Here is a 72,089-nt window from a genome sequence, read left to right on the forward strand (position 1 = left end):
TGCCTACATTTTGATATTTGTATATAGAAACGTCTGCATATGAATATATAATCTCAGAAATCCGCGTATCATAAACTTCAGAGATTTAAATATAATTACTACTAATACTATGCACAATGAATTAATTAATGATCAATTCAACTCTTGTTCAGAAGGTGGTGACAGGTGTAGTATTATTCTCTATGGTTTCGCCATCCGTCAATATATAGTGACGCGACTATTAGCGATTCGCCACAGTGGCGTGGGGAGGGGGTTATATACAACTAGTGCATTTTTTTCTCTGGTGCTGGAATAGATATAAGTACATAAGTTAAAAACATGATAAACATGAAGTGTTTATTTGTGGGTATTATTTTAACGGTAAGCTAATAACTTTTGCGACAAAATTATCAATCTCGTTTAACATTCCGATGTTAAAAATTAAAAGCCGTTTCGGAAAGGTAGTGGACCTTCATACTAGGTAGCCCGAGATCAAATATACAGATAGATTATGACACCAGACTTAGCCATTATGACAGATATGTACATGTCATCTATCTGTCATAATGTCTAAGTCTGGTGTCAGGGCCAGAGTATCTTGGGCTATTTTATTCAGGATAAAAATACCGTGGACGAAAAATGTCCCTATTAAGATAGGGGTACGGACAAAAGCCTCCCCGGACAAAAGCCCCTTAGAACATAAGCCCCTAGGACAAAAGCCCCTTGGACAAAAGTCCCTCCATACTAATTGAAAAGAGGACAAAAGCACCTTCATTTAAAAAAAATCATTTAAAAAATACAATTTTATTTTTCATTTTTAAATAATTTTATTTTTCAAATATAGTTCAAAAAGGACACAATATAGAAATTTACTGGATAATTGGGATTTTGATAAGTTTTTGATAAATTAATTTAATGATTTAAAAATGCTCCATCGCCGACAAATGGTATTTTTTCACTATCAAAAATAGGAGCAGACGATTTAGTATTTTTCTTCAGTTACAAAAGTTACTTATTTTACACCTTTATCAACTTTGAAAAGTTTGAGCTTCTAATTTTACTTCAAATTTAAAATATGAAAAATAATTAATTGCATCCCGATAAAATTCCGTGGCACTAAATCCTATTTATATGATTTTTTGTGTTAATTAGACATATACATACGCGATAAAACACCAATTATTATTCAAATAATGAAAATCATTTATGCTTTGTCGGCGGTGGAGCATCTTTAATGAAAAAAAATGTAAAATTATTTTGATGCAAGTTACACTAATAATGACACTTTATGATAAAGAAATATTTTTGAATAAAACATACTTTCCTAATATCTACATAATCCATACAATAAAAAAAAAGAAAACATTAATGGTCTTGTATATATAATATTTGATGTCTATGTATACAGATGAGTCAAGGTTTTGTTTATCTTTCTTTGATATCAATAACTCAAAAATGAAAAGAATGTATCACAGCATAATTATGTTTAACACTCTTCTCTATGACACCAAAATGTACCAGGCATATAGAAGATAAATATTTTTAAAATGTATAAATATTTAAAAAAAAAAAAAAAAAAAAAAAAAACATTATTTTATTAAGAAGTGGCTTTTGTCCTGAGGAGCTTTTATCCTAAGGGGCTTTTGTTCGGAGGGGCTTTTGTCCTGGGGGCTTATGCCCCAAGGGGCTTTTGTCCGGGAGGGGGGGCTTTGCCCCACACTCATTAAGATACCATACATACTTATTTAAGCATTGGTGCCACTATTTTCGTTTTTAACGTCATCAGAATTTGAAAAAAATTACTCGGATTCACATAGTTTGCACACAAAATATTTCTTCCATACCCCAATTAATATTCACCCCTATCAATGGCTCACGAACTGGTCGTCTATTGACCTGATCGGGTCACAGAATATTACGCCATGACGATTGTTTAATACATTGCGCCCCTTTATATATGACGCCACAGTGACGGCTGGCGTCGTATGCAAATCGTGACTATTTATTGGCAGGTAATTCGCATGTTTTCGGCCTCATTGAAAGCCAAGGGACTTGCGGAGAGGTACTGATGGGCTCCGTGATTGCGGTGACTGATAGGTTTTTTAACCCCTCCCTACACTGACTAGAAATTGTTTTCCGGTTGCACGCGCAATTAAAATCATAGCATTTACAGTACATATAATACAAGTTGAAAATGCTAATATAGCATACCTAGTGGAGCCTGAAAGATATAGAATTTTGGTTTTCTTTTGTGGTTTAATGTCATTACAAATGTTCATAATATAGTGTTTGGCATTAATATAAAAATTGGTGGTAATAGTGGCGGGACTTTCCCCAGACATCTGGTTTAGTAAAGTATAGATTGATAGTAGTCACACGGTGACTTAAATTCGTGATCGATTATATGAGCTACTTGGAGTTGTAGGCCAGTATTAGATTGTCACTAAACTGATTTGGCCTTGTATCTGGTTGATTGAAAAACTTTACTTATTTAACACACAGAATCAGTCGGAGGCGAACTTGCTTGGATTTTGTTTCCAATGATTGTTCAGTCTGCTTTTGAAGATATTAACATTTGGTGCACTCGATCCGTCATTAGGAAGACCATTCCACAGGTTTACCACACGGTTGGAAAAGAAGTTTCTACTTGAGTTTAGTCGGAAAGGCTTCACAAAGATTGTGTTGGCATTTCCTCTAGTAGCTATGTATGTTGTTTTTTGGAACATCCTTCTTGAGTCTATAGAATATACTTTATTGATGATTTTGAAGGTTTGAATCAAGTCGGATCTATTTCTCCTATACTCCAGCGTTAGGAGGCCAAGTTTTCTTAGTCTCCCGTATGGGATGTCCTTTAGGGAGGGTATCCTTTAAGTTGCTTTTCTCTGGACGTTTTCAATAGCTCTTTTATCTTTCTGATACATAGGTGACCATATAGTTGATCCATACTCTAGGTGGGTCCTTCAAGTTCTTTTCTCCAATAGTGAATTTTGAATTTGTTTGCACTTGTCTAGATTTAGTTCCATAAGCCAGGTGTTTGTCCACTTAGTTATGTTGTCTATGCTGCTTTGGAGTTCATGCATATGTGTTTTAGAACTTGGTGTTGAGTATAGATTAGTATCGTCTGCGAAAAGCTTAGTGATAAGGTAGCAGTTTCTGGTATGTCGTTAACATATATCAAAAACAGTACTGGTCCGAGTATGCTGCCCTGTGGAACTCCACTGCCTACTGGGTGCACATCAGATTTTTGGCCATTAATGATAAATCTCCGTTCCATTCCAGATAGAACTTACAAGTAAATCTAGTGTATCCACAAAAGAATCCGTTACTGTTTGGTTTGATATTGAATGATCAAATAGTATTATGTAAGATACAAAAGAAAACTTACAATATGTATTAAAGAATTTGGTATGCTCACAGGAGTTTGACTTTCTGTCAATAATATATAGTATACATATATAAAAAATACCCCTATATACTATATAAAACACTATATATATTATATAAAAAAGTGTTTTTATTTAGCATAAAGGGGTATTTTTTATATGTGTAGACTACATGTATATGTTATTGACAGAACGTCAATACCGGACCTGTCCGGTATGCTTTTCAAGAATCTTGAAATTTCGCTGGGCCGTTTACAGAGATGACCGCAAGGCACTATGGGGGAAATTGTCTGATGAAGTTAAAAAAATAGTGACATCAATGCTTAAGTAGATGTCTTGGTAGTATCATGCTGTCAGATTATTATTTTTAGTCTGCAAATGCCCGTGATTTGACTGGTTGGACCCTATAGTTCGTTTATGACAGACCTGGTAATTATAAATATAAGAAATATGAATGTGTTTTAAAGGGTTTGTAACACAACTGTTTTTTCAATATGTATGATAAAAAGTGATTTTACTTTATTAAAATATATATGTTACTTCAGGAATATCCAGAGATCTGTTTAGAGCAGACAACAGAGGCGAGGCCGATTTTGCATTCATTTGCAATTCTTGCAAAGATGAGCCAATAGCGTTAATTTCGATGTTTTATAACTTTGATGAATTTATTTGTTTGTTTGTTAGTCTATTTATCGATCTTCATAAATAGAAAATACATAAATTATATAATAGACCATATACCTCATACAGAAGTATTTAAAATCCCATAATAATCAATAATAGATATTACACCAAACTTTGTTTTCTATGGCGATATTGTTACTTTATAATTGAATATAAATGATAATGTATTGAATTACATAATAAAAATGTAATGTTACCTATTTTTTACCAATATATTATTTATTACCCATATATTCTGATTTCAGACCGAAGGCCAAGACTGATGCACCAGCACTGATGGACATGATGTCATACGTTGAGCGCAGATGGATAGTCAGCGATTTGTGGGCTCCCTCCTGCTGGAGTGTGTTCGGGCAGGCCACCCGTACCAACAACGATGTTGAGGGGTGGCACCGCCGCATCAATGACAAGGCTGCAGGTAAATTCAATTCCATTCAGATATAATATCTTTACTCACTATATACGTGTATGTAATCTAATGCTATCATAAGTTAAAGTAATGTGATTGGCATTAACTATTCTTGATGATGAAATGAAACTTTGTATTTTGCGAGAAGAAAAAAGCATTAGAAACAAGTCATTCAAAATATATATAATAAACATTTTTCTATCATTTTAGAAGGGAACCTCGGGATCTATAAGCTTGTCCCTCTACTGTTTGGGGAAGCTTCTCTTCTGACTCTGCAACGGCGATTATTGGTGTCCGAAGCTTAGCAGACACCAGAAGAAGCAGGTACATTATGTACGTTTCAATTAATTAATCGTTAATGCTTCAATACATTTATGAACTTTATTCATTGAACAGAGAATATTGATTTTTAAAATATATTCAAATATGGCATAAAATTAGTCCGATAGAACTTGAAATACCAAATAATGGAGCTTGAGATACCAATTTTATATTTTAAATAACACAATATAGTAACACAATCTGGCAGTATATTATAGCAACTTACCATCTTTAATTTCAGACTAGCTCTATCCAGGCCAAGCTATTTGACCTTTGGGGAAGATACGCCGGTTGAGAGATGTCCAGCTTCACCATGCTGAAGCGATGTGCAACCTTGACCGACTAGGACTATCTAGAATAGTGTTACTGTTAGGATTTATGAACATTTGGTACATAACCCATTGGACATTCGTGTTTACATCTTTTTGTCTTTGTGTCTGTTGTTGCTATTTGTTATGGATATACATGTATTATAAGTAATAGATTGAAAGAATTGAATAAAATGAAATCATATTGAACTCTATTTGCATACTTTGTTGTTGCTTTTAAATCACAAACTGGTGAGTAAGTATGTAATCTTGAATACATATGAAACTATTTAATATATAATTCCTATCATATGTATGTGTATATATATATATAAAAATCAATCAATTTAGTTTTAGATCACAAATATAATAGTAAATTCTGATTGTACTGTGTAGTACAAACATTATTACGTGATGGTATACTTGCTTGTCCAAGTTGTCTCCCTTTAACCCTGTAATATCGTACGCCTGCGTATGCACGCATATTCAATCGCAAACAACACAACACATGTGGTCTGCACAACTTATAACAGTATTTAAATGATGGGAACGAGTTCGCCAAATTTACTGGGTACGACTTCGCCATGCTTGGGTACGACTTCGCCAACCTTGGATACGAGTTAGCCAATTTTGGGTACGAGTTCGGTTGGGTACGGGATCGCCATAATTCATTTTATTTTGTATTCATACGAGCCTTGACAAAGTCCTCACATACCATATCAATACATATCTGAATAAAATATAGATTCTTATATAACATCTCCGTTCAATATATAGAGTATAGAAAGTCTGTATTAATTTTATGATCACATAACGCCCTCGGATGTTGACGGGATTGGGAATTCCCCTTTTCTTTCCGTTCAGCACAACGCTTGATTCGAATACAATGTAATATGCATTGTCATTGTCACTTTGATGCTTGTGATACGAACCCGGAAGTAAAGTTCACAAACTACGACATAAACAACCGAAAGTAGCCAACTGGTACGTAGGCCTAAATAGTTTCCGAGATTGACCTTATGGATATATCCATATATATATTGACTTTGTTTTTGTGAATAAGATGTAGATTTTTGATATTTGAAAGCATTGCATATGTGGTCAAGATTAATATCAAGTTAGAATATGAGTTCACAAATGCCAGAGGTTATCGATGGGAACGGAGAAAGTTTGGCACTTCCTGATCACTTCCTCAACATCCCTTTAATTGCGCTTCGCTATTCCGTGAGGAGGGTCATCGCTCTGTATCTCAACGCCCCTTCAGATGTCGTGGACGAGGATACGGGATATGTTAACGATTTCAGTGGTCTTGCAGAATTCGTTGGATTTTCTTACCTGGAAATAAAACATTTTGCACGACAGAAGAGTCCGACCGAGGAGTTGTTGGAAGAATGGTCCGAAACACGAGAAAACCTGGTGTCTCCGACTGTAGGCAAACTTTGGGAGGGTCTATACATTCTCAACAGGTTCGATGTTATGAAGGATTGTCAATTGGCTATAGGTAAATATACTGGTATTATAATTTGTAATTCTGTTAGAATTAATATATATTTCATATAAAAAAAATGTGTATTCTTTTAAAGCCTGATCTCTTTTATCACAAACATATATACATATGTGCAGGTTTTAAGTGCATGGACCTTGAACACTTTTTATATCATCCGAATTAACATCAATATACATGTATATTCTATGATGTATTTAAGAATTTGATGACTGAATATGTATCTCGGAGGTAATACATTGTGCTAAAGATTATATGTATTAGTTCATTTATGTGCAAGTCTGAGAGGAAAGATACTGTGACCAAAGAATAAATTCTATGTTGTTTTTAAAAAGAAGAAATATTTACAAAGTAAGATATCATGCATTAAAACCATATTTCCAGATATTAATGTTTATCAACAATGCAATGTGATATGAAAATTGTAATTGCTGATTTAATTTATACTCAAGTTTTAAATCTTGTGTGCCATTGATTAATTTAATTGTTACTTTTTGCCGTTGAGGAAAACTGTACTGTACAGATGTATATCTATATGAAATATTATCATATTATCAATTTGTAACACTTTCAGTAAAAGATGTAGAAGCTTATCAAAGGAACAAACAACGAGAAGAGGACATACGACCAGTACAGAGCAATGATGGTACAGTAGGAAATTCACACTTTTTTTCTTAAACTGAAAAAAAAATCTCGTATTATGTCATAGATAATATGGGTGTCTTCTGTAAAAACAGTTAATAGTGATGACTTCAATTTCAGAGGAAATAATGAAATTAATTGGTTTTAGTTATTTTTGAAGAGAAATAAGGATTTCTAATAATAAATCTTAAGTTCCATTTTTATTATGTTTTGCAGTCTCACAGAGTTCTGACCAGCATGTCGATGAAAAAGCTATTCTTTGTATAGGGGATGGTAAGTATATACCCGGTACACATATCTGTTATAAACCTGACTAAACTTCGATAATGGCTGACAGGAATGATGAACCAGTCCAGCAAAAGGTTAAGGCATATGGCTATCCAATTAAGGGGTTGGTTTTACTCCTGGAACTCTTTCCTTACTCAGACACCAAAATCTGGCACATCATAATTATGATGACGACAATCAGTTAAACCAGATAATTTTCATTACATAAATGAAAATCACATTCTACTGAATGATAATGAATTTGTTAGATACCATAAATAAAATGCTTTTCTGTACAGCAAAATATTCTTCGCCTCTGTCCCCTAGTCAAGACACACTAAAGTCTATAAAAGTGGTATTTTCTGCTCCTGCTTAACGCTCAGCATAACTGGAGTAGGACGACTGGTTCGCCCGTTGTCAGTATAATGTGATCGGGTGGGGTGTGTTGCTTGGTGTCTCCGGCGGCATGCTTCAGTAATATAGCACTACAAAAAAGGGCAACAGTTCCACTATACAAGAAGACACAACATTAATATACCGCAGTCTCCCAAAACACGCACCTTGTACAACATACATGCAAAACACTGCATACATGGGAGGCCGTCCTTACATGACCATAGCTGTTAATAGGACGTTAATTAATCAAACAAACAAACAAAAAATCTTTCTCAAAATGTAAGGATCATTTGTGTGAAACCTAGCTGTTTATAGATATATTGAAAGCAGGTACATGTAGCTATAATGAGTCATTGGAAGTTTTATTACTTGGTCATTTCAATTGTTTTGTTTGAAAATTGCTGACATTAATGTGTATTGAAATTTTGTGTCTAGGTTATGCTGATAAGCTGAAGTCCGCTAAACCAGCCTATATTATTAGGCTTTTATGGGTTTTTTTGCCTAATACATATATTGGAAAATATAGACATACAGGTTTGACGGACTAGATAAGCTGCAGCCTAGCATGCTTTTCGTATAATCTACCAAGACATTTTGTATAACTCATCCTCTAATGAACTTTGTAGTTGACAACAACTCTCCTCAGTACTTTGATGCATTTGTGTCGTACAACCATGAGGGAGAAGATCTCAATTTTGTGAAGAATATGATACAGACACTGGAAGGAGAACCACACAAACTCAAATTGTTCATTCCTGGTAGAGACGACTTACCAGGGGCATCTAAATATGTTATAGAGGCGAAGCTCATCGAGTCACGGTAAGGACATCTCCAATATAGTTTATGTTTATATACTAAACACCTGGCTCTGATTTCTCAAAACGAAAGCGCAGGCTTAAGACTAAACTTAATTTTTTCTCCTTTTGTAACTAATGTGCAAAAAAATTACTAAAGACAGTTTTTTATTTAAGTTTGTTTTGAGAAATCAGTGCCTAATCCCATTCTACAGATCCTAGTGTATTGTCTTTTATTAACATATCCATGTGTTTTTGAAAGATCTACATTGACATTCTTGTAAAATGGTCAATGCATGTAAGTTTTTAGCTGGTGTTCCTGAAAGATTGTAAGCTCAATGAATCATTTTAATGACAGGGACCCTGAGGGTATCAAATATATACATACTACTCAACAGAATGAATTGAAGCATATTTATTAATACTACAGTTTTGTATATTAGGTATAGGTAAATGAAATAAACTGGAAAAATCATAGAATGGTAATAGCTATATCTATCCCTTCAAGGGAATACATGCAAGTGTATCATTTTTGACAAATATGTGATTCCTTTTGAGTAATGTTAGTTGATCTGATTGGTTTACCTAAAACATACTCTTTTATATGGTAACAGTATACAGTTGTTGACTGGGGTTGAGGGCAACAGATGATTTGTTGAACCTGAAGACAAACTGTTGCCCGAGGCCGAAGGCTGAGGGCTACAGTTTGTGTAAGGGTCCAACAAGTCATCTGTTGCCTAAACATCCCGTCGATAACTGTTTTGTTATACCCCATTGTGACGTCACTCTGGTCCAACAGCACATTTTAACAGTCGATTTTAACAGATTTTTGGACCACTCGACAGAACATTTCATTAATTGGCATTTTTGTTAATAGAGTTTATATATAAAAGCTATATTATAGGGGTATAACAATGTAAAATATAAAATACCGGGGCAGAATTGTTCTTCAACTGGTTTACGATAACAAGCTACCATTGTATGTTATTTTACTTATATAACAGGTGTAGAAGAATGGTGATCATTCTCTCCAATAACTATCTACAGAGTAGCGCATGTGACTTTCAGTCTAAATTTGCTCACGCCCTGTCACCAGGTAAGTAAAAGTGTTCAAATTGAAACTTAAATAAATAAATTCTATCATGTCTTTCTATTTTGTCTTTCAATTCTTTTCTTATGTTTTGTCTCTTTTTTCTGTCCATCTGTTACAAAATAAGATAAAATATTTTCCTTGTTTGTTATATTTCTATAAATAATTCCCTGTTCTCGATTGTTCCATCTTTATCCTTTTAGATGTTCCATCTCTCATTCATTTCCTTTTCCTCTGTTGTCTTGCCTTTTCTTTCTAACACAATTCTGTTAGTTCTTTGTTAGCTTCCCTTCCTTTTATTACCCAATTTTGAATATGTTTATCTTGACATATCAGATAAATTTGTTGCATTCATGTCTTTAGTATACATGTACTTTTATTTGTTACTTTATTCTTGCATAGGAAAACTGATCAAAAGAAGTAGAAGAGAAAAAAAGAGTGATATTGACAGTTGTGCTATTTAAATAATCATGTAGATGTGTTTGGATTTAAACTAGGTACATTCATTATATATTTGATTTGTTTAATATTTGCAGGTGCCCGGAGCAAGAAACTCATACCCGTCATTATAGAGCCGATGAGGATAATTCCACAGATACTCCGTCACGTCACCTTGTGTGACTACACTAAGGTCGACCTTCAGGAATGGTTTTGGAATCGTCTGTCATCAGCGATCAAACAACCACTCGACCCAGTCGCTAGTGGTTGGGGTCAAGGGTCATCCTCGCATAGCTCCTCACATGGATCAATCTCCTCAATGGCATCTTCCCCAGATAGTGCTATCGGACTTTCACTTTCGTCCAGTTCAGAAGCAAAGATGGAGATCTCCAGTGACAGTCTGGAGGATATGAAGTCAGACTGGGTTGATCTTAGTAGTGATTTCTCTCAGAGTGAATCCGAGATGTCACACTCTATGTCACCCCCATCAGTAAACTCGTTTTCAGCGCCCGGTCCATCCTGCATTTCCGATTCTAAATCAACAGGAAAACATGAAGTTATCTACAGCAGACCAACAACAACTGGTAAAGGAAAGAAATCGGATTTACGAAAAAGAATGAAGGCACGCTTTGAAAAAATTACAAGTGCAGCTTTTGGAGGGTCAAGTAGCTCATCAGCTAAAGTAAACTAAACCTAAACATATCTTACAACAAAATGGCAGTTTAATGAAATATAATATTTATTATATGTTCTTGGTTTAAGACTGTTAACACCATTATTTAATTGTTATGATATGTGTTCTTCAACAATGGCTACGTCCATATTTTTATTGCCTTTACAGTAAATATATCTTGCCTTGCGTTGATTATGCTTAAAATAACATTTACTTTAAAAGTTTATTGTCATGTGATCAAATCAGTAATTTTTGAACTCATTCCAGGTGTATATTACCATTGTATTTGTTCAAGTTTGAGACTGGATCATGACAAAATGTCTGTCAGATATGTTTATATTAATAGTTTGTATTATGATACATGTAGTACTATACAGATATACAAGTGATACACAGAATTAACTTAATGGATACGAAACTGAATTCTTAAAGGCCCACTACCTTTCCGAATCGGCTTTTAATTGTTAAAATTGGAATGCGAAACAAGATCGATAATTTTGTAGAGTTGCAAGAGTTATTAAGTTACCGTTAATACTGCACATTCCAACATGTACACCTTCTGAACGATTTAATTAAAATAAATGAAATGTTAATTTTCATAAAATGGGTCGTCTTATGTTTCCCGCTGTCATCCTAAATATTGCACTGTATTTGACTACTACTGTGTCAGACGACAAAACAGCAAAATGACTCTCAACAGTAATTATATATTACGTAGGAAATCTTGTTTGGTGTTTTATCCCCATCTTAGGCCATCTGAGGTTATACATGTTAAGAAACCCTAATGTTTTGTTCTAGACAGTTAGTTCAACAGTTTTAAAGAAATGTTTCTAATTTATTACTTGATAAAAAGTTATTTATACAAATAGTCAATTTGCATACTATCTAAAACAATGAATTTATTTTGTGTTGTTTATGAAAATTTGTTTACACTAATTAATCTTGAATAGTTTTTACAGTTGCTTATAATTTGAACACATAGTGATGTGTTGTATATTGATATATCCCAGCATTGTGAAGATTTATTTAACTTTGTTTATCAATGTTGTATTACAGATGTGTGTGTTTCTGCACCTCTTTACCTTAGAAGGACAAAGTGCTTATATTTGATAATGGCACTGTATTGTTTGTTGTAAATTGCTATCAATAGATGTTTTTAATCAATGGATATAAATGATTTTCAGTTATATTTATATATGAATTTTGTCATTAATGCTACATCTTGCATAGCATTCATTTAAGATGATCTGTTGTATAATAACATTGTTAAGTTCCTCTATCAGCAAAATCCTGGCCGCTTTATATAGTTCAGTGGTCATGCCGGATGTAGCTACATGTGGGTATTAAAATTAAAATGTCATATACAATCTGATTATTATATAATGAATGATCAGATTTTTGCCAGTATCATGCGTAAAAACAGACGAAAATACAACAGATTTGTGTACAACAGAATACTATTGCCTTTCGTGCCAGAAGAGAATCTCAGTAAACATTATTACCCCCCGGTATATCTCTTAACCCTGGCCAGTTTATTTGTGACAATGGTGGCTCCCAAAATAAGTTACTAAATTATAAGTACATGTACTATGGCTTCAACATATTGTATTATATGGTAATGTTACTTTGGCTGCAACATATTGTATTATATGGGAACAATACTATGGCTTCACCATATTGTATAATATGGTAATGTTACTTTGGCTTCAACTTATTGTATAATATGGGAACAATACTATGGCTTCGTCATATTGTATTTAAGGATTAACTTGAATAGATTTTTTATGTTATGGAGATATAACACAAAAATCTGAGTGTACTCTAAATAAACCGCGAAGTGGTTTATGATGAGAGTACACTCAGATTTTTGTGTTATATCTCCATAACATAAAAAATCTATTCAAATTAATCCTTATAATTCAAATTACTAAAGATGATCTCTTCAATACTCAAAATTCATTCTGGGACTCTATTGTCTATGAAATCATTACGCCGTCATCTCAGCCAATCAGAAGCAACGTCACAAACGGCGACGCCATTTTTTCCTTTATGGGCTGATAAAGTAAATTTTTAAACCAATGAAAATGCTCGTAACAAGCAAAATTGAATTATAATATGGTAATGTTACTATGGCTGCAACATATTGTATTATATGGGAACGTTACTATGGCTTCAACATATTGTATGATATGGGAACAATACTATGGCTTCATTATATTGTATAATATGGGAACGTTACTATGGCTGCAACATATTGTATTATATTGGAATGTTACTATGGCTGCTACATATTGTATAATATTGGAACAATACTATAGCTTCATCATATTGTTTAATATGGTAATGTTACTATGACTGCAACATATTGTATAATATGGGAATGTGATTATGACTTCATCATATTGTATTATATGGGAACGTTACTATGGCTTCAACATATTGTATAATATGGGAACAATACTATGGCTTCAACATATTGTATAATATGTGAACAATACTATGGCTTCATTATATTGTATAATATGGGAACGTTACTATGGCTGCAACATATTGTATAATATTGGAACAATACTATAGCTTCATCATATTGTATAATATGGTAATGTTACTATGACTGCAACATATTGTATAATATGGGAATGTGATTATGACTTCATCATATTGTATAATATGGTAATGTTACTATGACTGCAACATATTGTATAATATGGGAATGTGATTATGACTTCATCATATTGTATAATATGGGTACGTTACAACTATGGCTTTAACTTACATTGTATTTTATGACATTTATAAATTATATCACGTAAACAAATAATAAATGTTTGATCAGATAAAGTTATGTCAGATGTAAAATTTGCAAAATAAAAACGTCAGAAAAAAGAAAAGTAGACAAAATAAAAAAAGATAGAAAATAGAAAAAATATATAAGATAAAAAAAAAAAACAGCTTTTTGTACATGATGTCAGTGATTAAAAAATGAACGTTTGTATCTTGGTAACGATTTAAAGTTAAAAATCAGTTTACTTTAAAGGTCAGGTACCGACATAATTATGTGTAAATATATAGGAAATCACTATGGAATTTGGGTGCACTTAAATATGAGTTAGCTCATAAGAATTCACGTGATAGAACTTTATTGGGATACATCACAAATGTTCTAACATGACATGTAGGTGATAGTGGTTTTGTTCTTTGGAATTGGTCTAATTAGCAGAAACAATACACATATACAAGATCTGTAACTGACCATGATGATAACTTTTCATCAAACATCACTATGGAATTTTTGTGCTGATGAAATGTTTTTACATTTCAATCTGGTGATGGTTTATTTGTCAATTCGCTGTACAAGAATGTTCATTTGAATGAAAATAACTTACTCTGCATTATCTAGTGGTGGTTTAGTGTGGTGTAGGCGTACATGTAATCATTACTTTTGTTCTCTAGATGTAGTGGGTATATATAAGAGATAATTTTCTCTCATACCAACATGTGTACATTTTAAATTGGCTGTTCTAAGGCTAGGGCAATATATGACTACCCATGTAATTCAACCGGGTTACGTCACAGCGTCAACAGAAACGTGGCTGTGTTTACAATACAAACAACGGGATTGGTGTTAAAATCAAGCAATATTTATGTATGGAGAATTGCAGTTCCGTTTGTTTTCCTAGAATTTATTTAAAAATGACGAATAATCATAGGAGTAAAATTGCAATAAAACGTCTAGGTATGAGAGAAAATTACAGATATTCTACCCATGGGATCACAAACTATTGTAAAACTTATGACAAGCTTCGAGCTTTATAAGATTTTGTGACCCTCGGGTAGAATATCCCTATCCTTCATATCCACATATGAAAGAGTCTTATAATATTAAATGTTAATTGTTTGTAAATAATTGTCATTGTTGGTTATTTGCATAATATGACTGATTTTAAAGAGAAAAATGCCTTTACATTGCATACAATGACATTTTATAGACAAGATGCCTTAGTTTACTGCATTTTAAACTTTATTGTAAAACAGAACACGGTGTGCCACTGATAAGTATATTTTGATAATGATTTCTATATTTGTTTCTATAGTATTGATCACCTTGGATACATGGATTGTTCTGATCATTTTATGATTAACGAATCGAAATGGCAGTGTACATTTTTGATATCAATTTAGAACAAAATATGTTTCGGTAGAAATTAAAAATCATGAAAAATAAATAACTATCTTCTGATGGTAACGTGTAATCTCTTTTTGTTCATACCAACACTTTATCTTTAAAAAAAAATACAAAAATCTTGAAAAATATGGGACGACTACAAGAATGTGACACCGGAACGCCTCACTTTTGAACAAAAAGGAAAATAAAACCAGATAACTTTGGTTAGTAAGGTAAAACCTGCTCTAGAGTACACCTCTATATAAAGGACACCTCTCTATAAAGGACCACGCCATCATTTGGTGCAATGTACTATCTGATTATAGTCAATATATACATACATGTATATAAATGACATGCAGACCTATCAACCCAATGTGGTGATATTTATTACATAATTACTTTTGTATGAAGGATATTTGTGCTATGTTCCTTTAGTGTCCTTTATAGACGGGTTTGACTATATCTATTTTTCTTGGTTTCGGAGGTGTTTAACTTGTAGGAAATTTGAAAATAGAATATCAATTTAAATGTCAAATCAATACTTTATGTCATCAAATACGTATATATGTAAAAAGTATATTACAGTAACAAAGTTAACCTCACAATGAAAATTTACGTAAATACTATAATCTAAGAGTATATTTCAACTCCATTCAAAATAATTTGATGATATATCAAGACAGCCCATGTTAGGATAGTATGTTTTGTTTATTAATGATACATAATCAATTACAAATATTTTCATATAAATATATAGGGTAGGCACTAATCTGTAATCTCAGCACTTTTGGCTCGTGCCATTTATCAATCTGCATGGGGGCCGCGGTGGTTAACATGTACCGACATATTACCACATGCCCTCCACCTCTGGGTCACGGGTTCGAATCCCATGTGGGGCAGTTGCCAGGTACTGACCGCTTGGCGGTGGCTTTCCTCCACCAACAAACCTGACACGTCTTCAAATGACCCTGGCTGTTAATAGGACGTTAAACTAATCAAACCAAACTGCATATTATTTCTCTTAATTAATACAATATTACTACAGTAATGTGGCCCAGTTACATGAACATTCCTTTATAGTATAGTAGGTAAAACATTACTAAATATTTACGTTAATAACCAATTTGAAATTTCACGATTTGGCTAGGATGATATATACGGGTTACTACTTATCTTTCGTTAAAAACAGTGAAAACCTTAAAATAGAATTTCAGCAAAAATTACAAGCTATACGATATATTAATTATACAGTATATATGCCACAACAAAACAGATAAGGAAGAAGTGGGAAGTCAAAATAATACAACCGTAACACCAAATAACTGTAACAATATTACAGACAAATTAAGGATATTTTATAATTTATCTTGACCTTCATCACCATCATCATCATGACACCAATTAGAGTACTTGACCATGTGCGAGACGAGCTGTTCAGGTCAATATGTCATCAAGTACAAATGTATAAACAAGAGGCTTATGGGTCTTAACGGTCAGCTGAGTTCGGATATAGAATGTAACACTATACTTTGGCTCATCTGGCCCTTAAAGTTAGCCAGTGACTTTATAAATTTGACTTATGAAGAGTATTTGGTTTCATCATATCTGTAAATTCAGAAGGGTTTTTAAAATTTTAGCCATTTTGACCTCTTTTGTCCTCGCCCCTTTGCCCCTAGGGGTCGTCCAGATCATTATGGATGTAATGTTAGCATGCTATATCAGGCTAATGATTCTGACCACGTTTGACCCATTTCCTATGAAAATTTTGCAAAAAAAATGCTCATAAATGTGTTTTTTTCTATATAAACTATAGTAAACTTGACCCCATCCTCAGAGATAACATGAGACCCCAGGGTCTTATTATTCACAATTTTTTAAATGACCATCTTTCATCTATATATTTGATTCTACCATTTCCAGAATTTACAAAGAAGATTTTTAAAGTTTTAGCCAATTTGACTCATTTTGCCTCCCCCTAAGGCCCCAGGGGTCAGTAATGGAGAATTTGTTAATAGTATTCAATGGCCATCTCTTATTCCCGATAATTCTGACAACATTTGACCCATTTCCTATTTCAACCGACCAAATAATACTCAAATAAGGGTTTTCCCTTTATAAACTATAGTAAACTTAACCCCTTCCCCAGGGGGTAACGTGAGACCCCAGGGTCATATAATTCACAATTTTTGTAAAGGACCTTAAGACCTTTTTTATCAATGAAGAGTATTTGATTCTACCGGATCGGTGAAGATTTTTGAAATTTTAGTCAATTTTACCCCTTTTGGCCCCTCCTACAATCCCTAGGGTGCGGACCATATTATTCAAAATTTTGGTTGGCCTTATGCCTTAGAAGGTTTTACAAAATTTCATTAGAATACTTTCAGCAGTTTTGGAGAAAAAGTCGAAAATGTAAATTGTTCACGGACAAACGACGCACGACGACGGACAAAAGGCGATAAGAATATGTCACTTGAGACTTCGTCTCAGGTGACCTAATAAAATCAATTAATATTATCTTTATTATTGATCGATATAATGATTAAAGCAAATACATCTATGATGGCAAATGGAAATGAAATATTATTCAAAGCAAATACTATATTGGTAATACCAAATAAAATATTGATAAAATGATACTACATTATATAATGTAATGTGATAATATTAATAATAACGAAATCACAAATTCTTATGGTGTATTTGAACAATAGGTGATGGCTATGGCGTCCCATATTGTTCTGACAGTGATAGTACATGTATATGTAGATTACACAGTGTATTTTTTATCGCAAACGTGCTTCAAAGTGTAAACATTTAGTGGTAGCGCAGAACAAATGCCATCCCATTAAACGTGAACATACTTTAATGATTTACTTACATACATGTATTTCATATTTTTACAATCAATGTCTTCCAATTTAATTAATTAATTAATCAAAGACTATGTATGGTTTGGACGTTTTTTGGCCCCAAAATTTATCAGAGTTTCAAAACTGTTTTTTAGTATCTAAATTATTGAATTTGACATATAAAGTACATCTCTGATACAACTATTATGACTGTTTTCTAATTTTGTAGCTGTAGTTGCCATGGTAACCATCAAAAATATGCATAAATTATGAAAATGTAGAAATTTTGACTAAGTTGATTGCTAAGTTTTTGTCTAAGAACGATAGAGCGCATCCTTGTCATGAACAAACTTAATATTTACTGAGAATATATATGCACTTTCAATACATCTTTAGGAGAAATGTAAAGTTTGTTTAAAGATGCTCCACCGCTGAAAAATGGTATTTTTTCACTATCAAAAACAGAAGGAGACGATTTAGTATTTTTCTTCAGTTACAAAAGTTACTTACTTTACACCAGTACCATCGTTAAAAAATTTTGAGCTTCTAATTTTGATTCAAGTTAAAAATATGAAAATTAATTAATTGCATCCCGAAAAAATTCCGTGGCACTATATGCTATATGGAATGAAGTACTAATTGTGCATGCACCAAAGGCGAAATAATTTTTTTTATATTATTTTTTGTTTTGATTAGGCATATATATATACAATTAAACACCAATTATTGTTCAAATGAAGAATATCATTTATGCTCTGTCGGCGGTGGAGCATCTTTTAGAATGCGTTCTATGATTTTTAAAACAAAAACTTAGCAAAAAGTGGTCTAAATTGTCAAAATATCCACATTTTCATAATTTATGCATATTTTTATTATTTTGGATGGCTACCAAAATACTAAATAATAGTTTTAAAAATTTGACGAATTGGGGACTAAAAACAGCCCAAATCATACATAGTCCTTTCATAATTTATACTTTTCATAAAAAATGCGATATCTACAAAATTTCAATTGTTCTGAAATTAGAATGATCTTTAAGCGTTCCAGCCAAATGATGTTGTTTTCCTACCTTGGAAGAAAATAAACTTTTTGTGTTGATAAATAAAAATGGCAAAATAATGATAACAGAACATATCTTCACTAATATCGAAAGACATATTCTTGAAAACATTTATATACTATACTGTAAAAGGTATTATCACTAATCATAAACGTCTAGGTACATGCACTGTTCTTGATACAAGCGGTCCTGACATAATTAGGATCTTCATATAATCAATAAACGGAATATATAGTACACATGTTTATATTGTATTTACAATAATAATTTACGAATGACATAGCATAACATATTCTAAATAAATATATAAACAAAATCAACCTCTGCCACAAAACCGTAACACATTTCTGCCTTTCTGCCAATTTGTTCCATATCGAATGAAATATTGTATACAGGTTATGGATCAAATGCTGATCAATTGATTCTTTTCAAACTGAAGATAAAATCGAAATCGTATATACGTACATAATATGTATTTTTTATTTATATATTTGATAAAACAAATTAAATGTACATGTACATATATTTGTAATTTCTCTTTCAGAGGCTTATATATGGAATCACCCTGGCGTCGGCGTGGTTAAGGCTTTGGTGCAAGAGTTTAAGAATGTAGTCTCGTGGTAAGGGAGATAGATCATGATTTTTTCATACAGACGCTTGAGTTATGACAGTGCCCCAAGCTCTTCAAGCATTTGAATGACCGCGATTTGATTAATACCCCCTTTTCTGAAGTTTGAATTTATGAATAAATTATTTTATTAGTTTGAAAAATAACAACACAAATAATCCTATCAATCTTAAATTGCTATTTTCTGGTAAATATATATTAATTAAACATTGTTAATGATTTTAAAACTAAAAGTAAGGACATCTAGGCTATATTGTAACAGAAAATTCTGCAGTGATTGTATAAAAAGTATACATATTAGGGGAGATAACTCTATTGTGAATCCCGTCTTTTTCAATGAAAAATGAAGGTATTTTGGTGCTAAAAATGCTCTATCTTGACAAATTGTGGTTCAATTTTCTTGAAAATTGACTGATTAAAAGCAACTTTGTCACTTTTTAGTCTGTTATTTTTCTATGAAAATTGAACTTCACAATTTTGATTTATATTCATTTTGGTGAGAATATTTTAGGTAATTTACTTGCGTCTTTTTTACCTAATTTCCTCCAAAAATGATCACTAGAAATTAATTATGACGAGAAGTAAAGCATTTTCTTCAAAAAAGGATTGATATATATCACATCAATTAAACAATATATATATCGTAGAATATTTTGTTAATTATTTTCATTTACAGGGCAGATTTAGTACAGACTAATGCTGTTTTATCATGTGCAGAATCTACTCAAAAATGGCAAATTTGAATATTTATTTAGAAAAAATGGATGGTTCAATTTCTTCGAAACTTTGACAGAAGATGCATAACAACATATTTACTTCATAAATCAAATATGAAAAATATTGAACGACAGGAAAATTTTGGGGAATGTGAGACTACCACCTTAACATACTGTTATCTCTCGCATTGATTTTACCTTACTATTGAATTATAAGTGTTGTAATGGGCGTAAACAATAATTTAAGGAAAACGATGCTTGTAATGAGAATTTCAAGAGGCCCAATCAATGTGCAAACATTTATTAGCACGATTATGATTATTAAGTCTTCAAATTCTGCCAGAAATGAGTTTTGCTGTTCTGAAACAGCACTTTTTCGCAAAGAGTATACCATTTAAATGATACCAAATCCTATTTCCCAACAGCCCCTTCCTATCGACAGTATAACACGTCGTGTTGAAATTGTGTCGTGGTTGCCAGTGAACCAAAAATTAGAAAAAATATACAACATAGTCTGTTTGATATGTTATTGTCAGATTGGCTCCATCGACTAGCGACGAATATTTCAGTCCACGGAATGATATGAAAGCTACAAACCAGGTATGAAAGTACTCATGAATATTTCATGTAACACAGAAATACCAATTATGTGACGTGCCTGCCTCGAACGTCCAACACATACAAATCCAAATACATAGTATTGTATTAGCTAAAACATTAGCTGGTATTGAGTAAACAAATGGCTTCACTGCAGCTTTTATATGGGATAAAAATATATAAACATGTATATCTTAGCCAGTCGTGCTCACACGGCATTTCACCGATTAAGGCTACCTACCATAATTGCCTTTAGGTTGTGATGACAACGACATTAATACATATTACCATCTTTTTACAAGATCTCAAAAAACTAAAACTCATAGATCTTTTTCGTTTAAGCTAATCAGAGTTTTCTCGAGTATTTATGACAAAGAAAATGGATAGGAATAGAGAAAATATTTTGATTCGAAATAGATGTGTCCGTATTCGTTTTTCCATAGATTTCTACCCGTCAAAGAAATCACGAAAGTTTCTCGATAGCATTGCTGACTCGCATGACATCTTCAAGATTTCTAAGCCCGAGTGTCTTCTCCAGGGTTTGGTAAAAGTACTCGGGTGCCTGCAAAATGAAAACCAAAAAACAATATCTGCATCAAGTACATGTATATCAAACTACTTCTTTAAGGTAGAACATACATTTATTCGAGACGTTGGAAAGTGTTTCCATTTGGAATATGACTCAGTAGCAAGTGTTCAAAATCATTTCCGCTACTATCAAAATCACAAACGTAATTTGAAACTGGAGAAGAAAGTTGAATTTTTTCTCGCCTCAGTACGCTTGTGGTGGTATACTTTTAATTGCAACTCTATATACATGATATGCAAGCGCTCCTGTACTCACGGTGTTCAATTACTTCTACCGAGGCCGCCATATTAATGTTTCTGTAGCCGGCGAAACAATAACACTGGTTGGTTCGAAAATTAACCAATCAGTTCGATCATATCATCGGCCATAGAAAGGTTCTGGTATATGTAAATGAGCTCTTTGGTGTTTGAATTTATTTTCTTCTATATACGGGACATAACATTTTCAATGTAGATTTTGGGTGAACACGCAAGTATGATCATGGGTACTGTGTACCACCACAAGCGTTGATTTTGTGATATCGCCTCTGTGGGCCTACCCGAAAACAGTTTTACGTCTATCACATTCAAGTCAAATTCAGAAGTTGAACTTGAAAAATTGAATAGGGTTAACTTGAATTAATATTTTCATTCCAAAATTGTGAAATTTAAAAGCTATATAACTATGTATGAATTATATCAACTCAGCAACTACAATGTTTTCCCTAACCACATACCTTGACCGATATCTTGGCAAGAAATTGTAGCTGTTCACGGGTGATAGTTCTCATGCATTCATACCTGATATAAGATAAGAAAATATCTTATGATTAATAATCATTTTTCTTCGTTTTCATATGAAATATGACTTTCTGATTGGCCGATTGTTTTCATACCTCTATGGGGAAAAACGTGAACAACGAAAAAACCGACGTTATCGTGATGTCACAATAGCAACTTTTCGTATTGATTTAAAAAAAATCTAAATAATTTAATGGAATCGTAAATTAGATTATACAGGTTAATTTTTAGTCCACCATCATCGGATGATGGGCTATTCAAATCGCATTTCGTCCGTCCTTCCCTCCGTCCGTTAACAATTCTTGTTACCGCTATTTCCCAGAAAGTACTGAAGGAATCTTTTTTCAAATTTGATATTTACGTTCCCCTGGGAGCCTAGTTGTGCATATTGCATTTTGGGTCCGATCGGTCAACAAGATGGCCGCCAGGCAGCCATATTGCAATTTTATAGTTAAAGTTTGTTACCTCTATTTCTCAGAAAGCACCGAATAGATCTTTCTCAAATTTTATATGTAGATTTTCCTTGGACCCTAGTTCTGCATATCGCATTTTTAGACTGATCAGTCAACAGGATGGCCGACCGGCCGCCGTCATGGATTTTGATAGTTAAAGTTTGTTACCCCTATTTCTCAGAAAATCATGAAAGGACCTTTCTCAAATTTCATATGTAGTATGTTTGAAAAAGTTTGAAAAGCTGGGTAAAGATCCATCTTACAGACAAAGATCATTCTTTGGTTGGCGCAAAGATCCCTCTGGGATATTTTGTTTACATAACCCAAAGATTTATTACAAGCAAATATATGTAACTATTTTTTTTACTTCGTCGGGTTATGAAACAAAATGTTTGCAGATCTTTGTGAGAAAATCCGCAGAAGTTTGCAACACACAATTATTACCCATATCTTAATCTAATATATTTACTTAATCAACAGTGATAGTCATGTTATGTATAGGAGAAACACTGAAAACCGTGGAATAGTCAAAAAATGAATTGTTCGAGGCCCGTGAGGGCCGAGAACTACATGTATTCATTATCTTGACTATTCCACAGTTTGAGGTGTTTCTCAGACTTAAAAATACTGAATGTCACTGGTACTCTCCACTATTACACTGAGTATTGTTTAACTATTCCACAGCTCCAGGTAAACCCTTACTACCTATTTAAACCTTGAGACCTATTCATGATTCAGTTATTTACCTCACTCGGAGAACAAGAATCATGATTTGCATGATTTTTTTTAAGGATTAAAGTCTCTTTCTGGTGGTTCTATCGAAGGATAAAGTCGAGTAGGGTATCGATATTTGGAATGGACCGCGAAGCGGTCCATGAAACAAATATCGATACACTTCTCAACTTTATCCTTCAATAGAACCACCAGAAAGAGACTTTAATCCTTATATTTACAGTCTTAATTATTATTTTCATAGCTCAAAATTTACCCTTAATAGTGTTTGTGGCATTTATAAGACTAAAATTGAATTATATCGTTTGGTTCCGACGGCATTTGGAACAGCCACTCGAAGTGGCGGAAATTCCCGCCAATTTATCAATGGACATACAAATAAAATGAGTTCCGTCTGATGAAGCATATATCGTTTGGTTCCGACGGCATTTGGAACAGCCACTCGAAGTGGCGGAAATTCCCGCCAATTTATCAATTAACATACAAATAAAATGAGTTCCGTCTGATGAAGCATATATCTGGGGTTTTCCCGGTATTGATCTATAAATCGTTTTATTTACCTGTTGTTAAAAACACCATGATGCAAAGCAGTTTGGTTTTAATCTTTTGCTTCGTATGATTACACACGCTTACACAATTCATAACGTGGCAGGATATTTAACGTAGTTGTGACGCGGCGTCCGATTCAAACCGGCTGTGTCAAGGAGGTGTGACAAACAGAGAGTTTCTTCAATTTTGTGATCACTTGAGTTCTACTTAATCAGTTCACGTTTGAAATTTCTTGAATACACGGATGTTTACATAGTTCCATGTCATTATTTCCGGATTTTGGAGATTTTCAAATGTATCGGACGTCGTTTCGAGGAACATGTACAAACACAGGTAGGCCCACTACTGTAAACGTTTACCGCTCTCAAAATGTTAGCTTATATTTATATTGTTGTTTCAAACACTTCAATAAATATTAGAGATATCTATTAGAAGTATTGTAAAGCTACAATTGTAGGATTCCGTTTCAGTGATATTTCGAAACACCCAAACGTACATTGTGTATGTAAGGCCTACTCTCGCCGATTCACAGTAGATAACGTACAGGACTTGTCTGTCCCCCAAGATGAACAAAAATACATTGTCGTAGTAGGTCATTTTGGTTAAACTTATCCAACTCAAAGACTGATGTTGTCCTGACATATTTTATCCATTCGCGTAAAACCAAAGATGTTAAAAATACAAATAGGATGTAGATCACAGACTCACCGACACACAACATGTAAACATTGCGACGTCGTCGGAATGTGCAAAACTGTACATTGCACAACATTGTTGATTTATCATACGCACGGAAGCATTGCTCAAAGAGGTACGGTAGTAACATAAACAATGTAACTTTTCTACATTTGTATTTACACACGTACATGTATGTGTTCAAACCTATTTGGATACATGTACATGTTCATCGAACGTACGTTCGGTACTGAAAACACCAAAAGTTTCTGATTTGGACCATCATAAATTCATCCGCGCGGCTCCAAATTGCGCGTGACATACTCAATCTATCGAGAAATAAAGTTGAGTAGCCTTTGGTTGAAATCAACGGGGTTTATACTATCAATTCACCACTGACTGTAAATATTTGTCAATGCACGGGTTCTATAATAGAACTCACACTGAAACATTTACTCAGTTTAGTTTTCACTGTTCAACATGGAGGGCCATAAATATGTAGCTCTGTATATGCAGTAGTGATGATTTTTGGATATAAATTTAAAGTGATTTGGGTAAAAATCTTTTCCCGTGCAGCACAGGCCTTAGAGCGAAGTTTAGAAGAAAAAACAACAACAAAATATTCCCCAATGTCTTGGATATATACATAAAATAGTATAATCATCTTCCAAAAGAGTGTGTTTTTTGAAAGTATTCCTTGGGAATGATTATCTTCTTGATGTTGGGATGTATATTTGTTTGATTGATGCAATTCCTATGGAATATGAAGTGATTTGGATACACAAAATATGGGAAAAGAGAATGTCAAGCATCTGTAATTTCATTTTGGCAGCAAATTCAGCATTTGTCTCATGGGATTTAATCTTCTCTCTTCTGGATTTGTTTAAGTGAATTCTTTTCTGGCTTATGGATACAGTGGCTGTGAAAGAACTGATGAAATTTATTTTGGAATGAAGTGATGAAAATTGTATACATATATATATATATATATGTGTGTATATCGGTATTATGAAAATAAGTTTACAAATACATCACAACAACGTTGACAAGTACATGGGTTTCTTTAATCCATTTCTCGGAGAATTTAATGACTAAAGATGTATTTCTGATTACATGCTAAGCTATGTTCACCTGAGTCACTACATTCACCTTCAACTGTGGAATAGTTATCTTTTCCCGTGGAATAGTTCACAAACTATTCCACAGCAAAAGGTAACTATTCCACAGTAGTAGGTGATAATAGTAGACTTTGCGCCAACTATACCTCAAGCTATAACAAAAGATGACATCACAGCCATGTTTTAAGACAGGAGCATATATATACATGTAGTGAGCACGGATGTCGACGAAATATATTATGTATCAACTTCCACAGTGTACTTTGATATATGTATCTGTGATTTCGTTTCTAAATTAAATAAAAAGCTTGAAAATTTTGTCAATATCAAGGACTTATCGGTTTACGTTTTAATTTTCCAGCATATACTAAAATAAACTCAAAACCTCAAAACATCCTCCGTCATAAATTTTCCTAATTCCATTTTCCGTAGTCCAAAATGTTATGTCCATATTAATGTCAAAATTAATCGAGCAATATCAGTAATATTATCAAATCCAAACTATATTATCCATACATGAAAATGTGTATTATTACTTTCAAATGATACAGGGCACGCATCGAAACAATCTTAATATTTAAAACTATTAGTACATGGAAGTGTGGCCATCCTTTCTCTGTCTACCTGGGTCACAATCGTAAAATATCCGTTGGTAAACCAAATTTATTCACGAGTTTTAAATACCAACCTTTTCAGTTCATTGTCTTTCAACCATTTATCCCTATCAGTTGGTGTCCAACAGTCCAATGGAGAGGCATTCTTTATGATGAAAATAGGAAATGCATAGTTATATTTAAGGCCGCTTAAATATTAGCTTTTAATCTGGCTTTAAAGTTGTATGGTCTATCACTTTCGCTCTTTTTGTCGTAATGAAAACTGTTTAAGTGTTATACATATTTTTCGCCGTCTGTCTAAAAGTTTAAAACTTTCTAATTTTACCACTTTTTATAAAGTTACAGCACTGGAAGTATTTTTAATTATAAATGTAAAAAATCTTTTTAACGTGTACACGTGAAAAATAGGCTCTAAAGATGCCGAATCATTCCGAACTCTTCCGAACGTCGTCGCGACAATCTCGAAGTAACACGAGAGTTGTAAAACCAAGAGAAAATGTCAACAATTTTTTCATAAACAAAACATGTGGTCGACCTCAGCAAACTGGATTTACAAAGAAATTAATTCTCGCTCATTACAATATTTGATACACACAATATTGAATTACGTCAATGCGTGAATTGGATGGTTCAAATACTCGCTCTGTGGACATATACCAGCACGATTTGCTCATATTAACCAGAAGGAAAACGTAAACACCTTGATCACCACGTGCAGGGCGAGTGGACGTCAGTCACGTGATACGATTCGGAATTCCGACAAAACCCGAAGGTACTGAACATGGCGGTGATTGAAGGCGTTTTATTCAAAACCAGGAATATATGATTCCTAGATTTCGGCTCTCTTACAGGCTGCCATATGGTTTTGGGGAGCTTAATCATTAAGTTATATGTCCATGTTTAAATATCAAATATTAAAGCGACATATCGTTACAATGAAAATTACCAGAAATACAACTTTAACATTTTGTAATCAATAACTAAATTTAGAGCTTCTGCCGTGACCTTTCAGTTATACATTGTAGTTATAGTCAAATTTAGAAATGGTTACTTAACCACTGTTCATTATATAATGTACTGTAATGAAATTCCAATGGCTTGAATATTTAGCGTTACTTGTATTAAAATATTCATTTTGACCCCGACTTTCAATGTTCATATATATATTATGCTAACATACATGTACCTCTACACTATATAAAAATTACAAATTTAGATTTACTATCTCCCAACTTTTTTCCAAAACCCGCACTAGTCTTGAAAACTACGTAACACATCCCTAGAAGCTAGCCCACACCCGCACTCGGGTATTTCTATTTCTATCATCTTTGAAGTGGGCAGGGCTTGTTTACGATCTCCGTTGTGTAACAAGACGTTAGTATCGGTCGGCAACTGTTACCGAACACGTCGTCATGTTAATCTGTGCGAGGTTTGTGGAAAATATAGACACAGTTGTAATTTACGCCACATATAAGTGGTTAACTTCTCGGAAAATCAACAATATATAATTCCAGATTTATGGCTAGTGGTAGGCTATAATATAAAGCTTATGAAACAAATTCATATTTTAAGGAAAATCAAAGCTTCTGTAATTATGGGGTTTTTGGATATAGCAAGTTTCTGGTTTCTCTCGAGCTTGTCCATGTCCCTCAGATTTGTCTCGGAAAATAGAAAAGTCTTGAGAAACCAGAAATTTTGCTACATCTCTCTGACCCATACTTTAACTATATAATAAGTATATCCGTTACTCTATCCAGATAGGACTTCATGTTTTCTCAGTTCCTGTCTTATATCCTTATCAAATCAATACAGTATTGACACAATTTAACTAGATTGGTAGCAACACAGGTTTGTCTTATTTTAAATATTTTCTTCATTTATATACAGTAGATGATCAACACATGGAGATAAAAAAAGAACTATATGCGAATCTACTCTAACCGACAATATGAAAAAGACTCAAATACATATCGAGTGGCGTGATTTACCGGCAGGTGATCACATATAGCTGAAATGACATCCTTCGTGCGTGCTTTAAATGCTGTTTGATCATTCAAATCAATGTTGTAGAATTTGTAATACAGCCTTTCTCCAAGAAGTATGTCCAACCAATTAGGCAAGTTGGTTTTCTCTTCCATCATTAGTGGAATGATGATCTTTTGCTTCAGTCGTGCGTACTCCGCCTCTGTTAAAATAGTTGAAATAAGTAATCACTACATACATATAAGAAACACCAAACGAATATCTCTTATTTTACGACTTCAAAGTACAAATAAGTGTTAATTACAATCTAATTAAAAATATTATAAAAACAATACAGATGGTAATTAACACCAATTGAATTAGCATTAGACTTGTAATTCCGCTCTACCACGATACTCTACGTTCCAATACAAGATCCTTGTAATTCGAGCGAAACGTAGAGTATCGTGGTGGAACGGAATTACAAGTCTAATGCTAATTAGATTGGTGTTAATTACCATCTGTATTGTTTCATATTTTTGTTTTCCTATCTCAGTTAGGAGGGAAACGTTGCTAGCGAATGGTATATATATATATATAACCTGCCTGTTCGACAATTTTGACTATTGCCATAATCCTTCGAAGCACATATGATAACAATCTTGGCGTCTAAGATGGCCTGAGACATCGAATCCAGGACGTTTCCTTTCATGTCCTCCACATCAATCCATACAGGAAATTTGTGTTCTTTTAAACTCTCATACACCTAAAAGTAATAATAGTAGCTTTATTTATTTATCTATTGTTTTATTTGGTTTTGTAATATGTTTTTTTTTGTAATTTTTAGAATATGCGGTTTATTGACGTATACTTCATTCCACATGCAACTTTTTCTTTTCAATAAACTTTCATTTGTTTAATTCATTAATTTAAATATATTTTATACACGATATAAACGTACATCAGCTTTCTGTAAACTTAAAATGACTCGTAAAGGATTGTAGATATATGTAACGACATTTTCAATGAATAAAACAAGCATGTAGTTGTGTTTACGTCTAAACAGTCCGTGGATCAAAAGTACTAAATAGTCATTTTTGCAATGTAGAGCCCTAAAACGTCACGAGTTTGTTATCACGTAGAAAATTTTTCTACACAAACGAAACGGTATTTTCCAAGAATTATAACATGATTCGAAGAAGTGTTTTTATTACCGAGGCCATCTACACTGAACTATAAATATTGCACTCTTGCAAGAGGATCAGCTGAATAAAAACGGAAACATCATTTTGTTTTTCTACATACATGTATTTTGAATAACGCAATAATATTAAGAAAAAAAAAACAACATTCAAAATGATCAGTGACTAATTGATACATAGGTCATATTTCACATCATAAAGTAACATATTCCTTGGTAAAAGATGCTATAATTTGACATTTTGAAAAATGTAAAACTGTAACAGTTTCAGTAATCGATTTTTTTCCTTGATGAGTTAAGCCTTCCAAAGAATGTTATCCAATTTACGAGAAACCAGTAATTTTGGACTTGACCTTTCTGATGATAATGCGCTTTGGCGTCATTATACATGTAATTACCTTGAGTGCCATAGGTTGATGTGTCCGGTTGTAGCTGACCATGATATGTCGTGGTGTAGGTTTAAGCGGTTGCCGTGGTGATTTCGGGACAGCAGTTGGGATACTCTTCTGATCGCTATTGCTGTCTCTTCGAACTTTCAACGAATGCATTCATTATAAAAACTTAAAAACATAAAGCATACTTTATTGTTTCATGGAAATGAATACGATACAAACTGGAAATATAATAACAAAACTAAACACATGCAAATTAAACTTTTTTCATGTATTTTATGAATGTTACAGTTACATTGCTTTTAAGTTATTTACGGTTAGTAAATGTATATATTAAGTGTCAAGTTAATTAAGTTGTTTGTTTACAAGTTTTATTTCAAAAGCATTACTGCAGCTGATTCTGACGACTGTGAAGAGATTACTGGGTTAAGAAAGACATTAATTTACGGCTAATTTTAGCACGCTGCATAAAGATAGCGTACGCTGATCGCAGGGTCATTCTCACACGGACAATGATGAAGGAACAAGGTCTGTACATTAATGTCTTTCATTTATAACCTGTGCCTGTTGTAATTAATCTATTGTGTGTAAAATTTCTTTAATATGCTTATAAATTGTTCACAATAGTATTACGCTATATATGTTCCTCCTTGAAATGTCGAAAATTGTGATTATTAGACACAGTTTTGTTAAACGTCTTGATCGCTCAATGGAAGGACCAAGTTCTTAGTTTCATAAAAATCCTAAGAAAATCAGTGTTTCTTTGATCGAAAAAAGTGGGGGGGGGGGGGGTTAAGTTTTCATACATTTATGCACGCGATGTGCCAGACATGCTACGGGAATTCAATCCTAATTTGGTTTTGTTACATATCGGTGTTAATAATTTAGACTGCCCACTCTTTACAGAGGTCAGGGATTTACTGGCTGGTAATTTAATATCACTTGTTGAGTAGCTCATATCAGGATTATCCGTGCCAAAAGTTGGATTAATGCAATCAAATGTTATCGCTTGAAACTTGGTTCGGTTTGAACCCAGGACGTTTAAATTTGTATCAGTCATATGAACAGGGATATTCCAAGCCTCATAAAAGATTTAGGCTGCCAACACTCGACAAGTCTGGTGTTAACTACCCAATAACCTTCAAAATTCCATTAATATAACTCTAAGGTAAAGGCAATCTACGAAAGGTCTTATCATGCTCTCGGCAATTGTATGACTTCATGAAGGCAATATCTTGAACTCACAACAACATTGCCATGTCCACAGAACGATGGCAACAACTTGCTGACACATTAATGTTAGATACATAGTGTGGTGCACAGAACAAGTGGGAAAAAATCATTTGACCCATCGGGGTGAGGCAAGAGTTACAAACCCTCGGGATAAGATTCTTAAGCTTTTAAACACTTGACGAGTCTCGTTTAACACAAACCTGCAATGGTGGGAGTACTGGTCCTTCGTCCGTTGTCCTCAGAGTCAGAATCGACCAAATCGTTTCCTTCAGAGTTTTCTTCAGAGCCGGAATCAACCAAATCGTTGACCACAAAGTATGTGAACGACGCAACCTCTGCGAGAGCTGGATTTTCTGACCGTCTAAGCTTTTTCAATTTCTTCAATAAATCTTTTCTGTTCTGGAATATAAGGAAACGTTAAGATTCGCACGAATGGAAGTCTCCGAGATAACAGAGATAATCAAAGCCATCAATTGGCACCTCTTCTTATTATAAAGATAACATAATGTACATGTAATTTATATGGCACTCTGAAAATAGGTTGAAAAGATTGTTAGTATAAGTTCCATCTTGATTAAAAATTATATTCAGTCACACAGAATCACATTGATTGGTAAATATTGCAATCATTCTTACAACACGAGATATATCTCATAACATACCATACCAATTAACTAGATACCAGAACAGTTCTTACATACCAATTATTATACCTTTGTTGAGGTACATATAATGTTATACCGCACTGGTAAAGTAAAAAATGACAGAGGGCATTCTACCAGGGTGAATCTCACTTTAAAGAAAAACCATTGGCCATAGGACGCCACCCTCAACCGCCAACCTAAGAACTCAACGTTTGCGCAATGCAGTTCACAGGGACATATTGGCGATATACTTTATATCCAACTCCACATGATAATGGGTTTCCAATTAGAATAGTGGAAAACCGAGCTTATCAAAGGAATATTAACTCGATGTTTCTAAAAATGAAAAAACAAAGTTTAATTGTATCGAACTCCATGTGACCATGTAAAAGCCAAAAATTAAAGTACAGCTATAAAAGTATAAAGTAGTTAAGTATATATATCTAAACAGTATAAAATTATAGGGGGATCAAAAAAGAGGAAAGTCTTTATTTCTGACCTCTAAGTTAAACAAGCACAGCACGCTGACCGTTTATTTGCAGCAAACTGGCCTAGTATACGGTCGATACACACAGCTTCCTTTATACATTTACCTTGATATGAACTCTATTCTTTTCGTCAAATCCAAGTTCCCAAATGATTTTTACCGCGGCTGTGGTTTCTTGTGTCTCTGTCTTTGCCATAACAGTTTTTATTATTGGCGATTGAAAAGCTAAAAGCTCGTCGACGAAACATTCTTGTACTAGCAGATTGTCTGATTTAGATGTCTCCCGAATCAATCCTAACATCGTGTTCAACCTTTCTATTCTCAAGTTAGCTAGAGGTTGGTGCCCCAGCATAACCGCTCCGCTTAAAACTGCCATCCCTGCATCTTTTGACGTAATCACACGGAGGTTCGAAAAGTTCAGTTTCAATTTTTCCTGAAGGACAAGTGACTCAGAAAACCCTCCAACTACCAGTATGGTTTTTACCTCTGTAGCAGAAGGCTTCTTCAACATATTTTCTAAATGGCTCACAATATGTTCTACCGGCTCCTTGAACAGCGCTACGGCTCTGTCTCCATTTACTTTAAGGTATCTGTTATGGACGAAGTCCAAATTGTCCATGAAGTAGTGATCTGAGTTGATCATCTCGTCTATTTTCGTATCATTTGCATTCTCGCATGCCTCTTCCAGCGCAGCAGGGATCCAAAAGGAAATGATGTCACCAGGAGTATTGGGCCTGACTGCTCGTTTCTTTGCCTCAAAATAGCGGAAAAGCTCGGACATATCACTCTTACTTTCTCGGAATCGATAGAAAGCAACGTTTCCAACGATTTCTAATAAAAGATCTTGGTAAGCACGATCCACTTTGGTACCACCCCAGTCTCCAACACTTGTCTTCTCAATTACATCCATTGATCCATCTTTCTGAATCTCATGCAGTGTAATATCTACTGTCTCGCCTAAAATGCAAACACGGACAACGTAACTAAAACCTGATATATTGGTAGTCTTTTCAATGTGTTTAAAGCTTTCAGTTCGGGGCCTTTCTGTGGCCCTTCAGTAATAAACAGAAGAGGGTGCTGAGATTCAGCTATGGTCGTATGCTATTCAAAATATCGGAATTGGTCTAGACGCTAAATTAGGTCAATAGACAAAGTGTAATGAATAATAATTAACACACACCGATTAGGCATCGCCGTATATTTGTTTACAACATGTGTGAGTCCGGGTTTCCTGTTTATAGTCTCGGTATATAACACGCTTGGCTAGTCAAGTTTACGCTAGCGAGTAAAGCGTTTGTGAGACCCGGATTGACAAAATCCGAGGGTATAAAAGCCCGCGCTCGCAGACGAATGTCAGTCCGATATCAACACTCAAGCTGAGAAGATCGGAGAATATCAGGTATAGGCTATAACAGTATTCCCCTTGATAGAGTGTTTGGCAGCGGCTCGTGACCTGTGATAGGTCAATGACTACGTATACACAGTATAGTCGGGAGTAGTAACCACAGCGTGGTTAACGACTACATAGGTAGTCAGCGACTACAAGGTAGTCGGCGACAACGTAGTTGTCGGGAGTCACAGGACAGAGTTAACCACGCTGTGGTTACTACTCCCGACTATACTGTGTATACGTAGTCATTGACCTATCACAGGTCACGAGCCGCTGCCAAACACTCTATCAAGGGGAATACTGTTATAGCCTATACCTGATATTCTCCGATCTTCTCAGCTTGAGTGTTGATATCAGACTGACATTCGTCTGGTTTGTTTAGTTTTACGTCCTATTAACAGCCAGGGTCATGTAAGGACGTGCCAGGTTTGTTGGTGGAGGAAAGCCGGAGTACCCGGAGAAAAACCACCGGCTAGCGGTCAGTACCTGGCAACTGCCCCACATGGGATTCGAACCCGCATCCCAGAGGTGGAGGGCTTGTGGTAATATGTCGGGACATCTTAACCACTCGGCCACCGCGGCCCCCGGCATTCGTCTGCGAGCGCGGGCTTTTATACCCTCGGATTTTGTCAATCCGGGTCTCACAAACGCTTTACTCGCTAGCGTAAACTTGACTAGCCAAGCGTGTTATATACCGAGATAGGTAGTCAGCGACTAGGCCAGTAACCAGCGACTAGGCCAGTAACCACAGGGTGGTTAATTAACGACTACACGGTAGACAGTGACACGGTCAGTGACCACGGGGTGGTTGACGACTATAGGATAGTCAGTGAATATAGATTGTTTGTTATATACCCAATCATTAAGACCAGGTGTCGATGGTCAGACAGACCACAGTTTATATATATTTATATATAAAAGTATGTCCATTGTTAATCGCTCGGAATTTTATGTAATATTTTACGCTACCAAATAGTAGAAATATATGTATATATTTGCTTCTGTAGACTAGTCACTAACCAAGATCATTCACTATAAGTGACGAACCCATTTAGAAACGTCACAAAAGTATTAGGAAGGTTTAGATTGTAACTATCCAATTATGTTAAACTTTATATGTGTACGAGTACAAAACAACTGTATAAAGACCGTCGGAAATAGAAATAGTCTATCAATCAGATATTCATACCAAATGAACACCAAGAAGCTATTATAATATTTCTGCCTAAAACTCCAATGTTCCACTAGGTACACTATTAGGGCTTTTCACCTATAGGTTGTTTTTGTGTTTATTTATTATTCTTCTACAACCAAGTTGTATAACTTCTACAACCAAGTTGTATAACTTCTACAACCAAGTTGTATACAAAGAATCCCGGAAAGTAAGCCAATGAACTTGTCACCATTTTTATGGCATGAGTTGAAAATGTAACAGCAGCATTATTATCAAAAATCCGATATAACCGTTATGACCTATTTAACTTGCTATTGGGTCAATATCTCGTTAAAGGCCAATTACCTTTCCTTAGCAAAGATAAAGGTTTCTTAAAAAAAAACATAAATAACACAAGAATCAAGTGTCATTTCGCTTTTTGCCATCTGGCGCAGTGGTAGTCAACTACCGCGCGGTATTTAGGACGACGGTGGGAAACATAAGACGACCCGTGTTATGAAAGTTTTCATTTTATTTATTTTAAATTAATTGTTTAGAAGGTGATGATAAATGTAGTATTAACGGTAAGTTGATAACTTTTACGACTCTACAAAATTATCGATCTCGTTTTACATTCCCATTTAAAAATTATAAGCCGTTTCGGAAAGGTAGTGGGCCTTTAACGGCTATGGGTCAAAGCTCAAAAGTGCAATTTTTCAAAAGCAAATATCAAGTTCTGGAAGGCCTCGAGACCTGTTATTGACCATATAGCATGCTAAGATAGATGGCTACTAAGTTTGTTAATATGGGGCCAAATAACCTAAAATTTTGTTATGGATGGTCGATATACCTGTTATTGTGTATGAAGCATAACGAAATACATTACTTCCACATTTGTTAATAGTAATACCCATAGTCATCATTCAAGGTCCCACAGGGCCCAAAAACCTAAAATTCTCAAACAACTTATTTTGAAGTTCTGAAAGGCCTAGCTACCTAATATTAGGCATATAGAATGTTGATATAAAGACTGCCAAGTTTGTTAATATGTTAATATGAATTACCTTGTTGGTGAAACGCCCGTCAAATTGTCGAATGATGTGATTTGATTACTTCATCATAATCGGAATCATGACAGAATTTTACGTTACTATCCCTGAAGGTATATAGGGCGGCATTAATCGATAATCTCTTTTAATATACGTCAAAACATCGCAAGGGTGTACATCATTTTGTTTTTATTTAATGCATTAATATTGCATATAATGATATATACATGTTCCGGTATAGTTATGTTCAAGGAATAATTGTTATATACGACGAAAAGTTGTTCGGGATTTTTGTTCCATAAAATACGTGAAGGCCCAAGAGTGATTAGCAAGTTGTTGAGGATTGTATTTATAGTTACTGAAATGTTCTTTAATCTCATTAGACTTTCGCAGAAGGTCTCGGACCTCATCCAAGTTTCATGTTATGTATCTAACCTCGAGCTATCCAGATGTATTAGGTACAGATCGTGCCAAATAAGAACGTTTTTACTACCGATCACACCATACCTACCTCCTGCGTCCAACACCAAATACTTTGACCCCGAAGTGAAGGCTTTCAGACCATCGTTTCCTCTTTGATCAAGCGGAAGGTGCTTGCAGTAAATAAATGCAGCTTCTGATTCTAGAGATATTATTAGGTAATCTTTTCTTATACCAGCCTGGAAACAAACAGAACTGACAGTTATGACAAATATCATGTTATCCAAAACATTTCAACGCGCGATAACCTTAAAAGACAGTATCTATATTGTCAAATGTCCACTTTCAATACGTTTTGGTAAATACTATGAATACAATGAACATAAGTTTTCAGTTTTTAATCTATGGAGTATTACTAAGGACAACCCTACACCTACAATGTTCCTTATAACAACCGTGAATATGATGGATACTTAATTCTCTGTTATATTATGTCGCATTTGGTATTATAATATTTACATTCACTTGTCACTTCAACTACATAAACTAACCTAAACAAAGTTAAGTCTATGAAGGTATTACTGACACCCAAAACGTATCCATTATGATATCATCTATGTTGACATGGTAACGTCAATTGATCAAAATTGCTGTTCCATCTTGTGAACGATATTAAATCGTCGTTGATAAACGGTTTTCCTGGTTTAACTTAATGCTAATGCAGAGACCCTAAAAAAAGTATTAAACTATTATACTATTATGAATCTATGATCTAAATAGATGGCAGAGCTTCGCAGACAATCATCTCATACTACACGATGAGATGCGCTAGCCCGCATTATGAAGATATTCAGCCAAGCTCTGACATATATTGATGTCATAGAAAGATACTTTAATTAAGAAACAATTGTTATTTTTTGTTGTTCACTGGTGTATGAACATCATTTTTGACAAACATTTTAAATGACATTCATACACCAGTGAACAACAAAAAATAACAATCATTTCCTATATTTACATTCCGATAGGTTTGTCATAACGATACCTTTAATCGCAATGAGATATTTATTATTTATTTGACGCTATACTCATGGTTGGAACACCCATGTAACCAATTGAATAATAATGTAACAGCCGATCCAGATTTCGCGGGAAACTGTGTTAATTTCCGGAGCGCTCTACAATGACGTTGTCTTTATCCGCTGTCTATGTGATGTTTCAAACATTTGTATGTTCCAATTATATATTTATTAATGTTGAATCTTTAGGAATGACTTAATTTTCAAAATTTGAAATGAGGACATTAAAGGTGTATATTTTACCGAATGATCGAATCAGTTCCTTGATCTCATTCACCGTCAATGTATAAATACGTTTCAAAAGTAACGTTGACACAAAAATATTTCAATTCTCACTGAAGTTGGAGTCAATGAAACTACAATGAATTCCTGTTTCATTTGCTCATTAACTTGGGTATCTTTTCACACTGGTCTTCGTGCAAGAACATATTCTTGACCTACTTTTGCCAAAGAAGCCGTAGCTTCCTTCTAGGCATAAGCTTACAAAAGGCCCAGATCTAAACAGTGTAGTTTTAAAAAAAAGAGTGCAAATATTACAGATTTCTACAATTTAACTTTCAAGAACATTTTTATGAACTCTCATTTTTCAGTTTAAGCATTAGTTTTGTTCACGTCGTCAGCAAAGGAGGAGTGTGAAACATGTAACGTTAAGCTTAGGCCTACTTTTTTGTGGAGGGGAGGGGGTCGTAGGTCTATTTAAGGTTTAGTTATGATTTGATTGGGTCTATCGGAACAATTTCTGTCTTTTTATCGTTTTACTGGCCCATGTTTATCGTTAGAGTCGAGCAACATAACGGTACCGAAGAAGAATAAAAATGCGCCATGTCCCTGTGTGAAGTGTGTCGAAACTAAGAACGTCTCTGTAACAAGCAAGTGATGAAGGCGAAACGACGATAATAAAAACTATATGAAAATCAATGTATATCGCTTTATTTTCAATCAGTTGTTTAACTTGTATCAAGGCTAAAGGCTACATAAACCACTAGTACAATGCCGGTCCCACCATGTTACGGTGACTCTCCATTTTGAATCGAAGCGGGAGACAACCGTATCACACAGTCTCGACATTATCCTTCCGCAGCTTTAGTGGACGATTTTTGCAATAATTTCTAAATCTGTTTTAATGTTTTCATTGTTCATCTGGATAACACTGATACGATAATTGTTTCTAAATAGATGTATGACAAATTGTAATATTTTCACTTTTTATCTTAATTAGTGTTATTCTAATGACGGACTACTTTCTTATATCTCTCGTGGTAAAAAAAAGTCCAGAGACTCGCAAAACTTTTTAATTAATTGATATAAAAAAATTAAATCCGAACGAATTGAAATATAAGGATTGAATCTTGCTTTGGTCGATTTTATTGGGTGATTAATTGAACTGCGAATGTTCAATTTGTTTCAATTTGTTTTCAATCCTTATTTGAATGTCGAATTCGTTGGTAACGTTACATAGCAAACATACAACGGAAATGTAAATATTGCTTAATTAATTTCTCATTTGAAAGAAAGTTATTACCTCCACAGCTGCTTCCTGCATGAACTCTTTTGATGCATCTGAAAAGATTGCCGGAACAGTGATCACCCACAGAATGTCTGACGTCCCACATGCACCAGATTTGCTCATTGATTCAATCATATGATTTTTCAGATACCGTATGGCTGCTGTGAATACCGTGATTGCTGGCATCGACTGACCCTGGTCATCTCCGAGAGTGAACGAGTGGCTTACTACCTCCTGTGTAATCAAGGGTAGCATTTATTACAATTCTGAACAATTATTGATAACATTATAACGATATTTTATACAATACGCCATTACAATTATTCCGTGCATAAATGATATAAAGTGGTGAAACATACATATATTTGAGATGGAAATCTTCTTTAATATTAGATAAAGCTTGACAACTGTTGTTTCCTATTTACAGGTGTGAAATATCATTCTAAATACCTTCATTTCATAAAGTTTTGTTTTAAACCGCTTAAAGAAGCGCCATTCGTTTTGTTCTCCATCTAAAGTCAGGTCAGCATATTTATCTTCAGCTTCAAATCCAAAGGAATGGAAACTTCCGTCGGGTCTAAAGAGAATACAAGTCGATGTCTTTACGGACGTAAGACCCCCTCCGTGCATGGGCGCTATCCATGAATGTGTCGAAACCTTCGACGGATCATTTGAAAAATCCATTGCGGAAGAGAATGCGTATCCGGAATAGGTAGACCCAATGTCAATGGCTGCTGCCCAACTTAGTCCTGTGTAAGCCATGCTTAAACTAGTATTGAAGAAAGAAACTAATAAAAAAGACAGTCGATGGAAAATTGTTTTTCATTCTTAGATTTTTTTTTCTATTTTAGCACTGATCGAAAAAACCAGATTTCCGACGGGCGGCTATTTCAGATGAAGATAAATTAGATATTGTACCATAATTTTACAGAAAGGTTTTTTATAGGTTTCGTTTTATCGTTTTAGATTCCTCTTAGTCTTCCTCCTAGAATTATTAATTGTATTTGTAATTGTAGATCAACGAATATCTTGGACTATACGGCTAAATTTATGTTAATGCTTTTTCAAAGACAGACCTGATAGGATATTTGTCTTTCATGTGTAGAATTGCCTCTATTTATGCATATTGTATTTTGGGGCCGGTCACCGTTGACACTTGATTTTGTTATCTCTATTCCAGTGATTTTACTTTTATAGTTGACTTTGATCATTATTTTTTATTTTATTGATAAAGACACACCATGGGTGTCTTTAGGCGACAACTTTGTTCCTATCCGATGGTAGAGAGAGAACATGTCCTCATGAATTCTCGCCAAAACAATGTGAACATAATGTAGACATAAGTACAAATATGGCGATGGCCGTAGTAGGGAACTGAACTTGGAAACATTAGCAATTTTTTTTTAATTTATATATGATCTTCTTAACATTGAGTATGAAACTGAATCGAAAACACAACTTTATATACATTACAATCCTGAAAAAATCTACGTTAATTGTTCAAAAAATAATTCAGATTTGACAAAATAATTTTCACCTATTTCATGTAGTCTGATCAGTCAATATTTTTTATGCGTAATACATAAATGACATTCATGCCAGCCAAACTTTCTCGCATTTCTAAACAAGTGACGTGTACGGTAACGTTACGTCAATATAAAATATCATTGAAAATTTATCAATAAACAAACTTCACAGTATTTTACGACCTTTTAGTACTTAAGAATATAAAAATTCACATTTATATCAGTATTTCAAATCTCATAATTACACTTAACGGCTACAGAAAAGTAGATCAAATTGAAGCGAATGGCTAACAATTACTTTAAATTTGCCGCCATTTTTGTTCTTGTTTGTTCTTCATGCTCCTGCTTTGGAGGTGGTTTTAGATTACTCGTTTGATGTTCAAAGCGTTTGGGCGAAATTTTCCCATTGTATTCTTGTATCAAGAACATGTCGCCCAAGGACGACCCATATTTCTCTAGGACCATGTTCTTATGGCCTGATAGCTAGTATTATTGACATTAGAAGATTCTTCCCGTTACAAAAGTATGACTCACTTTGTGACGATGTCAGCCGTCTTATATTTGTAGTAAGATGACCCATATTGATTGGTCCGACGACCGAATTTTGTGTACATTTACCTGTGTGTCGAAATATGTGTCGATAGAAAATCTTTATCACGATTTATAGGGTGCATACATTGATTGACAATTAAATGCAGACATGAGCTTTTCTATATGTATCGGTTGTGTGGTATTTCATCTCATGCAGCCAAGTGACAACTATTGACAACGCACAACACTCTAAAACACGTCATTTTACAACAAAAATATTTTATATCTATCAGTGAACAATCAAGTTTATAATGATCCCAAAACTGGAAAACTATAAACTTAGATGGTACTAACTAGACTGATAGGGAAACGTTACCAGATATTGAGTATTTTGGTAATTTTAAAATAATACCCTAGTCGTTCGACGGCCGTTCCACAAATGAAATTCAGTTTCCTAACGAGCTTATTAAATCTCAGTCTACACTACTACAATACACATGTACATTTGTAGCATACCTCTCTTTATATATAATGGCACAGACCGTTTCCAATATTTTCCGGCATAAATATAGGTAGGCGGGCTATACTTAATAATATAACTAGCCCTATCGTCTTTTTTTAGATAGAGAGCAAGTTTACAGTCCTTGTTGATTCTATACGTGTACAGATTTGAGTGGTAAATTGTCCAGTACGATACAAAATACGGCCCCGGATTTACAGCTTCAGCCTTATGATTTCGATTTATAAATTATAATCACCACTTTGCTAATATGCATTGTAATGGTTTTGTCAAATCGAAGCAAGAAAATTCGTCAATTCATAAAAAATATTTTTCTTCATCGACATATCGAACCAAATATCTCGGTTATCACACATGTACATGTATGTAACAATTTGTGACAAAAACAGTCCATACATAAGAATGTCTTTCTTACAATTTTGCTTTAAAGTTTGAAAATAAAATTATATCATCTATGCCGTTATCTTGTGTTAAAATTTAATCAGATGATGGGGGATAAATGTTTTATTTTGTATTTACAAAACTTGAAATGTACTCACTCTTGCCGCTAGGAGGTATTCAGGAGCCCAGTTAACGATTGTAGCTGGGAGAGCTTTCCTGGAAGTCGTCTTTAATACATAGAAAGACCTATGCATAAGTTCAGGTTACCACATATTGATTGAGTGATTAAAATAGAGCAGCGACAGATAAGCACAACGTAATTCATAATAAAAGTAGAAGCTTATAATTAGTAGATCGATTGGGAGACTTAACAAGTTATTGAGTGTTTGGGAATTTTGAAACAATACCCTAGTACCCTAGTAGTTTGGCGACCGTATCGCAAAACATAGCAATTCCTTTAACTTTGTCAGATAAATACCGGAAGGGTAATATGGACTAGGAAGGAAAATAATTTTAACCAGTTTTATTGAGTAGGGATGTATTTATTAGACATATATGTAAGGATCTATGTCAGCTTATTGGCGGCTATGGACTTGTTTCTTTTAGCTTCTTGTATTTTATATGTCTTTAAAAAAGTCTTTAAAAAATCAAGAAAATTTTTACGAACCCTGATTGTAGGAAACAAACTAGGATGTCTCCTACATGGGCTTGTATGTATCGGAAACAACACACTTTTGATCAGTGTTTAGTCTACACTACTACCATACCTCGGTTTATATAGTATACAGAGTGCATAGACGTACTTTCCAGTATATATGTAGGTTAGGGGGGGCTATATTTGAATAAATACCACGTCCTATTGTATTTTTTGAGATAGACAGCAAGTTAACAGTCCTTGGTGTTTCTATACGTGTACGGATTTGAGTAAAGTGTCCAGTACATGACCAAGTGCGACCCTTGATTAATTTCATACAGTTTCCGCCTTTTGCCTTCGACTTATTGAATATTTTAATGGATTTATCAAATTTACGAAGAAAATTCGCCAATAAATACAAAAAAATAATCTATCAACATCCGATCCTTTCTATCGTGTCCGTGTGTATACCTATACCCAAAACTATATGTGATATTTTAACTTCGGTTTATTGGTTGTCGAAGCAAATGCATTAAATATCTGTATTGAAGCAAGGTTTTACGTACACATTAATTTCAAGCAATTTATTCTATCTAGCAAATACTATATTAATTAGCTATGATGTTTGACGCTTTTATGTAAGAATGTCTGCAAGCTATCTTCATATTGAATCAAATATCTCAGTTATCACTCACATATGTAACAATCTGTGATAAAAATAGTCTATTTTGTCATTAAAGTTTAAAATGAATATAACGGTGTTAAATGTTTTATTTACGGAACTTAAATTGTACTCACTCCTTGTCGCTACGAGGTATTCAGGCGGCCAGTTAACGATTGTAGCTGAGTGAGTGTTCTTGGAAATTGAATTTATTACCTAGAATGTCTTTTGCATAATATAAGTGACTATGTATTGATTATAGGTTCAATAGATCAGCGACAGATAAGCACAACGCAATATAATCGATATATTTTATATCTTCCGTTTTAAAGTCCTAAATGGAACACGGATGATATACTCTGAGAATGACAACCTTTTAAGTAAACACATGAAATACTCTAAATCATAATTTTTTTAACAGTCAATGCTTTGAAATATTGCAATAATATTGAAGCGAAGTTAAATGTTTTTATGTAGATATGTCTTCTTTTCTTATTTATAGTTATGACGTTTAGCTGAACTGAATTGAAAAGATACATCTTGACCAAAAAAGATGTTAGAATGTTAAAAGAAGAACACCATCAAGTATGATTTATTCAGACATAGGTCATTCACCAATGGTCATTATATCCATTTCATATTTATTTGATTGCTTTATTAAGATTTTAATAAAGAAAAATTAAAAGAAAAAGTACCACTGGAATAAGCCATCATCTTTTAAAATATATGTAGTTCAATTACTAAATGCTCAGTGTAGAAAAGAACTAAACAGAGAAAAACATCTACATTTGGGAAATATTTAAGGATTGATTGTCAATTTTGTTGCTTGCATTGACTGATGAAGAAAGTTAATCTCGTGCAAATGAAGTGAACTGCGAAGCAGTTCATGTAACATTTGCACGAGATTAACTTTCTTCATCAGTCAATGCAAGCAACAAAATTGATAATCAATCCTTATATTTACGTTAACCAATTTAAATATCCCGCTTTTGAAAAAAGTCAAATTATATGTATTCGGTATAAGATTATTATACAATTTGCAACATTGTACCAGTTATCGTACATGTATGTACAGCTACGGAACAGCCGCCAGTCAGTTCTTTTCGTCACCAAGGCAACATAAAATGTAGTTCCGAAAATAACTTCATTCTTTGCGCGTTTGTACAATTAAAAACGGCGATTTTGAAATATTGTCTTTTTGTGAAAGAATAAACGGCTTTAATTTTATCAGAAAAACATCATTATGTAACTTCAAACACAAAAATTGCTACGCAGTACTAGCAGTGCAGTCAACGTGTAATCCGGTTGCTCGATTTAGCAGGGGTCCGGTTTTGAAGAAAATGACGATTGTGGTGAAAATGCTGAATAGGACCTAGTTGGTATCTAAACATATCAAATCTTTTAAAAATCAATTGCGATTGTTGTGGAATGTACCTGAATGTTGTATTTCCGTCTGGTAATTGTTTGTAGCTGGCAGTTAAATGTTTATTAACTAAACCTGTTGTGAAATCCAACCCCTGTGTCTTATGGTATGCGATGCAGTCCAAGAACCATGCTTCAGGGGCTCAATAAAACGTGTTAAAATGTGGGATTTAGTCGCAGATCACTGGAAGACTTCTGTGTTATTCTTGAAATGTGATAACTTCTCTGTCAACTGGAGTTTTGGGATTAAAATTCTGTATAAAGTAAGTAGTGAAATATTTATTTGAAATATTGGCGGTTTCCAACGACAATCCAATGCCGTGGGTTTTGACACACGGAATCGTTTCGTTAGGCTTATGTCACTGAAATCAGCCTGTTTGGTATTTGAGCGTATTTTTATGGAATCTATCGTTTCTAAGCTTACATGTATGTCACCGTTTCGCATATAGATCTATATATTGTACACATTATCCTAACTATTTGCGTTCGATTATGCCTACTTCGATGAGTGATGAACATCGCTGCGCTCAGTAGCCTATGTTCAGCATTTTCCGGGGCTTGAGCCTAAGTCATCGTTTCTTCAAAATACGTGTAAAATATCTGTAATATCATATTACCAACAATTTCTAATATCACTTTATCAAACATTTCTGTCTGTGTTTCTAAATGTACAGCGATAGGCCACATCCCAGAAAGTTCATTCAAAATCTGAAGCGGCGTAAAACTACAGAGCTCTGTAGGTTAAAATGTAAACAATGTCAAAATGTATTCTTACGCCGGTCAGAGGTCAGCGCGTGACCAAGCATCTTCATTGGGAAATGAAGTGATCGGAGTTTACTAGTTTCATTGAGGCGGAGCGAAGTGAAAATGTAAATATTATTAATTGGAAACATTAGACTGGGCACCAGTCTCTAAAATATTAAAAGAATCACTAAACATTGGCTTGATAATTTTTGTTTCTACTTCATGTCTGATTCTAGACCAAGTTTTAAACTAGGGGGAGATAATCTAGTAAAGAACTCTACAAAGAAAGTCTTATCAGCAAGTCTACAGAAACATATATATACTGTGCATAAAGAATGGGATCTCCTTCATTGTCTTTGCTGACGGAAGGGGGACATCTGGGTTTGGTCATTTTCACTAAGTGTATAAGTTTAAACATTAGTTTATTTGTGCATAATCATAAAGTTTAAACACTATAGCATGGCCTGATATGACCAGTTTTTCCGATTAATATAGTTTTAGATATGATTTCGAAAAATAGGCAATTTACAAATGTACTTGGTTTTTCGAAATGCAGATATTCATAACAGGAAGTGTATTTACTTTTAATATATTCTTTTGTAATCTTCCAAAATTCCTTTCCAAACCTGTTTATCCTCCTCTATGTAATTATGTTAAAATATCTAAAAAAAATCTTGGCACATACAGAGGAATTTCTTATGATCGTAAAATTGTCGGCGTTGCTTTCATATTTTTCTTTGAATTCTTGCCTATGTTGTAAACTCAAACCTTACGATATCTCCATGGAGACGCTTTGGCCACGTGGCGAAGGTGTACATCTTTCTTTGTAACAGATTTTTTTTTTTTTTTTTTTTTTTTTGGGGGGGGGGGTATTCTGACATTTCTCCTTCATATGCTTCAAGACTCCCTAACCAAAACAAAACCAAACAAAAAACCAACTAATTATTGATATTATCTTCTCCCCTTATTCACAGATTCAATGTATATATTTAACCATTGGTGCCACTATTTTTTTAATTTTATCAGGGTTTGAAAAAATCTTGTTTGCAAACTTTTTTGAGAATCCGCTACATTCTCACAAAAGTAAGCAAAATTCTTTTCATACCCCGGTGAAATTTAAAAAATAGTGAAATCAATGCTTAGAATTAATTTCAAAATCTATTCGATAAATGTAGTATGCATAAATGTACCATTCTAGTGATTTTTCGAAGGATTATTTTTCCAAATACGGAATACGTCAATGTCTCTACGGTGAATATTGGTGAGGTAACGATAAGGTCAGGGTTTCGCGCCATTCTCGGATTTAATTTTCATTTAAGCACTGAAGTCACTATTTTTAATTTCATCGGGGTATGAAAGAAATTTTACGCGTATTCACACAGTTTGCAAACAAAATTTCTTTCATACCCCGATGAAATTAAAAAATAGTGACTTCAATGCTTATTGTGAATTTTCCAGGCTACTTTTTTAAATGAAATACGTTTACACGTACGATTCCAATGATTTTTTCCAAGGGATTATTTTTTTCCAAATCAATACGCAACGTCAATGTTTCTATTGTGACGTCACGATAACGTCGGGTTTCCGCGCCATTCTCGGATTTTTTTTGATCGTGGAATGAAAAAAAAATGAATAGGCCAATCAGAAAGCCAGAAACAAAGAGAAAATTAATTATATTGGTATACAAAAAGTATTGGCCAATCAGAAAGCCAGATTTGGTATGAAAGCAAAGAAAAAATAATTATTGAAATATGAATTTATTAACAATTTATTTGGATGAATGATTAAGGTTTTCTTTGGAGATTTGTACTGGAGGCAACATACCAAATTGGAATCTCCCAAAATAACAATGCATCATGGACAAAATGTTTTCAGAGTTATCCCTCTTTATGCATTTGAGTATATTACTATTAAACACACACTACCAAAATAGAAATAGTTTTTCCCATAGGACGATACAAAGGATTGTAAAATAAGGCTGAAGCTATGGGTGTCCAGCACACTGTTAATTCAATTACAGTACTGTAACTGGGTGTAACGTACCAGCGGGCTTAACACATATGGGGGGAAAAATCGTCAGTGGAATTAAATTCAAGGGTGTTAGTAATAAGATGCGACAAAATTCCGAAGCTAAATAAAACCTTTGGTTTTGCATACGTATTTGGAATTGACTATTACTTTTGTAGTCAGTCCCACCTATAGAGACTATCTTAGAGAATATTCATTGTAAACAATGAATTGTAACAAATCAGACATCCGTGTTGTCATATGCAATATCTAAGGGATGTAAAACAAATAACATTTTAAGTACAATTAATATGAATATGCACATTTCTAACGTCATAATGATTTGTTACAAGAAAAGTTTTGTGTACAATAAACTTTTATTTCAAATGACAATAAGATTTGATTATATATGTTTATTGTCTCAAATTATGATATCAGATGAAATGCAGTGCATTAATTTGCTATTTGAAAATAACATTGCGCAGAAACCACAGCAACCAGAAATAGTTATTAATGATAATGATATCAGGTTTCTAAAAGAAAGGATAGAAGCAATTTCTAAAGAATTAACTGTTAAAAGAACATTGTACAATTTTTGGGCAATGATGGGATTGTATTTGATAATTCGCAGTAACCAGTAATCTCGGTTTTATTAGAATATATATCTGAAAGGTATTTTACAAACCCTTAACCCAACCTTATAAGCTACCAGTGGTGATTTGCACGGTTTACGATTTTTGGGTCAATCCCACCTAGCATAGATTAATTTTGGATTCAATTTTTATTGTTCATTTGATAGTGAGTTTTCTAATATTGTAGAGTTGCAACATTTTTGCATTGCCAATTATTATTTCATGTTTTCAACCACACATCTTTCCAGTAATAAATTCAAAAGTCACCCTTTTTGAGTAGTCATTTCAATTTCATACATTTATTGAGTTGTTGTTAATACATGTGAAGGTACACAAACGTTTCTTGGATATCTGCTGCATTCTTTTCATTTTTTTCAGAGCTTTTTGGCAGCTTGGTTCCAAAGTTTATCACTCAATGAGATAACACTACAAGGTCCGTATTCCTTGGACACACACTGTTAAATCACAAAGTGTTCGATGAACGGGATAAAACAATTTTTTACCCGGGCAGGGATAATTTTAACGGTGTGAGATTTTTCTATCTCACCCAAGGATAAAGACAAGCTACACGAGATCTTTGCACGTGCTCACATGGGGTAAGAGAAAAAGAGTCACTCATCTTCTCTTTGGGGTGAGACAGGAGATCTCAACCCTCAGGATGAGATTCTTAAGCTATTAAACAACTGACAGAGCCTCGTGTTTGACAACTTTAGCATACATGTATTACCCCTCGAGTTGAGATTCTCCTGTCTCACCCCAAAGGGAAGGAACAATTATCAATCCCATGCATTCTTTATCAAACTGCAGGATGGAATCATTAATTGGTGACGATGCTTCCAGTGAATTTATCGTTTGCCACTACTAGTGATTCAATCAATGTATCATTCTTGGATAACAATAAAAAAATTGGTGTCTATATCTGCACTTGAAAAAGAGAGCAAACCAATTTCAGCAACTTAAATTTCCTCAATTTCCTTTTAATAGTCATAGTTTTTTATTCAATTTAATGAATTTGCAACGGCATTGAACTTACACATGTATGAAAAATCTGCATAATAATTGTCTTGTCAACACTTATCAGTGTCATATCACAGGTTACCTACAAAGCTTTAGTAAATCCTGATTATAATTGAAATTTCCTCTAATCTAAAACGCTAATTTTAACACATACACCTCTAACTTAAGGGTTATTTTATCCCAAAGGCGAACAACCTTTAAATATCAAATTTCACTTATTGCTATTTTCAAGTGTGTTTTAATGTGTTTTAATGAAGTCATAGAACTTTTTGAAAATATGAAATGATAAATGGTAATGTATATGAAATGTAATTTATGTTTCTAGTATCGTATCTAAGCTAGTATTTTAAAATAAACTAAATACAACTTAAAACCAACCAAAAACATTTATTTATTAATCAACAATGTGTGTTTTTCACGAAAACGGTGTATATGCTTTAATTAAGGCATACAGAGAGAATTCTTTGTATGTAAATAAGATCCTTAAAGCTTTTGATTTTAGAATGTATTAGAATTAACCTGATTAGAACTAAAATCTCATTAGAACCCCCACCGCATTATCCGCGGTATTAAAAAATTGTCTATATAGAATGTTCTGCCTCGGCAGAAGGTACAGAACATGTACACGCGGTATACTCACTAATGGCGTTCTGTGTGGCAATCAACACCTTTCCATATTCATTGTAGTGAATCAAAGAAGCATATCCCGAAATAAGTATGCATCGATTGGCAATTTTTATACTTATATGCTAGATGTTATCCAGAGTGATCGTGCATATTTGCGATTCCTGTTCATCCATATATTGAACACTTTCCAACCATTATTTTATTTCACCTATGAACGAGATGGATAAACGGCCGTTTGTTCAATACAAACTTGATCATTAGTATAGAAACATTAGTATATAATTCATTTATTTTTGTTAAACGCGTTAAAAGATAGCTCAGGAAAAATAAATCTTGGTAGATGCCTGCCGAAATATATGCAGGCATCTGGAAACAAAAACTTCGTTAACGAAATATTTCACGAACTTTATGAATAGATAGTTTTTGCACCTTGATTTACTATTACTGATAGTGAATTATCACTATGAGTCTCTATGTTTAGATGACTATCAGCTACGTTTTCATCACCCTGATCATACCTAAACGTATTTAAAGGAAGATTTCGATAAAAATGCCTCTTAAATAATTCTTTAAATCTTAATTTGGTTGCGAATGGCTCCAATGTGTTTTCAAATTGCATCCAGTACCCGTTATGATTGTGGAATTAAATGTTCACGTTTCTGGTGTAAACACGATTTAATGTGTAAATGACAAGATTTAAGACCACAAGAAATCCAACGACTTCTCACCTATTGTTCCCCACCGTATTGCCCTATTGGTAAACTGTGGTATTTAATGTAACTTCCTATAGGAATGGAATGTCGATGAAAAAGGACAAGAAAATTGAAAACATAAATCCGGGAATACTATTCATAAGGGGATATATTATCTTAAAAGAGAATATAAAATGGTTATAAGTGACATTAAGAAGTCGCTATGTAAATGTTATATAGAAGTTCACAGACGAACGCCAGCAAACGATATAGAATATAATGCCAAGTAGTATATACCAATACCTGGTCTGAAAATGACAAGCTACCACGATAGTGAATCTACTGATTCACACTATGAAAAATAAAATGGCTTCTCGTTTCTGCTTGTATGGTACTTGTGCTTCATTCTCTCAGAAATACCAGAAATGGTACGCTACCATCGACTCATTTTCCCTGCTATTAGCTGAAGTGAAATGTTTCATATATCATCTACTAACTTAGGTATACGAGTATCCTAGTTGGCCTCAAAATTAGTATTACATAAAATTGCGGTTTTCAATAACAACATGAGGGCTATATGTTAGCATTATAACTTGTAGGGTGTCATGACAACAGCTGCCATATTGGATCATATAACAACACTGAAAACAAGAAAACAACATAATGAACACCATCACGTACGTAGTAATACTACTCCAGTCTAAACATTGTTTTGATATGTTACTATAGCAACAGCCATTTTTATTCAGTGGAGACAAAGGTGTAACACCAGAAGTATAAGGATACTATATACAGTAACATTACATATGCATCTAGGATCAAAATTACAACCATTCTCGATATTCTGTGTTGGCCAAAATTGATAAAAAATCAGTGTTGTTTCGCTAATGATCTCATTATAATATTTCTCACGACAACGTTTGTTATTATAGAGGATAAACTCAAATAACTGCAATGAGTATCGTATTCCGTTCAGAAAGGAGGTGAAGTCTCCAATGTTAGCTACCGCTCCTTAACCAGAGTATGATAACATATAAATGTAAGAGATCCTAAACCATGACCTCAGCATTACATCTCTGTCTTATGTCCAGTTTTGGACACAGATGAACATCCGTCTCGTCCATTAATTGCTAAGATTCTGTGATTGCGCAGATGTAGTTCTTCCTCGAAGACTTATAAATGTATTTGCAGACTTGGTGTTCGGTTAATCGTCAGCCTTGAGTGGCAAATAAGTTTCGGATTTTATATGTAAGCTAATGTACTGTCCTTAATATTTCTGGACTTTAATGGAACTGAAAATTGTTCCCTATTCTTGTAAACTGTTTACTTCCTCTTGCATTATACATAATGAAATGAAATATATGGCAATAAAGGTGAATGGTGCATTTCATGATAAGACCTATGGAAAGTGGAATAGAGTGTCGATGCTAAAATTATTAATAAAAATACAATAAACCACTTTTAAAGCTATGTATTGCTGAAAATGTAATGCAAGTAACATTTCGAGTTTGTATAAGATATAAGAAGAATTGGTGGGTTGATACAACATCAATTTAATTGTCTTCTGTGTGTCTAAATTCCATTATGATCTAGATTCATTATGGGTTTTATATCTCACAAAGAATGCTGGCGTTTCCTTGTCTGTATATCACGGTTCCCTTATGATCCATTGAGTAAATGTTTTGACTTGGTATGAAACTAGAGTCTGTTAATGAGGATTCCGCCACAGTGAACCGAGTTGTCTTACGGAACTTATATCTGGGTTTGGGATTTGCCTCTCACATACGAACATTTCAATAGTTCTTGTTACCATCTGAAGTGGTCTGACACTGTGTTACAGACTCTCTCGTCACTACAGACATAACGTGTATCTTACCAATAACCGCCCAAATCAACCTGATAGTAGCTATATGTACAATTGTAAAGTAAGATCGTTATTCATTAATCGTTATAAGGAATAACAAATAACTGTCCATGTAACGATTTTGACATTTTTTTTAATTTCAACAAATTTTGGTTGAATAACACATAACCACCTAACCTTGCCTTGCTCATGATACCGTTAAAATCCTATCAATAATGTCTAACACGTTGAAAGCAAAATCGTTCATATTTGAAGATAGCCAAATATGTACCTTTAAAGATAAGATATTTTCAAACGTAACTCAACTAATTTCTTTCATTAATGTAATAAATTGTCATACTGGGAGAAATTGTAGAATAGTTAGAAAAAACCCTGATATGAATTAATGGTAAGACGGAAAACGTTATTGGTTACAGGAGGGAAACGTTGACATAAATAATTGGTTATACAAGAAAAGGTTGATCTGAACTATTGGTTAGAGGGAAAAAGTCAATCTGAATTATTGGATACAAGAGAAAAGAGTTATTTGTAAGAGGGAAAACGTTAAAATCATCTGTTCCGAAAGAAAAAGTTGATCTAAATTATTGGTTAGAGGGAAACGTTGATCTGAATTATTGGTTACAAGAAGAAAGCATTGATATGAATTATTAGGTACAGGAGGGAAACATTGATCTGAATAATTGGTTATAGGGTCAAACCGTTGATCTGAATTATTGGGTACAGGAGGGAAACGTTGATCTGAATAATTGATTACAGGACTGAAACGTTGATCTGAATTATTAGTTAGAAGAAGAAAGCGTTGATATGAATTATTATGTGCAGAAGGGAAACGTTGATCTTAATGATTGGGTACAGGAGGGAAACGTTGATCGGTATAATTGGTTATAGGGTGAAACCGTTGATCTGAATTATTGGGTACAGGAGGGAAACGTTGATCTGAACTATCGTTTACAAGAGAAAATATTGATCTGAATAATCTTTTACAGTAGAGAAACGTTAATCTGAATTATTTGTTACAAAAAGTAGAAGTGGATCTAAATTATCGGCTACACGAGAAAAACGTTGATCTGCATTATTGGGTACAGAAGGAAAATGCTGATCTGAATTAATATCGGTGACAAAAGGAAAACCCGCTCTTACATCCTCCCAAGGCAACTGTGTTCTTAGTGCGAAAGTCGCTTTCGAAATCCTTCACTTGATAAAATAAATCGATGTCCATTGCAGTCTAGGTTTAAATTAGTTCATGAAAGTGAAGCATATTAAAACCCTTACATCAGTAATTAGTTGGATGAATTGCCTTTTGCATAACTTTGTGTCGTGGAGACTGAAAAATGAATGAGTTTTCAAGACTAGATAACACTAGAAAATCCCTTAGGGCATGTAAAATTTAGTGTACATATCCGCTATTTAAGGATATTGGACGAGCATAAGTATTTTTAGTAGTCAGCGAAATTAAATGGTTAGATACGAAACAGTTTTCCTACCCATGGAGTTAATTTTTTTTCTAAAATAAACGTTTAATTGTTGAATGTTGTCTGCGTCCATTTAACGCAATAAAGAACAATTATACTATTGAACGGTCATGATGGAACTTTCTTTTTATCGATTACATACAACTTCTAACTCGCACGTGACCTTAATTGGTAATTGATTAAGCCGTTTATTCTAGAATATAAAGTCTCAATGAGTCAGTTGAATGTTAATGTAGATGACATGAATGCTATTCTATTTGAGTTTTTCGTGATTTGCCCAGTGTGATCTTCCTTAGTTTTCGCACTATAGAATGGACACAAACTTATACTATCAACACTTGGTTTAGTGTTTGTAGCATTTATCCAATTGTGTACGACATCTAATAACATACAAAGCCATCTAGTGACGGGCTTGTGTTTTCAGTTGGGAATAACCCTTCCAACTTCGGTAAGAACCTGGTAACCTTTGGATTTCTTACCAGAGTCCCAGAGATGGGGCTAGGGCCTTGTGGCAAAAAGCCCAACACTGAAATACCTCGACCGCGAGTCTGGACGTTATAACCCTTATAATTGTATTCAAATTTATTACATTACGCATTGATATAAAGTTCACTTTTTGTCCATGTGATGATGGTGTTGATTCATCTCTGTATCGAAATAAAAATGTCTTCATTTCCATTTTCATCTACAATTGACCTACTTAATTCCACAAATATAAGCGAAACTCTTCAACTGACAAATGATCTTTCAACAACATAGATAAGATTTTCCAGAAAAAATTTTGAAACTTTTGTGATAATTGTTTTTTACATGACCTAAGGGAATAGTGTATTGAATAGTGAGACAAGACATGATTACAACGATACGGTCGTATCCTTAAACTATCGACTAATGGCTTTACCCATAAACTCACTCCTAACTAAGTATCAGACAGTCCCGTGGGGAAGGACTACATGGATTAGAGAAAGCTTTGTGTTGTTACTGTATTAACCTTATAACACAACAGGGATACAGTCGACATCACTATTGAATTATCCCCTAGAGATATGGAACATGGCCACTTTGGGTACCGCATGGGCCGCCAGAATAGATTCTTTTATAGGGTATTGACATTGATCAATACTGCTGTCTTGTCAAAACCTTGAATTTAATGTCAACAGTTATGTTACGGTGATATTTTCCCACAATGACAGCCATTGAATAACATCTGTTTTAACAACTAACAACATAATCTGACGTTTGACTGACAGTGTGGAATATAAATATCAGTCTTGAAAGGATTCTGGTATTTATTTCATGTTAATGGCATATTTTCATAACGATATTTTCCAAAGTAAAATTAATATATGTTGAAAATTTGCCGACACATTCAAACATCGACTTTAGTTATTAGATTATAACGTAATGTAATATAATTGTACTGCACGGTCTTAAGTGAATTTTCTATCAAAAAGTTTAAAATATTAGCTGAAAATAAAGGTATATGGTTGATTGGAAAATGTTCATTTTAATGTACCATTTAGAAATATACAAAGCAAGCCGTATTTAAAGCTAAATGACATTGTTTTACTTCTTGTTTTACTGAACGCCTAACTGTGTCCCTGTCCGTGTTCAAGACACGAAGACAACAACTTGGTGAGATTTTACAAAGAAGTTGTGGTAATTCATTTCAACAATAAAATAAAAATTCTTCATGCAAAAACAAGAGTTTATGATACATAAATGACAATAATATTAAATGTGTTAGAAACATATCACATTACTTGCTAAAGCTTGTGTCTTTTAAATCTTCAAAAAAAACTTACATGTGTGAAATTAATGCCATATTCAACAACTACTCGTTGTGTAACCTCTACTTACATGTTCACATTTATCACTTTCCTAAAATTTATTTACTATGAAAAAATCAGCTATTATCAGGAGAAATATTAGTTCATCTTGATCTATCAAAGTACCAATTGATGTCTTATTTTATATGCTATAAGGTTTGAAGCAATATGCTGGTTTTCTATCTACAGCCATGTTATAAGGAAATGTTAAAACCTCATCAGTAGCTCCAGACGATTACAGAATTATACACCAACATCAAAGGATTTTGTCATTGTATTTTATTGTCCCTTCAGACATCTAGCGTATTGATGGTACATCTTTATCTCCAATTACAAAACGCCACCAGTGTTAGATACATCAAGTCAGTTTACAATATATATTATACAATCCAACATAGATATGCTTTGCATGGTTGTCTCACAAGCATACCTTACCTACCTTTTTATACTCTAGAATATATTGACTTCCTTGTTTTAATATATCTATTCAAAATTCATCAAACGGCTCCAGATGCTTTTGTGATACCATCTCAATGCTAGAATACAAGAGATGTAGAAAGATGAATATTGATGGACAGTTTTGAGGTTAAAATAAATTGAAAAGACATTTGTCGTATTCAAATTGACAATTTGATCCAAATTAAATTTCTTCAATTAACTTTACTTTTGGGTTAAGCTTTGTTGCTGACATGTCGTCGTATCTATTTCCCGGTCCGGTGGTATTATCACTCGTGTATTTGTGTAACATTTTTGCAGACTTATTGGGGGGGGGGGGATTAAAAATAAATGATATAAACTATCTGACCACTGAAGTGCTGTCCATCAACATGGCCAGTGTACTATAGAGGTAATGTTATGGCCGTCTATGGGTGATACTGCGGACGTAATCAATCCCCGGCTATGCCCACACCTAACCTCAGGGGCTGACACATAACGATAACTGTATGATATCATCACAATTTATGTCAATCCCTGAAATTGTATCCAAATTCTGCCTGAAAGAATTTCTGTATCAAATGTGATTATGTTATTGCTGTTCTTAGACGCCATTCAGACACGTCTTAATGAACTAGTCATCAGCAAAAATAAAATTATCTACTGCACTTAAAATGTCCGCTACTATTGGTTTCATACATAAACTTAAAAACCAATTCCATTTATCCTTTTTAAAAGGGAATATCCATTTTTTCTTTTAACATTGTTCATAGATTGACACCCCAAACGAATATCACTCTAACAAAACTTTCTACAGACTTTTTGTCCTGGAATCAGATTACAAACCAACAAGATGTGAGATTTTAAAACCTCTTCATAGGTTTTGTTGGAGGGTGGCCATCAAATGTCCTAAAATTTCATCAAATGTATTAATAGTATGACAACAAACGCTTTTAAGCACATAACACATCAACTGTTGCGGATTGATTTTATTTTGGTATGTAAACCAGTTGGCAAAATAATAAAAATAAATTTCCAATGAAAACTGATCCACAAATGGCGTCAAGCACCTTAACTTTTATTGCTACGAGTGTTTTCCATCGACAAGAAAAAATATCATAAGCAATCGCCAATCCATTGTGATCCGATGAGAATATATCAACGCAATCCAACTGGTAATCGTCTTATGCGAATTACAGCCCGTACGTAACTGTATTAATATCATATGGAACGCATCTTTTTCTTTTCATTTTTCTTAATTATAAGTTTGCTGTGGCATATTTCCCATTATTAAACATGTAACAATTCAATTTATGTTTTAGTTTAGAGACAAATAGTAGTTCTCCGATGATTGATCGAGAAACATTTTGAAAGGAAATACACAATCACATCATGTAGTCTAATGATAACTTGGTTATACTATGTTGTTGTCATACGAAAACACTTAAGGCAAACAGACATAATCTATTCTACCTAAATACGGATGATGGAATTGTGTTAACGACTAATGCTATTTCGTGTTACTTACTTTGGTTCTGTCAATCCATTTAACTTCCAATCTTCCTGTCGAGATTTACCCCGTACGAATTAGCACTATAAAGGGATTAGTGCTGTGAATATCTATACCAATCAAGGTCACAGTATTGAATTACGTTGATTATTCAAAGCACGAACTTTGTCTTTTTTATCATGATCTTCCTGTTGCTTCATCATTGATGTCTTTAGTGTTGCTGCCAAACTATAAATTAGCGATTACCTACCGTAAACGAGGAACTGTTCTCGAGATGGAACTTTCCGCTAATTATGAAAAGTTTCCTCGAGCGTCATAGTTGGTGTATGTATGAAACCATGTTACAAGAACTATATCGTGTAAATATCACGAAAAAGAAACATCGTGAAACGTTTGACATGGAAATCGCGAAATTTAAGCTCTCGCAAATATCCCTATTTGATTGCAGTGGTCAAGATAGGTAACGTCTTTCCATCCGTGCGTTGGAGGAGAAGTAATTTCTTACACACGCTAAGAAACCATTAAGGATATTAATTAGTGTCATGAATGTTTGTTCCCATCCTCCCCGTGGGATCACAATAAACTTATGTCGAACATGTTCTAAATCAACAATCATAAGTCCGTTCTTTACCCAATTGTTTTACTAATATTAAGTAGACAATGTTGATCATTTGTTAGTGTCCTATTCCCCTTTGATAACGGTAGCCATCTCATGATGACTTCATGAGGTTTCATGATAAATAAATTCTAACCAAGTCAGACTTCATCTAATTTAAAAAATCCTTCCTTTGGTTTGTTTTATATAAATATGAAACCCAGTTTTATCTATGATAATATAAGTATGTTAATAGCTGTATGGGAATGTAGCCGAGAACTCAAAGCTAAATTATTCTGTGATGTTAAAATTTAGGAGCAATTAATCTCTAACTTTCAATATGTTTATTGTTTTGTGTTTAGCGTCTTAAATACTTTAGTATCAGGTTTTGGTGGCGAAAGAAATTCAAACTCATTAAGGACTTTTAGCAGATCAATATGGCGATGAAACGTATTGGTAGAATTAGATAATAATCGAGGGGAAATCCATAGGTCGTTGTTTTAGATTCTAACGGGGCGGTACAACTACTTAATGTAAGAGTAAAAGGTTCTTAATCAATATGTTGGATATAAAGTTTATAAATGTAAACATTATCATTTGATATGCATGTTTAATACAAGAAAAAAGATGGCAGATAGCACCCTGGAAAACTCAACTTCGGCGAGTTCACAAGCGCCATATTAGCTTAAATATGATTTCACAAAAGTGATATAACTATGTGTTTCTTAACACGATACCACTGAGTCAATATACTAAATATTGACCTCCATGTGACCTTGTACATGTATTAGCTGAGTAGAATTGTGGAAAATATGAGCATTGCTCTTTTAGACTGATTCTATACAATTGGGCATTCTGCTGTATCTTCCAATCACCATACACATACAGGGGAATACGAGAATCATCTCATAATGCGCTAACGAGCATTATGAAGATTGTCTGCAAAGCCCTGGCATCTATATAGACCATAGATTCCATATGAATACAGTTTAATGCTTAAGTAAATTGTTTATATTCGATGCGAAAGATACATAATGTTTTATTGATCGAAATAACCTCATATGGATTTTTTTTATTTAAAGATATTTTATTGCAAACAAGTTAGGCACAAGTTATACAACTTCTACAAAGCCCGTTCCCAGTCCTTGTAGGGATTCACATTAAAGATCTCTTCTGAGGGTAAAATCTTTCTCTCGAAGGAGTGGTTCTTGGATTTGGAAGTGTTTTAGTTCAGCTTGAAGTGTCTTAATATTTTGACGATAAAAATATATGAAGTGTTGGTAAAATGTTTTTTGCCTCCTACCAAATATTTCAGTTATTTTATAATTCTGGGACATAAAAGTGACATTTAAAGCTGAATATTAAGCATTATAAATGCGTCTCATAATGATTTTTAACGTCTGTTGAATGGTAATAGCCATTTTCAATCGAAATATATCGGTGGGCAGTATCGTTCAGACTTTGACCTAATTTCTCCTAGTTTCTAAAATAGAGCATTGGTGATTTGTAATCACAGTCCGTCTATCGGACATTGGTAATACTGGAAAAAGCTAATGGAATGTTGCCCAACGGCGGATAATCCAGCTTTCTTGTAATGCTGAAATGGCAGATCCTTTTAATATCGCTGTGAATGGACTTATAATTATAATTTTTGATTATCAATATTGATTCTATGAAAACTACTGACAGGATTCCAAGGCTGATTATGAACAGTTAAATTTGAATCCTGTTGTTATGACACTAATACACGAATGGAATCGATCATTGCTTCAAAAAGACCAAGAGAACAACACAATCTCTTCTAAAGTTCATACCATGTCGATCACAGTTTTCTGTTACACTGCCATTGGCGTCTGTTTCCTCTCCCTGGGAAAATTACGACATCACGTTTTGCACAAGATAACCTGTTCTTGACATTCCTATACAATCCTTCAAATAATGCTCCTCACATTCAAAAGTGAAAAAATATTCGGGGTTTCATGTTTTTCTTGTTCTTAGCTACAACGTCGTCATGAGGATGCGATACAAATGCGATCAGAATCGGAAATATACATAGGACATGCGTAGTATGTTATTGAACCATTTGCACTTTGTTAATTTTTGTTTGTTGTTTTTTCTTGTTTGTTTTGGCGGTTTTCTTTATTCAAATTTTCATTTACAATTACATTGTATGTTGAGCCGTTTATTAAGAGTTAACTATTTTCTATGTAAATTATCAGGCACACGCCCCAAAAACATCGAAAATTCCACTTTTTTTTACAGAAACCTTATAGAAGTATGGACAAATTTTCAAAAACAAGCCACTCAACTGTTAACAAAAACAAAATATTAGAAGAGCCAATGTTTGGATATTATTTCATCCAATATAATAAAACAGCCATATTTTTTCTTCTCAAAAACGATATTTTTACAATACAAGATTTATGGGATAAACGCAGAAATAATTTTAAAGAGGATTACGTAATATGTAACATGTTAACTGACATAAGAAATTGTATTGCTGAACTAGCAAAGTTTATGATCGCATTTCCGATACAATGGTTAAATATTCTCAAAGGAATTGATGTTGGGGCGATAGATTTTGTTTACTCTATAATAGACGTCAATTTTAAGATGCTCCACCGCTGACAAATGGTATTTTTTCACTATCAAAAACTGGAGCAAATGATTTAATATTTTTCTCCAGTTACAACGTTACTTACTTTACACCATTTCCACCATTGAAAAGTTGGAGCTTCTAATCTTACTTCAAGTTGAATATATGAAAAATAATTAATTGCATCCCGAAAACTGTATCAATAAATTGTGTTCAGAATATTTTAGATAAACTCAGAATGCGAGGATGAATTCAAGATGAAAGAAATGTAATAAATGAGTACAGTATGAATGGCTCACAGATTGAATGTACCAGTGAATGATATCAAGAATGAGAAAGAATAAGTGTATGATTGGAAGCTATGAGAGAATATTGGAAAACGAATGTTGAATGAGAGCCCTCTTGCAAGAGGACAATTATGTACGGATGCTGAATCCAGGGTCTCAACCCTGGCAGTCATCTATGCTTATCATTTCTGGAGACTAAAGAATAAACTTTGCGTTAAAAAAGAAAAAGGAAAAAAAATACATTGTATGTTGGTTCGTTAATTGATTGAACTTAACGTCCTATTAACAGCTAACGTCATTTCCATTGTGTTTATGTCTGTTCCATATGTGTATGTTTTGGAAGGTTGTGGTATAATCCTCTCCTTGTCGAGTATTCGGTATAGTGCTAGCTCACTGAAGCATGCTGCCAAAGATACAGAACAGCATATTTCACATTTTATTTCATGACTTTTCCATATTTCAAAGGTTTGTTTGGTGGATGCTGTCGATGACGTTAAGAACATTTACTTTTCAGATACCTTCAAACATCCTTGGTTTTTCATATTTAACATATGTGTAACCCTGGTCAATACTAGCCGCAATATATCGCTCGGCTAGAGAGAACTTCTCTTTAGCTTGATCGGCTGAGCGTCAAACTAGTAATCCAGAGGTCCGGATTTCGATCCCTGGCAGAGGCAGGTATTAAATTTATTGTAAATCCTGCACCCTGTTACATTGACGCCCATGTAGGGACTCGGAAATGATACTTCACGATACCTGCGAAGGAATCTTTGTGACCCCTGGAAACTCGAGGACGAGTTGATTCCTAGAGGGGGTGTATGTAACCCTGGTCAATACTAGCCGCAATATATCGCTCGGCTAGAGAGAACTTCTCTTTAGCTTGATCGGTTGAGCGTCAGACTAGTAATCCAGAGGTCCCGAGTTCGATCCCTGGCAGAGGCAGGTATTAAATTTATTGTAAATCCTGCACACTGTTACATATGGTTTATATAAGAGTGTTTACTATACAGTCAGTGATTTTTTTTTTCGGTGACATTGCGATGGCTTAGTACCAAATGTATACTGTCACCTAATAAATTGGGACGAGAAGGGACATAGACCCCCACACATATATGATCACGAATATCGAGAGTTATTTCGGTCCAATTATAATGATTTAATGCAATAGCATATTATGGTACACTGAAGCAGTGCCGAAATCCACAACGATCTTTTATTTTAATTAAGAAGACATCTAGTATACTTTTTTACAATTCTGCTTACCTAGCTGCTTGTTAATTTGTATGATTAAGGCGCCAGTGACCACATGGTTATAACCATAGAAACGTCACATTAGAAACATTCACTAACTTTCTTGTTTCACACAAATTTATACATACATTGTATTTCAATTAGAACATAGAATATGTCTTACTATACATTGTTTAGGGTAACAATTTCTAGTATTGCTGTACTGAATCAATTATTCCTCATTATTGTTTAAAGTATTCCTTTGGATATGTTTTACCTTATCTTTCCAAGATCAAAATTCTTTTATTCTAAAGCACTCTATATTTCCATATTTCTTCGAATTTTAATTTTGAAATTTTTCTTTTTCTTTGTTTGAGTGCGTGTTATATTTCGGAAATAAGTTGTTGACAATGTTAATTTGTATCGCACCCTTTGTGGTATTTATTTCAAACAAGAGAATATTACTTTAATTAGTATATCACTTGATAACTACTAGGAATGTGATTGGATAACAGCCATGATCTATTTTGCGACAGAGGGGATGTACTGCAGCTTTTTTTGCAGACATTTAACCAATCAAATTAAACGAAACCCTAGAAGTGAAAGTGAGACGATTGTATTTAACAAGTAACTACATTTCTTCTGACTTCTAGCTTGCCATCTGTCCTCTGTCCTGCTGATTAATACTGGGCTGTAGTATCGCACTGTCGAATATTCTACAAGTCTATTCCTTCGACATGAATTGCACCCTTTTTCTTCTATATGGTTCTAATAAGGTTTAGAAAATAGAATTTGCAATGACTTAATTACATTGTAAACAGAAAGTATGAAAATATGGAATATTTAAATATTGTAACGACATTTATTCAATGAGACCTTGATTAGGACATGATACTATGTTCACGTGATTAAGTCTTGTGACCGGTCAGTCATCATATAATTCTCCCTGTCGTGAGTTCCCATGACATTGGCGTGTGCAGTCCTCACTCCTCCTAGCTAGGAAAACGCATTATAAGTACACACAGAGATTGGTTTCTTCTCATTTACGATTTGTCCGAAAATAAGTCTCCTCACCTTAAGATAAGATGTCATTTTTCTCAATCATTCATGGTCCCATTGGTACTCGATCAAGCTCGGTATTAATAACACTTGACGCCATGTCTACGTGGATCAATACGTTGTGATGGGATGTTGGTGGATGTGTTGTATGTACTGATGTGTACTATTTGTTTATAGCTGAGGGTGATGCCGATTAGCCTTGGTCCTTATTAAGACAACCCCTCCGACGATAAGGACACCTTCATACAGATGGCAAAATTGAAACTGTCAATGTCTTTGATGATTGCCGTCATGAAATTTGTTCTATACACATTGACCGAAGGCATAACGAGAAAATGTACGTCAGAATGGTTCTACTTCAGTGAAGGTGGTTGCATGCAATTAATCAATGCCTTAATATGGCAGAAAAGGTAATGTACATAGATCACGCCTAATTAGAAAAAAAAAAAAAACAATCTAAAATTGGTTATCAGTATGGGTAACCATTCAGTCGTTGGAATTTCATCTATATTAATGTCCGTTAGCCTAGCTGACATGCAGGTGTTTGAAACATTGAGTGTAATTATGTTGGTAATGCTAGGTTTTATACCAATATATACTGCTTTTTGATGTTTAACTTCTTCAACTTGTCACTGGAATGGTCTTGAGGGGGATTGTTCATATTGTGATTTATCATCAACAAACTGAAGTCGGTTTCAGCATGATCTTTTTCTATTGTGTAAAAACAAATGTCAATGTCATTGTATCGCTGGTGAACGAAAAACATAATCCTACATCCTGCATACCAGTTTTTTTTATTCCTGTCATTCCTTGGAAATAAATGTTATGTACTTGTAGCATGAAAAAAATATTTAAACACTCGAATACATTTCGATATTTACGTTTTATGGTGCGCATGCCACATTACAGTTATCAGCAACAATAGGTCGTGTCTATGCACGTACCTTGAAAACGGTTAATATCTTTCTGTGAAATTTTCCCTTAAAATATTTTTCTGTGAAAAAACAGCCATCATCGTCACTTCTTATATGCCAAGTCAAGTTTCTGCCAATATATGGCAATTATTTAGATTGTTTTTAATGCGGATTGTGAAATTATTGAATTAATTGACAATGCAATTTTTCGCTGTTTCTTTACTCTTTGCAATTTCCAAAAAAATATAGTTGCTAATATCGTTGCATACATTACAAAAATAGTTTCAAGATTAAAAATACCATTATTCCATTTTGTAATTCACATTACCATAGGTCATCTACTATTGCCGTTTATGGGAACGATAAGTCTCTTTAAAAATATTTTAAAAAGATAGAACTTTGGAATAGTAATTATTTCAGTGTCTGGCTTTCTATGTCCAGACTTAAAGATCCACTGCGTGGTAATTTCGATGTTTGGCGATTCATTCTCCACTAGTTTGGATTTCCTCAACAATCGAGACATACTTTGTAGAATATCAATAGTAAACAGAATGCTACACACAATGACTTTTTTTCGAATAATTTCATTGTCTATAACGATTTTTTTAATGATTTCGTTAAAATTTAGCTCCCTTCACGAATGGGAACAATTCAATATTAAGTTTAATTATTGCATTGTGGAGTGTTCAAAGCCATGTTCACCTTGACAGTATATTGCAGAGTATAGGCACTTCCGCTTAGTATGTACGCACGCGCTCTTCTTTGTTTCGTTTATATATTCATTGCGATATGGCTTGTCTCAATCAAAATACATTTTGCCTTCGTCCAAAAATTATGGGTCGTATATACAGAGCTTATTTTCATCATAACCATTGAATGTTTTAATAGGACGATGCTTCTGTCACAAGAAAATGGTTTCGCGGAGGTCTGCAATGTAATTGTTGCGAAGTCGAGATACGAGCTTCAACTTTCAAGGCGCAATAAGCAATATGTGGGTTACAAAACGCAAGCTTAAACCAGTACCTTACTATTAACTCTATCATATTCAGTGTAATGATTTCCGTCATGTTTTGTCTCATTGCGCTACTGCTTTAATGTTATATGTTTGTTTGTAATATGAATATGATACGTTAAACTAAAGCTTCAGCTATTTTGTACCTTGTGTTTTCTTGCGCGAAACATGCTATACTATGACAACCGACAAAATATATGTATTAACAGTACATTGTATACATAATGAACATATTGTTTCATAAAATCTACCCCCATGTCTCCTACGACCCACACACCCTTACCTCACATTATCGACACCAGTCAATGCATTGATTCTGATTCTCGTTACTTCCTTGTCGGCATGGTAATATTAACAGCGTCTCAGGTACAGCCATTTAGACCACCACGTTCAATCTTAGTTTCTAGAAGGTTGCTGTTATTTACAATTTCATAAAGCTGAATTTTCTTGTAATTTTTGTAAACCTAAGCATTTTCTTTTTGTCCAACTACAATACTCGTTTTTGCAGCATTCATTAAAATTCGTATTTCCTAATATAGCATAAGGCTTCATTTGACAATCAATATTACATGGAGAGCGACCGCATTTATTTGTCTAGAATGTAGCGTTTGACACACCTTCAGAATCCGTCATTTCCCATTATATTCTAGATTCGCCTACAATAACAAAAACAACACATACATCAATATCACATGCAATATTGGATCCTGAGGCATTCATGCGGATTCATGTCTTTCTTAGAGAAAATGGAAGCAAGTCAAATTAATAATTTGAATATTATTACGACAACATCTGCATCCAAACTAGTGTCGATAGCTGCCATAAACAAGTTGACTGGCTTATGGACATTTGAAGGTGGAAGTAGAATGATTCACATATAACATTTGCTACCTTACGGAAAAAAGTCATACACATTGTAGTATTTCCGTTAGGTTTTTTTACTTTCAGAAACTACATGGTGGTCTCATATATAGTTTTAATGAGAACTCCTAGTGGGCGAGTGTCACCTTTACAATGGTCGTTCGAAAGGAACTTAAACTAGGATGTATAACGATATTAGATTGCCATTGATTTAATGATAAACAAACAAATTAATCTAACGAAGTGGTTATCTTCACGTAGATATCCAAATCCCATCTTTAGCTCAACAGGTTAAACGTTGATGTTATACACCACAGGTCCAAAGGTCGATTTTTAGTGGACGCAGTTCTGTAAAACAAGCTTCAGGATAGTATTGAAACCAACATTTTAACAGGCTATACTCATTGAAAGGTAGTAAGTCATTTGAAGGATGTATTGCGTATGGTGAATGTGTTTTGATGGACTGTGGTATGTATTCATGTTTTACCTCTTGTTCAGGGTTTTTCATCATTTTTAGTGTTATTTCAATGAGGCATAATGAAACGGTACCAATAAGCAAACCCAACCAGATCACATTAAATACTTTAACAAGTGAACCAGTCGTCCCATTCCATTCATGTTGAGCAATGGTGACCACTTTTACAGACACGCAACTCTAAGGCAAAAAATGGGCGACAATGAGAAAGTCATTTCGGAAAAATAGAAAAGATAGTTTCCCAATTTTAGTCTCCTTTTAGGACTATGTATTCAAATCTTAACGCCATATCTGCAGGTCGCGACTGGAATACCATGTCCGTTAGCGTTTACTCGTCGTCAGTAAACTAAACGTAAAAGTACAAAATATTAGTAAATCTCTTGGCTGTATTGTCCTGAAATATTGATAAAACTAGTCGTTAGCCTCGGTGGAGAACTGATAAGATAAAAGGCAAAAACTTTAAACTGTTCTACAACCTAATTCTCAAAGTACGTCTTAATTAAGTAAAAATGTAGGAGACAGTTTACGGCCAAAAATACACAATAAAACAGCATTGCTGATTTATTTTGTATATCAGAAGGATAGAACATGCTACTAATTTTCCGGCCTGGCAGCCACCTATTATCCGGTCCGGATTTAATGACCGTCACTACGTATCTTTAATTAGTCTGAGCCTATCTTTGTTGTATTCGGTAACCACGGAGTAACATAAATGTCTGGTGTATTCGTATTTTACGATGGACCAGCCAAGGAGTAACGTCACTATTGAGTAAGGGGATATGATAGCATGGCATTGTTAATCTATAATTAGATCATCTAGACACAATACCGTTTCCAGAAGCATGGTGAGGCAGATTTGGTTCCCGAAACTCATTATCCAACTTTCTTCCGCTGCTACTAAATTTCGCGATTTCCGTTTCAAAACATTTTCGTATGGATTAAGTTTCGCGGTTTTTCAAATAAAATGGAAATACATTTTTAAGAATACATTATGCAAGAATTGTGGAAGATATCAGTTCTCGGAGATAAACATTCGCGAATTTACCTTGATCGCGAAATTTGCGAAAATAAATCGCACGCAAAAGGAGGTTGGCTCGCAGTACACGAACTGTAATTGGTCAATGCATGTAGATTAAAAACAAGTACATGTACAGTATGTTAAAAACAAGTACATGTACAGTATGTGCAACAAAAGACTTTGTATGACTTCAACACTAAACAATATTGAAATTGCATTTACATTCTACTTGTTTGTCTTTAATATTCATATTTCTTTCTTTTTTCAGAAACCGTGACTACTGGAATGAGCCTAGATTTGAAATCATTGAATTCAAATGAGAGAAAGAAATTGCATACAGATTAAAGATAATTCATCGAGCAGTCAAAAGCAAGATAAAATGTTTAAAACTACATGTATAAGTTTTTGATCGCCTATTATCATTCAAGCTTATTCATGTAACTTAAAGGGACAATTCATTCTACGAGAACATTAAAATTTGTATATATATCGGAAAACCCCCAGTTCTAATGGGAATTAGATCAGTCGGTTTTACTGTGATATGTCAGAAAATCCCATGGTGGTGAAATGCGTGTGAAATGTTCAAACTCACTCGCTGTCCGCCATTACAAATTGTGGTCGAATATCTTGTATGCCGAACCCAGTCCCTTGCTCGTAGAGTAATGCTACTTTTGTCTAGAACAGCTCAAATCGCTCTGACAGAAATGTTTTTACCTTATTAGGTGAATTGTCTTGCCTAAAAAATCATTATATCACCTCCACAGTGGTTATGTAGTTCATTTGTTTAACGTGCGTGACTTTGGCTCGGATATTGGTACAGCGTACATATTGTACCTGCTTAATCGTATTGATCAACGATTTGTAATTACAACAGTATCAATTAAAATACTAAACAATGACGTGGAATTTGTCAATATCTTATATTATATGTTTCATAAGAAATGTAGAACAATACATTTATGCCATATTTTGCTTCTTGGTTATGTAAAAGAATTAGCGTGAGTGAATTGTCCCGTTTATCAATTCAAAATATTCACATCAATCAAAACTGCATATATATATATAATAGCTACGCCGTTTCCATTCCACTGCAGTAGATCTAATGCTAAAACCCTATTGAATAAAACTTTCTATCTTGAAATGACTCAATACAATTAACTTTAGATAAAAATCTTTAAATATCTAAGAAATAGAACAGCAAAGCCATTTGCTATCCTGGAAACCTGGGCCACTGCGACCTATTTTTGACCTTTGATTTTCATTTAATAGAATTACTTTCCGTGCTATATCTCCTATATCATTATGTTCATTAACTTGATGCGAAAATGTGTCAAATATCAAAATTCATTATATTTGTATAGCTTTTTCAAAATAGATGAAAGTTTCATTTAAAAAAAACTGATTTGTTACTTGTCTTCATACTATCTCTTATAAAATTCTGGATATTCATACTTGGCATATTGGCTTCCATTGTTAAGAGAACGCCGCGTTCTTAAACAAGGTCACCATGACATACATTTTGACAATTAACCTACTTCAAAAAAAATTTATCAGACTTTTATCTCCTATATTATGAAACACTGGAACAGCATACTTAGTAGATATGTTTACAAAGCTTAGACAGCCAAATCAGTATATTGTAACCTACCTTTCCTTTTACTTACCTCCCGTTGGAAGACTTTTGTTAGCCAAATTGTCTTTTAATGTCATATAAGACATATCATTTTACCAATAATGCTTTAAAGTTGTCCTTTGTGCGATATTAATATCATATTTAGCTCACTTTTAAGACATATAGTGCACTATGTAGATCAATGTTGAAGAGACTGTCTTACATATTTAGCCTAATAAAACTATAAAAATAGATACAAAAAAATAAATACCTAGAAAATGTTTGACAATTGAAATATTTTTATGTTTAGCTCATATGGACCAAACTACAACGACAGAAAATGGCGTCTGTGGGAATCTGAGTTTCTTATTGAATGAGTGACAATGTGTCCGTTTCCACTATTTCCAGTATATCGTCAATATATAATGAGACATCGTCGACATTTTGCTTTCTATCGGCATGAACATCACATATTCGTATTTCTACGACAGATAGGCACTCTAACTATGCCAAAACTGTGACACATTAACACACCTCTAAATGAGACCAATTTTTGCACCATCTTTTCTAAACGTAATTACAAATAGAAAATTCCATGGCCTCGGTTAAAACAATTGTTTGAGCTGTTATTTCGTTAATTGTAATTCTACTTGTCGTATAATGACAACTCAAATCGATAAGACATTTAAACATCCGACCCTTAACCCTGGTACACATTCCACCACAGGGAACTCCCCACAGTCTGACGTCCGGACACAGATACCTCTACCATAAAACAAATGTTATGTCGTACCGAAGAAATTCAACTAAACACAATGACAAACTTTATATTATTATCTTTTTAACCTACACAGGATTACCTAATGTGTTGACCTTTTGTGATATTTTAAACATTAAGATAATTTCATTTGAGTGTTTATTTAAGTGTAAAAACGATTTGGTAGTATTTTTTAGTAAGTTAATATTGATAATACTACCTCTGTCTCTTGGACATCGCTCTGGGTCGGTAGCTCGAATCAAATGTGGGCAGTTGCCAGGTTACTGACCGCTAGTTGGTGGCTTTTCTCCGAGTGTTCCGACTTCCCTCACTCTATGAATTAAGCCTGTCACATTCTTAAATGACCCTGAATGTTTTGGACGTTAACTAATCAATCCAAACCAGATCCACATACATATCTACTTATCCCATCTCGATACCATGAATCCACGCTGTACTTTTAATTTGAATTACCAAATGAGCGCAGATCGGTGATCATCAACCTACTCTGGATTCGGTCTAGCAAGAAAATCTCGAGGCTATTATGACACAAATTAATCACAGAATAATAAAAATGAACGAACATTTATGGAAAAGAAATGGAAAAGAAATGGAAAAGAAATGCCAAAAAGTTGATGGAAGGCTGCAAAACAAGCTATAATCAAATATATTTTTAATTTATCGGTGATTTCGATGATTTTCATTTTTTTTCAATGACTTACACAAAATTCTATATTGAATTTCGAAAAAAACAAATCATTATGATGATTTAAACCAAAGTGAAATATGAGTTATTTATTATCAAATTAGACAGTTGACACATAACACTGTAAGGATTCCAAACACCTCAACCTGAAACAGCTCCAACATTTTATAATTGTTGTTCCTTTTTATATTACAAGACGAAAAGAAAATTTAAATCATTATCAAATTTCAAATATCGTCAATTCTCGCTATTGCGATTTGGTTTAGTTTCCGGTGCTTTTCAAGATGGCGGTCATTTTTGTGGTGAAACTGAGAAAAGTAATGAAATAAGAAGCTGCACTTTTTAATAAAAGCATGAAACTTGGCATGTGAGTCGTCAGTATAACCAACAATAGGAATTAAACGAGTAGCCATTTAAAAGGGTATATACTTCCCGTATTTTTCAAGATGGCCGCCATACTTTTGTAAAATTAACACATTGCACGTTTTGATAATATCATAAAAATTGGCAAGTGAGTAGCCAAGACATTAAAAATGAAATTTGAACCATGAGTCACTGAAAAAAGTACCTACTTCCTGTATTATTCAAAATAACGTTCAATTTATAGGCAATAACCGGAGAAGTTATGAAACAGCAGACTGCAAGTTTTGATAAAAGCATGGATTTTGTCATGTGAGTAGCCAAGACAATCAAAATAAAATTCGAGGCGAGGGCCATTGAAAGGGGTGTACCTACTTCCGGTATTATTCAACACAGCGGACATTTCCGTTGGCAAAACTAGTAGCTGGCATTTTCGTAGACAATACCCGGAGATGCTATGAAATAGCAGACTGATTTTTTTTATAAAACCATAAAAAAGGTTTGTAGGTATCCAAGACAATCAAAATAACATTTAAACCGCTAGCCATCGCAAAAAAGTGCCTACTTCCAGTATTTTTTCCAATATGGCCACCATCATGGTCAATGAAAGGTGGAATGAAAGTAAACTTTAAGCACATTACACATATTGACAAACATGGATCAAGTATATCTTACATGTACTTCCGGTTAAATTGTTAAGAGATATCATTTAAAATCCAAATTAAGGGAAATCTTTTGAAATATATTTTATTCGCAATTCTTGTAGGTAATTTGTTCAATGGCTCCCGCTTTTGATATTATTTTGGTAGTCTTGGCTATTAACATGCCAAGTTTCATGTTTTTATCGAGATATGTAGCATGTTATTTCATTACTTTTATTAAGTTTTACCTATGAAAATGGCGGCCATCTAGAAAAAAAACTGGAAGTAGGCACATTTCGCAATGGCTCCCGATTTTGATCTTATTTTGGTTGTCTTGACTATTATCATGCCAAGTTTAATGCTTTTATTAAAACGTTCAGCGTATTTTATCATTACTTCTAGTAGTTTCGCCAATTCAATCGGCGCCCATCTTTAAATTACCGGAAGTAGGTACATTTTTCAAAGGCTTCCTCTTTTAATATTATTTTGGTAGTCTGGGCTACTAACAAGTTTCATGATTTTATTGAGATT

At 34.0% G+C, this 72,089-nt stretch overlaps 2 protein-coding genes and 1 long non-coding RNA gene across 3 annotated transcripts; 1 reads left to right on the forward strand and 2 right to left on the reverse strand.

The window, feature by feature from the left end:
• The first annotated feature begins 5,872 nt into the window (after positions 1–5,872).
• On the forward strand, positions 5,873–15,129 carry LOC138321112 (myeloid differentiation primary response protein MyD88-like). Its single transcript, XM_069264546.1, has 6 exons — positions 5,873–6,585; positions 7,163–7,234; positions 7,447–7,503; positions 8,520–8,712; positions 9,692–9,783; positions 10,314–15,129. The coding sequence occupies exons 1-6, from the start codon at positions 6,210–6,212 to the stop codon at positions 10,904–10,906; spliced, it is 1,383 nt and encodes a 460-aa protein (XP_069120647.1). The 5' UTR covers positions 5,873–6,209; the 3' UTR covers positions 10,907–15,129.
• A 7,081-nt stretch (positions 15,130–22,210) lies between these two features.
• Positions 22,211–28,591, reverse strand: LOC138322445 (uncharacterized). Its single transcript, XR_011208396.1, has 3 exons — positions 28,403–28,591; positions 26,489–26,559; positions 22,211–22,274 (listed from the first exon to the last, which is right to left on the reverse strand). It is a non-coding gene; the product is annotated as an uncharacterized lncRNA (long non-coding RNA).
• Positions 28,592–28,662: 71 nt separating this feature from the next.
• On the reverse strand, positions 28,663–39,387 carry LOC138322201 (heat shock 70 kDa protein 12A-like). Its single transcript, XM_069266251.1, has 8 exons — positions 39,382–39,387; positions 38,947–39,165; positions 36,437–36,584; positions 32,440–33,290; positions 31,403–31,601; positions 29,976–30,109; positions 28,983–29,142; positions 28,663–28,673 (listed from the first exon to the last, which is right to left on the reverse strand). Exons 1-8 carry the CDS (start codon positions 39,385–39,387, stop codon positions 28,663–28,665), a joined length of 1,728 nt encoding a protein of 575 aa, XP_069122352.1.
• Positions 39,388–72,089: the final 32,702 nt, after the last annotated feature.

Source organism: Argopecten irradians, chromosome 4 (genome assembly GCF_041381155.1).
Source record: "Argopecten irradians isolate NY chromosome 4, Ai_NY, whole genome shotgun sequence".
In the NCBI taxonomy this organism is placed as follows: Eukaryota; Metazoa; Mollusca; class Bivalvia; order Pectinida; family Pectinidae; genus Argopecten; species Argopecten irradians.

Excerpts from the sequence above, each read along its gene's own strand:
- LOC138321112 (XM_069264546.1), top strand. The coding sequence starts at position 6,210 with ATGAGTTCACAAATGCCAGAGGTTATCGATGGGAACGGAGAAAGTTTG. Across the intron at positions 7,504-8,519 it reads TATTCTTTGTATAGGGGATG|TTGACAACAACTCTCCTCAG; the intron begins GTAAGTATATAC and ends TGAACTTTGTAG. Across the intron at positions 8,713-9,691 it reads GCGAAGCTCATCGAGTCACG|GTGTAGAAGAATGGTGATCA; the intron begins GTAAGGACATCT and ends CTTATATAACAG.
- LOC138322201 (XM_069266251.1), bottom strand. Across the intron at positions 36,585-38,946 it reads TGCAGGAAGCAGCTGTGGAG|GCTGGTATAAGAAAAGATTA; the intron begins GTAATAACTTTC and ends GTTTGTTTCCAG. Across the intron at positions 29,143-29,975 it reads ATCAACCTATGGCACTCAAG|GTGTATGAGAGTTTAAAAGA; the intron begins GTAATTACATGT and ends TATTACTTTTAG.